This window comes from Lactuca serriola, chromosome 4 (genome assembly GCF_051521515.1).
Source record: "Lactuca serriola cultivar US96UC23 chromosome 4, Lser_US96UC23_V15, whole genome shotgun sequence".
Classification (NCBI taxonomy): domain Eukaryota; kingdom Viridiplantae; phylum Streptophyta; class Magnoliopsida; order Asterales; family Asteraceae; genus Lactuca; species Lactuca serriola.
Window position 1 is genome coordinate 45,580,190 of NC_136411.1, and position 70,776 is coordinate 45,650,965.

At 37.3% G+C, this 70,776-nt stretch overlaps 7 protein-coding genes and 1 long non-coding RNA gene across 11 annotated transcripts; 5 read left to right on the plus strand and 3 right to left on the minus strand.

Moving 5' to 3' along the window:
• The first annotated feature begins 12,453 nt into the window (after nt 1-12,453).
• SLG1 (Tetratricopeptide repeat (TPR)-like superfamily protein) lies at nt 12,454-15,534 on the plus strand. Its single transcript, XM_079038660.1, has 2 exons — nt 12,454-15,103; nt 15,396-15,534. Exon 1 carries the CDS (start codon nt 12,617-12,619, stop codon nt 15,098-15,100), a length of 2,484 nt encoding a protein of 827 aa, XP_078894786.1. The 5' UTR covers nt 12,454-12,616; the 3' UTR covers nt 15,101-15,103; nt 15,396-15,534.
• LOC145101460 (30-kDa cleavage and polyadenylation specificity factor 30-like) lies at nt 15,264-17,083 on the plus strand. Of its 3 annotated transcripts, none has more exons than XM_079038663.1 (3): nt 15,264-15,939; nt 16,030-16,329; nt 16,675-17,083. In XM_079038663.1, the coding sequence occupies exons 1-2, from the start codon at nt 15,572-15,574 to the stop codon at nt 16,298-16,300; spliced, it is 639 nt and encodes a 212-aa protein (XP_078894789.1). In that variant the 5' UTR covers nt 15,264-15,571; the 3' UTR covers nt 16,301-16,329; nt 16,675-17,083. The 3 variants fall into 3 exon arrangements, 2 of the variants coding, with proteins under 2 accessions (XP_078894789.1, XP_078894787.1); XR_013705666.1 differs by having other exon boundaries at nt 15,268-15,939; nt 16,030-16,362; XM_079038661.1 differs by lacking the exon at nt 16,675-17,083 and having other exon boundaries at nt 15,267-15,939; nt 16,030-16,476.
• Nucleotides 17,084-19,910: 2,827 nt separating this feature from the next.
• On the plus strand, nt 19,911-22,184 carry LOC145100094 (F-box/FBD/LRR-repeat protein At4g26340-like). Of its 2 annotated transcripts, none has more exons than XM_079037490.1 (4): nt 19,911-20,095; nt 20,176-21,362; nt 21,550-21,687; nt 21,797-22,184. In XM_079037490.1, exons 2-4 carry the CDS (start codon nt 20,487-20,489, stop codon nt 22,079-22,081), a joined length of 1,299 nt encoding a protein of 432 aa, XP_078893616.1. In that variant the 5' UTR covers nt 19,911-20,095; nt 20,176-20,486; the 3' UTR covers nt 22,082-22,184. The 2 variants fall into 2 exon arrangements, with proteins under 2 accessions (XP_078893616.1, XP_078893617.1); XM_079037491.1 differs by having other exon boundaries at nt 20,477-21,362.
• A 1,221-nt stretch (nt 22,185-23,405) lies between these two features.
• On the minus strand, nt 23,406-25,569 carry LOC145101461 (FBD-associated F-box protein At5g56370-like). The gene is made up of 4 exons (XM_079038664.1): nt 25,452-25,569; nt 24,095-24,993; nt 23,862-23,999; nt 23,406-23,754 (listed from the first exon to the last, which is right to left on the minus strand). Exons 2-4 carry the CDS (start codon nt 24,974-24,976, stop codon nt 23,464-23,466), a joined length of 1,311 nt encoding a protein of 436 aa, XP_078894790.1. The 5' UTR covers nt 24,977-24,993; nt 25,452-25,569; the 3' UTR covers nt 23,406-23,463.
• A 4,585-nt stretch (nt 25,570-30,154) lies between these two features.
• On the plus strand, nt 30,155-31,913 carry LOC145101462 (F-box/LRR-repeat protein At3g59200-like). The gene is made up of 3 exons (XM_079038665.1): nt 30,155-31,222; nt 31,334-31,471; nt 31,565-31,913. The coding sequence occupies exons 1-3, from the start codon at nt 30,362-30,364 to the stop codon at nt 31,682-31,684; spliced, it is 1,119 nt and encodes a 372-aa protein (XP_078894791.1). The 5' UTR covers nt 30,155-30,361; the 3' UTR covers nt 31,685-31,913.
• A 4,125-nt stretch (nt 31,914-36,038) lies between these two features.
• LOC145101463 (3-oxoacyl-[acyl-carrier-protein] synthase I, chloroplastic-like) lies at nt 36,039-38,460 on the plus strand. Its single transcript, XM_079038666.1, has 7 exons — nt 36,039-36,634; nt 36,746-37,177; nt 37,312-37,485; nt 37,582-37,695; nt 37,788-37,889; nt 37,976-38,042; nt 38,140-38,460. The coding sequence occupies exons 1-7, from the start codon at nt 36,182-36,184 to the stop codon at nt 38,205-38,207; spliced, it is 1,410 nt and encodes a 469-aa protein (XP_078894792.1). The 5' UTR covers nt 36,039-36,181; the 3' UTR covers nt 38,208-38,460.
• Nucleotides 38,461-39,475: 1,015 nt separating this feature from the next.
• LOC145101464 (large ribosomal subunit protein eL20x-like) lies at nt 39,476-40,688 on the minus strand. The gene is made up of 4 exons (XM_079038667.1): nt 40,550-40,688; nt 40,252-40,367; nt 40,058-40,121; nt 39,476-39,974 (listed from the first exon to the last, which is right to left on the minus strand). The coding sequence occupies exons 1-4, from the start codon at nt 40,559-40,561 to the stop codon at nt 39,633-39,635; spliced, it is 534 nt and encodes a 177-aa protein (XP_078894793.1). The 5' UTR covers nt 40,562-40,688; the 3' UTR covers nt 39,476-39,632.
• A 23,070-nt stretch (nt 40,689-63,758) lies between these two features.
• On the minus strand, nt 63,759-64,639 carry LOC145100095 (uncharacterized). Its single transcript, XR_013704817.1, has 2 exons — nt 64,519-64,639; nt 63,759-64,429 (listed from the first exon to the last, which is right to left on the minus strand). It is a non-coding gene; the product is annotated as an uncharacterized LOC145100095 (long non-coding RNA).
• Between the last annotated feature and the right edge of the window lie 6,137 nt (nt 64,640-70,776).

A 70,776-nucleotide genomic window follows, 5' to 3' on the forward strand; every position in this document is an offset into this window, starting at 1 on the left:
CACAATTATAGCAAACTAGGCTTGATCCAGTGGTGGAGGTAGTTCTACAGAAACGAGCAATGTGCCCCATCTTGTTGCAATTTTCGCATTGCAAGGCTCGGCAAATTCCCTCATGGTGGTAGTTGCACCGGTTGCACTTCGGGAGTGTTCCTTTGTATGGTCTGATCGGTACAGGGATGGCAGAGGTTTCCACTTGTTGTTGTTGCATGGCAAGTTTTCGGGGTTTCTTGCGTTCTTTCTGATTTTGACGCTTCCGTTTCTTGTTCTTTGATTTTTGGCTTTGCGGGCCTGAGGTCGTTACCGTTTGATGACTTCCTGGATGGATACCACTATTGGAAACTTCATTCCCATCAACAACATTAACTGTGCTGATAACGCTACGGTGTGCAAGGACTGCGGTTACAGCAGCCACCACGGCAGCTGTAACTGCTGTTTGAAAGGTAGCGGCGTCCATAGGAAAAGCTGAGGTTTCGCTGATCGACTGATTGCTTCCGGATGACGACATGATTCTGTAACACAAAAGATAAGGATTTTGTGAGCGATTCTGGTTGACCCTGATGTACTTAGATTGTTCTTGAAAAGAGTAAGAGTATGATCTCGAAAGTTTGACCTACATCCCTATGATGCAGTCCTAGTAATGATTAGAAGCAAGTTCGTAGAATGGTCTCAAGACGTTTGTTGTTCAAGCCGAGGTATCGTGGGTTGGTGAATAACAAGATTCAACCACTGTAAGAGACTTGGAAATGTCTCTGGAGATAAATCACTATAGTCCAATGACTTGACTAAAGCATGTTTCAAATAGACCCTAATGAAGGTATGATAAGAGTACTTGAATGAAGAATGACACAAAAGTTAGCCGGCTGTCAATATATTTGATATTCACGATCTAAAGATTCTGGAAAATGACCTTGTAAAGGTCTTACATCATATCCAGAGAAGATAGTTACTGACAGCATAAGGACCTAACTAAAAGTACTTACAGTACAAGGTAATGTCATATAAAATGTCACATCAGGCAAAGACATAAAAACGATTACTTTCTAACAAGGGAAGCAAGGTAAAGAGTCTACTACTGACGACGGTCACCCCTCTAGTGAACTCTCAGTTCAGCCAGTTGACGTTCTTCATCAAGTAGGTGTCTTTCGTACACCCTTTGGCGTACTCGGAGCTCTATGACTTCGGCTCGAGATTCAGCCAGTGCTTGCAGCAGGGTTTCATGGTTTCTCTCTGATCTCTCGCGAGCATCTTCTAGACGAATGGTGTGGAGGGTATGCATTCTCACATTGGCGACAACTTCGGTAATCTGATGTAGGGTTGTCCTGCCTTGAATCTCATTTCGGGTCACTCTGCGGACCAAGATTGGCAAGACTCTATCTGCTGAGCCCCCATTGCTCAAGTTGTAAAAGCTTCGGTCGCCATTAAATGGCATGGGCTGATCTTGTCCTTGGCTCCATGTTTCCAAGCATTCCACTCACTCAGGGTCGGGCCTTGAAAAGTCGGACGAGGGTTAGGAATTGGAAAGGGAGCTACTTAGGGTAGGTTCTCAACCTCTGGTTCGGAGTTAGCATCATACGAAAGGTCTTCATCATGGTGATCATTCAAAAGGGATATGATGATCATTCTCTGGTTCTTCTCCAAACCAACCAGCTATGACTTCATTCGGAAGATACTGGTTGCTGAGGGGATGGAGTCCAGCTATGTCTTCTATGCGAGAATTTATTATTTAGAAACCTTCACTAGTTACATCGCTATTTGTGAAGTGCATACCAGCTATGTGTAATCAAAACAGGATAGACCTTCTAATAAGTGACCTTAACTCCGTATTCACACAGAATAGGGGTAAAGTAAAATTTTCACAGATTCTCAGTCTATAGCATCCTAATTACATATAGCCTTAGTGTATCCACTTAGCAACTATCAACTTAGTAATGAAGATCCCGTTTTAGTTCTCAAGTATAAAGTACTTATAGTAACACCAAATACTCCTATAGTATTTTAATTTTAATGTTATGTTCTATTGTTCTCATTGTGGTAGGGTTGGTAAGATTTTAGCATTGATGCAACCACACACTTAAACTTAGGCACATGCTAGTCAACCCTCGGATAATATAGGTGATCAGGTTATATCTTCCCAGTTTTGACCATATGTCTCTAAGCCCACTTGTGTTGCCCAACAATCGTAATTCTTTTGTACTGTCCTAGTGACACTGATTTTAGTATGAATGCAGCACGTATACTTAATTAAATATTTTACTATTTAAAGTATAAACTCTTGGTCAAAGTATTTTTAATCCCTTATGTATTTATAGTCAGTATATCTTTTATGGGTTGATATACTTAATTCACTATAAACCTGGCTCTGATACCAATCTGTCACACCTCAAAACCGAGAACGGCGGAAACGTTCTGGGGCGGAGGACGTCATGTATAATATCCCAACAATGTAAAGTAGTAAACAAGCAACAACATCATCCATTGCATTAATAATATAATTATTATACAAATGTGTTCTGTCAAATTTTGATAAACACTAAAGCATAAATCAAAATGAAAGATAAGTCTTGAACAAGCTCCACCTTCCTTTCTCCTTGCATCGGTACCTGTCTATGATGACCTGAGGATACAAGTAATTTTGAAAGTGAGTATCATCTTTGAAGCTGGTGAGATCATAAGTATTTAGTGTCTTAATTTGTATGTAAGAATTTGTATATGAACTGTAAGTATGAAGATGTTTGTAAAACAACTGTAAACGTTTGAAAACCCTAGAAATCCCTATGATTCCTACTATTATAACAGGGAGTCTTCTACCAAGACTTAACTGATCTCTATGTAGTCTTCTACCAAGACTTAACTGTTCTATATGTTCGTTTCTTGTAAAATAGTGTAATTTTCCCAAGTGTAACTATTATTAACAAAATATAGTTTTTTACATCTACAGTTTAAGTGAAAGGATCACTAAATATATGTACAGGGAAAATTAATGTAGTACTAAAACGTAGCTCTATAAGAACTACTGATGTACTAACTACCTTAAACCGGATTTATATTAAGGCAACATGTGATAAGTTGCACCATACTATAGACTGGTAACATCGACAACGTATAGTCGAAAATAAGGTATGACGTTTGGCACCCGCAGACCTATAGGTCCCGCTGTAGCTAGCAGCAAGGTGTAGGATAGTCAATCCAGTATAGATCTATACACAAACTCATACTATAGACTGGTTACAACGACAACGTATAGTCGAAAATAAGGTATGCCGTTTGGCACCCGCAGACTTGCAGGTCCCGCTGTAGCTAGCAGCAAGGTGTAGGATAGTCAATCCATTATAAATCTATACGCAAACTCACGCTCTCCCTTCAAGAGACTCTGGCTACAACCCGGGTCATGACAATTAAGGCATGATCCCATACAATGGATCACAATTTTATTAACGTATTCGTGTAAGTGTAATGTAATGAACTGTTCTAGCTGTAATGTACGTGCTCTCTACCTAGCAAGTATAGTATTGTAATCATTCTAGTATAGTTGTATATGTTCTCTTCCTAGTATAGTCGTATATGTAATGTACTGTAATGCTCTAGAAAGTATTGACTCATGAATGAACTGACTCATTGTATGATATCGTGTTCTAGTAATTGTTCTAGTATCTTCCTAAACTACCCATATGGTAGTTTACTAGTAATCTAACGGGTACGTATGAACATGGATGTATACCCTTGCTACCCAAGGGCATGGGATGAACTGGAAGGACCTTTTATGACTATATATGTACACATGATATATAACTAATATTTAAACGACCTTCGGACGAGTACCCGATATCCCACCAGACCACATCTCAAGCGCGAAAAGGAAATAGGGTGGATAGCCTTCCTAAGTCTTTTAAACATTTCTTATATAACTATACATATAGAGGCATGCAATTTATAATATAACAGCATAAATAAGTTTTGTAAAACATTTGAAACATAATTATTATTTTAAGAAAAGATCGACTTGATGTCAACCTATAAAACAATTTGAAGGCATGGGTTTGATAAAACAGTTTAGTATAAAGAAACATTTATTTGAAACACAATTGTAAATAAGTTTGAAATGTGATATACAGAGTAAAATATACAGTGTAATAAGGAGTTTAAAACATATAAAATTTTTATAAAAATCATTTGAAGGAAACTGTTTGGTAACAAGGCTAATGAGTAGCCAAATCATTTGAATGTTGTATATTAATCACATGTGATTGATGTAATAACTAGCAATATTCTACTTATTAATCACATGTGATTGATATAAGAAGCAGCATGATTCTACTTGTATCCCCCCCCCCCCATAAAACATTTAAAAATAGTTTAAAACATTAGTTAAGGGGTATGAACTCACCTGCAGTAAGTGACTGGAGGTGAACGAACTGTTATCGTACGGAAGGATCGGACAAGTGCTTGGTGTCAAGTGAAGACTTAGACACACACAATGATCCTAATTTCATATGAAAGTATATGTATATAAATAATTAGTGATTAAAACACTAATTATACAAGTATAAACATTTAAACGCGAGGAAAACACTTTCGGTCAAGTGTTAGGAGGCTAATGGGTTGCAACAAAGGAGTGCAATGCCCCTAATGGGAGTTTAAGGTCTAATGACCATATTCTTTGGAGTTTACGGCTCAGGGGAGTAAACTCTTGGCCGTAAACTCTCAACCAAGGCCCTAAATGGAGCTTAGAATTATTACAACTCATGTAGTGAATTGTTTCAAGGCTATAACAAGTGTTTGGGTACCATATTAACTCCTTTGGGGAGTTTACGGCCCAGAGACCATATTCCCTTGGAGTTTACGGCCGTAAACTACCTTGGGAGGGTTTTTATGGTGTTTTCAAGTCTCAAACATTTCTAGGTAATGATCTATGTTGGGTTCTAGGCATAAGGAAGGAGTTAGGGTGTCATTTGACCCCTTTATAGGTGTTTACAGCCCAAGAGTTTATCTTGGTTGTAAACTCCTTTTTCCTTGTGATTCCTTATGTTTTCTAGGCTTTAAACACTTTAGGGTACTTGTCTAAAATAAAGTCTAAGCCTTAGGTGCCTTAAAAGCACCATTTGAGCATGTTACAAGGGAGTTTACGGCCTAAGCTACTCTTGGGCCGTGAACTCCTAAACTTGGGTGGTTCTTGGTTGATTTCATGTCCCTAACACACTCCTATACAAGTCCAAGGTAGTTACTAATCACGGGGGACAATCTAGGCTTGGTTTTGGGAGTTTACCGCCCAAGAACACCTTGGGGAGTAAACTCCTAAATCGGATGATTTAGCTATGTAATCTATGTTATGAACATAATTAAATCTTTCTTACACTACTAGAAAGAGTTACTCACAATTTGGGATAAAAACCCGAAGATCCGTGAGAGAGAATTTTGACTTTTCTCTAAATGGAATTCAACAAATGAACCAATTTGGTTCAGAATTCTATTTTTAGTCCTGAGATATTTTTGGCAGAAAATATTTTTATTCCTGGAACGAACTCTAATGTTCTCGAGTCTTGGAATAACAATGTTGCACAAAACCCTAGTGTATCCAATCACCTAATATCTCCTTAAGTGTAAAATCCTGAAAACTGCCAAACTTATACTCGAAATCTGAGTTTTCACTGTAACTGTTCTACTTCTATTGGCTTCAAATGGTTTGTTCAGAATGGAAATTTCGGGTTGTCACACGGAATTTGTCCCAAAACAAAATATGATAAAGATTTATCAAAAGCATTTTCATAGAAATGTATTTCATTAAAAGACTTGGGATGTCATGTTCGTACAGATCAAAAGCATAAACAGTACAATATAAGCCTTACAACATTATTTCATATCTACAGGCCTATATCCGTAATCCCTCGTCCAAACATCATATCTATGCTCAAGCGCCACTACCTGTAATACATAAAACTGAGTGGGTCAGGCTTGGGAGTCTGGTGAGCACATAGGGTTTTCAACCCATAATAAATAAGTTTATTAATTTCATCAATCAACAATAACCTGATTACCTGTTCCTGTTATCCTCACTTTACGTCCCTAAACACCTATCATAAGGGACCTAGTCTAAAGATCATCATCGGGATGGACACTACTGCTAAGGGGATTCCTTAACAATAAATGTCCTAAAGGCAACCATGTGGGGGATGGAGTACACCGGTGAACACGTCGTTCACAAACACCTACAGGTTGCGAGCCTACTAGTGTTCCATTGGACTGTCTAGTAGAGTCCGTGGTCGTCATCCATACTCCGCTAGATTATAGAATCAACAACATCAACATCGAGGCCTCTCACCATTTTATCACACATCACCTATTACATCTACCCATGTTTTACCCCAACATTTTCGAAGATATAAAATACATATACAGTTTAAATCATTGAAAACATGTATAACAATGTTCATCCAACATAGATAGCAATTGTTCAGATAATATGCACACATAGCACGTAATTTATATAAAATACTTCATATCTATGTGTAAGCTGAAAGTAACTATGCACTCACCTGGTAAGGTGGTGACTCGACACTCGAACAGCTCTTCATTACTTCTTAAAACAATTTTTCCTTGACCAAAACCTAGTATTAATACCACTAGAGTTTAGTTTTAATGTTAATCGCGACTAATTAATAGTCTAGCTATTATTACTATTATATAAGCGTTAAATAACACTCAATATAACTCATAATAATAGCCCAAATAATTATTTTAAGGTCCTAATAATGTTACTGTAATTAAATAAAAGCTATATTAAATATAGTATAGGCGTAACTCACTTACAGCGGGTTTTTATTAAAAACCGGGCTTCGCTGAAACAGCGTTTCCGAACCGAAAGCTTTTCTTCTCGGAGCCGTCGGGCGCTCCGGGGCTTTCTTCTCGTGATAGGTAGGTTCCCTAGACTTGGGAGGGGTTTAGGGAGGTTAGAGAGAAGTTAGAGAGAGAAAGAAAGGTTTGAAGGTGTGAGGAGATAATGAAGAGTTCATCTCTTATTTATAGGAAGTGTATATTAAGTAGTCTCCAAGCTTCGTCCGTAACTTTTGCATACAAGCTCCGTTTTTGTCTATCTTTTTACCATTGAGTTCCTATTAATGAGATCTTCAACTTTCATTTAGACCTCGTTAGCTAATTCTCATTCTATCTCGGATTTACAAAACTGTATCGAATTCGCCGCGCTCGAAAAGTAGAGACTAAGCTTCGTCCATAACTTTCGCATACAAGTTCCGTTTTTGTCTGTCTTTTTACCGTTGAGTTCCTATTAATGAGATCTTCAACTCTCATTTAGACCTCGTTGGCTAATTCTCATTCTATCTCGGATTTACAAAACTGTATTGAATTCGCCGCGCTCGAAAAGTAGGTACTAAGTTTCGTCCATATCTTTCGCATACGAGCTCTATTATCGACGTTCTTTATATCCACGCATTGGTATTTACAAGTACTACAACTTTCATTTAGATCCCGTCGGCTAAAAATCGACCGATCTAAAATTCAGATTTCGGGCTGTGCACTGCTATGCTAAATCTTAGAAAAATCATAACTTCCTCATACGAAGTCAGATTTGGGCGTTCTTTTTATCGATGTTCTTAGTTTAACATATTCTACGACTTTCGTTTAGGGCTCTAAGGCTAAATCTCGCTCTATCGTAAATTCACTATTTACGCTTCCTGGTATCGTGTCGGTTCTGTCGCGAAACTTCGACGGGTCATAACTTCTTCGTTGTAACTCGGATTTCGGCGTTCCTTATATCCCCGGAATCCTTGTTTCGACAAATACAACTTTATGTAGAGATATCGGGTTTATCTCACACTTTAATTTTAACACTTATTTTTATTCTTTATTAATTATACATTTATAATTAAATAATAAGCACAATAACACACATAATTCACATAATAGTCAAATATTTCATCTTTATTACTTCAAAAAGAGTTACAATAGTTGACCTAGACTATTACATTTACGAATATGCTTAGCCCTGAAACCCGGGCGTTACAGACATGTCATTGCTTATGCCTCGAGGCAGCTGAAGCCTCACGAGGCGAACTACCTGATGCATGATTTAGAGTTGGGGCGGTGGTTTTCGCCCTCAAGATTTGGCGGCATTACCTCTACGGGGTTCGATGTACCATTTACACGGATCACAAGAGTTTGAGGTACCTCATGGATCAGCCGAATCTGAACATGAGGCAGCATCGGTGGTTGGACGTGGTGAAGGATTATGATTGCGAGATCCTTTACCACCCAGGGAAGGCCAATGTGGTGGCCGATGCGCTTAGCCGTAAGGCGGCATCGATCAGGGATGTGTGTATGAGGATGACGGTTGTGACTCCACTGTTAGAGCAGATTCGGGAAGCTCAGCAGGAGGCTATGAAGGAGGAACATCGGAAGAGCGAGCGAATAGTGGGTCAAGTCACCTCCTTTGATTATGATAGCCGAGGATTATTGACACTACACCGTAGGGTGTGGGTGCCGTATCACGGAGGCGTGCGCCAGATCTTGATGGAGGAGGCGCACAAATCCCGATTCTCTATTCATCCAGGGGCGACGAAGATATATAGGGATCTTCGTCTAGACTATTGGTGGCCCTGCATGAAGCGGGATGTGGCGTGGTACGTCGAGCGGTGCTTGACCTGCAGGAAGGTCAAGGCCGAGCATCAGAGACCGCACGACAAGATGCAGCCGTTGAACATCCCGTTGTGGAAATGGGAAGATATTACGATGGATTTTATCACGAAGCTTCCCAGGACTGCGCAAGGAGTAGATTCGATTTGGGTCATCGTGGATCGATTGACCAAGAGCGCCCATTTTATTCCGATCCAGGAGTGTATCTCGGCCAAAAAGTTGGCCGATATCTATATCAGGGAGATAGTGGCGCGACACGGGGTGCCAGTGTTAGTGATATCAGACCGAGATGTGCGGTTCACTTCCAGGTTTTGGAAGAATTTTCATGATAAGTTGGGAACTCGTCTGCATTTTAGCACCGCCTTTCACCCGCAGACGGATGGTCAGAGCGAGCGGACCATCCAGACCTTGGAGGATATGTTGCGGGCATGTGTGCTAGATTTTGGTGGTAGTTGGGGTACCTATCTTCCCTTGGCTGAGTTCTCGTACAACAACAGCTACCACGCGAGTATTGACCATCCCCCATTCGAGATGTTGTACGGACGGAGGTGCAGGACCCCGATATGTTAGGATGAAGTTGGCCAGAGGGTCATAGGGAGCACCGAGGTGGTGCTCAAGACGATCGATAGGATCCAGCAGGTTCGAAGCAGGCTTCAGACTGCGCAGAGTCGGTAGAAAAGTTACGCCGACAAGCGTCGTTCAGACCTGGAGTTCCAGGTCGGGGATATGGTTCTCCTGAAAGTGTTGCCTTGGAAAGGCGTCATTCGATTTAGGAAGCGGGGCAAGTTGGGCCCGAGATACATTGGTCCGTTCAGGGTTGTAGCCCGGGTGGGCAAGGTGGCATATAGGCTGGATCTGCCAGCCGAGCTCAGTCAGATCCACAGCACTTTCCATGTCTCCCAGCTGCGGAAGTGCCTAGTGGATGATTCAGCGGTGGTGCCGCTAGAGGATATACAGGTTGATGACAGCTTGAATTACATTGAGCGCCCAGTCGCAATCCTCGACCGGAAGTCGAAGGATCTGAGGAACAAGAGGGTGGAATTAGTAAAGGTGCAATGGCAGCACCAAAAGGGTTCGGAATGGACTTGGGAGCCGGTGGAAGAAATGATGGAGCATTACCCCGAGCTATTTCAGGATCGAGCAGCAGACTTCGAGGACGAAGTCTAAAATAAGTGGGGGAGATTTGTAGCACCTGGTTCCTGGTACGTAAAATTTATCTAAGTATTTTACATTTTTATCCTTGGACTCGGCGAGTTATAGGCCCGACTCGTCGAGTGGAGACGGGTTTGGGAGCACGTTTAAGTTGGCAACTCGGCGAGTCCACATTCTGGACTCGGCAAGTCCCAACTATCTGATGAAACCCTAAATTTCAAGGGTTTGCACCCTATTTAAACCCTCTTATCCGCCCCCAAGCTCGCCCCCTTCACCCTCAGAGCTCTCTACTTCGTCCAAGCCTTGTCCCTTGTGAGATTGAAGCATTTTGGTGTGTTTTCTTGAAGACTTTGTGAGGGAAGGGGAGTAGATCCAGAAGAGAAGAAGGAGGCTAGGCATCCTTGTGTTATCTCAGTGATTTCTTTGAGGTATAACTCAGTTTCCCTCTATTTTCATGCTTATAGTCCTTTATAGCTCCATGAAAGTCCTTCTTGATCCTTTCCCCAAGCTTGATTGTCTATTAGGGTTTGTAATAAGTTGTTTAGCCTCTAGATCTAGGCATGATTGAGCTCCAGGAGCTTGGATCTACTGCCTTTATGGAGCCATATTGCATGAAAGCCCTATATCTACTCTTTTGGTGCATTTTGAGCCCTAAAACCTTCATTGGTGTTTATTTACATGTAAAGTTGGAAACTTTACGTGTTAATCAAGCCCTAGAAACCTAGATCTATGTATGGCATGAGTTGGATTCAAGAAAAATCGGGTTTATAGTATTTGCATGTGGCAGACTCGGCGAGTCGAGTCGCGAGTCCCCGAGTTTTCCCCCTTTTTGTGTTGCGGGTTGGAGTAGTGAGTCATGGGGTGTGACTCAGTGGGTCCGAAGCCAGACTCGCTCATGAAGTAACTCGGCGGGTCAATGCCATGACTCGGTGAGTTCAAGGCAATCTTCTTGCCTCAAGAACAGACTCAGCGAGTTGTTCATACAGCTCGATGAGTCTCAGCATAGAGTGCTCTTCGGATGAAGATGAACTCGGCGAGTTGTTCATACAACTCAGCGAGTAGGATGAAGGACTATTGGCCTTTAGTTTAGAAGGAAAACTCGTCGAGTCAATGCTTAACTCAACGAGTAGATACGAGTTTATGGTCAGACAAAGGGATAGGGACTCGACGAGTTGGCAAGCCAACTCGGCGAGTCGGGTCAACTGGCAGTTGACTTTGACTTTGACTCTTGGTTTGGTTAGGGGTAAATGGTCATTTTACCCTGAGGTCAGTTAGCAGTATTTGACTAAGGGTTTTGTGGGAATTATAGTCGGAGGATTTCCGGAGCAGCAACAGCAGAAGACAGTCAGTTCCCACACCGATCAGCAACTACTTTGAGGTGAGTTACCTTCCAGTAGCAGTGGGTCTACGGCCACAATGTCGGCCCACCAGTAGGATTGTATGATAGATGTTTGTCTCTGTGATATTCATCTAGGGTTGCTACTACCTGTGATATATTATTGTGCTAGTATGATATGATGCTGTGTGCTAGTGACAGTATGGGGAGATAGTCCCCCAGCCGAAGGGGCGGTCATGCCCAACCATGCTAGATAGATTATGAGATATATGTGCTATGTGGTAGTAGTAGGGGGTGAAATAGTCCCCAGTGTCCGGTCGAGAGGACCGAAGGGGAGACCAGCACCCAAATATGCTAGTCAGTATCCGGTCGAGAGGACCGAAGGGGAGACAAGCTCCCAGATATACTGGTCAGTATCCGGTCGAGAGGACCAAAGGGGAGGCCAGTTCCTAGATATACTAGACAGTATCCGGTCGAGAGGACCGAAGGGGTAGGTCGGGCACCCAGATATGCCTGACAATATTTGTATGTTATGTGATTGTATGGTATGTGGTATGTTGGGGGAACTCACTAAGCTTCGTGCTTACAGTTTTCAATTTTGGTTTCAAGTACCTCTTCTTCGAAGGGGAAAGAGCTGGCGCGGTAGCGGCCCATTACACACATGCCTTGTATTCCGCACTATAAGATCTTCTTGGGGATTTGTACTCTGACATTATTATGTTTTATGAAAATGTTTTTCCAGACATGCGATATCTTTTTGAAATGTTATGATCGGTGAACGTTTTATTTCGAATGTTTTGCTAAGTATATGTTTTAAAAATGAAATTTTGGCTCGTATTTTTGGGATGTTTCACCCAAAAAATAAACGTAATTTTAATTTATAATTTTAAAACATGAAAAATATTTCAAACATTCAATTTTTTATTCAAAAGTTATTAAAACTACAAAATATTAATCATAAGTCACAACACAAGATAATAAACGATAAATTTTATAAAGAATAAAAGACATAAATTGATGAAAAAAATTTCATCATCAAATAAAGGAAAAAGAAAAAATCAAGGAAATATGGGAGCGGATCGAATCTCGATCCTATTATTCTACCATAAATATGATGCGTTTATGATACAACTCGTATCTTATACCAGGATCACACCGTAAGGATTGCACAACTATGTATTAGATTACTCAATTTCCCTTAAATTATTTTGTCCAATTTTAGTTCTTTTAAAATTATCCGGAAAAAAAATCGAGACAATTTAAGATGGGTCGTTCAATGTTTTAAAGTTTAAACATTTTCTTTATAGACTCCAAACTTTACATATCAAAGACCTCCATTTGAAATCAACGGCAATTGATAGTTGATTGACATCTTGAAAAATGTAGGATTTCTTGTTCGAACCAATCTCTGACAAAGAAATTGTCAAATTGTGTTAAAATTGAAAACCTGGTTTCAATCGTTGTTCAGAACTTCAAGATTTCACCATGAATAAATCATATTCAGAACCTAACTACCAAACCTTCGCAGCCACAATTAAATCTTTTGCTGCAAAAGCCAACATCAAATTCGGAAAATGTCTTCACAGCTCTGTAATCAAACTAGGTTTACAATCTTGTGTCATCGTCTCCAAATCACTGCTTAATATGTACGCAAAATGTAAGGCTCTTGACGATTGCCATATCCTTTTTAACCAGATAACCCATCCGGATGCTGTCACCTGGAACATTATGCTGTCTGGTTTAGCGGGCACTCGGGTTCATGATATTGAGGTGATGAAGTTGTACAAAACTATGAATTTGGTACAGCATTTTAAGCCGAGTTCAGTTACGGTTGCTATTGTTCTTCCTGTTTGTGTAAGGTTAAAGGGTTTGCGCTTAGGGAAGAGTATTCATTCGTACGTGATAAAGTCAGGACTAGAGTCGCAAACCCTTGTTGGAAATGCTCTTGTTTCTCTGTATTTTAAGCTAGGGTGTGTTTCAGGTGATGCATACCAAGTGTTTGATGAAGTGTCTGAAAGAGACGTTGTATCTTGGAACGCCATGGTTGCAGGGTTGGTGGAGAATGGATTGTTTCTTGAAGCTTTTTCAATGTTTAGACAGATGATAGTGGAAGGAACATCGCCTAATTACGCTACAATAGCCAACATACTCCCTGTTTCTACATACCATTTTGGGAAAGAGATCCATTGTTACACAATACGAAGGGAAGAACTCTTTCTTGACATTTCTATTGCGAATTCACTTCTGCGTTTCTACTCAAATATCGGACAAATGAAGGAAGCTGAATCTCTCTTCAAAAGAATGCATTCAAAAGATTTGGTTTCTTGGAATTCCATGATTGCAGGTTACACTTCAAATGGTGAGTGGTTAAAAGCTTTGGAATTCTTTCAAAAGTTCAATTCATTGAATTTAGCAAAACCCGACTCTGTCACTTTCCTAACCCTTCTCTCTACTTGCACAAACTTACAGAATTTGAAGTTTGGGAAACAAATCCATGGCTATATAATCCGTCATTTTAATCTATACAACATGACATCAGTTAGTAATTCCCTAATAAACTTTTACTCAAAATGTGGCGATTTGGTATCTGCATTTCACACATTCTCATTGATTCAAACCAAAGACTTGATATCATGGAACTCGATTCTTCTAACACTTGCAGAAGGTCAGCTTGTTGTTGACTTTCTTGACCAGTTACATTCCATGTTCATGGAAGGTGTAAAACCCGACTCCATAACTATCATAACCACACTTCAACTTAGGGGTATGGTTAAAGAAGCTCATGGTTTTTCACTTAGATCTCATTTATTTCTCAACAGTAAAGAACCTACACTTGGAAACGCATTGATTGATGCATATTCTAAAAGTGAAAACATGGAATATGCGTTAAAAGTATTCAAAAACTTATCAACAAGAAACATCATCACTTCCAATTCTCTGTTATCTGGTTATGTCAACAGTGGGTCCCATGAGGATGCGAGTATTATATTCAAGAACATGATAGAAAGAGATTTAACCACTTGGAATTTGATGATTCGGGTGTATGCTGAACATGGTTACACTGATGAAGCTGTAAATTTGCTTCATGAATTACAAAATCATGAAATAAAACCGGATTCCATGACCATAATGAGCATACTTCCTGTTGTTAATCAAATGGTATCTATGGATATGGTGAAACAGTGTCATGGATATGTGGTTAGAGCTTGTTTTCACGATGTTCAACTCAAAGGAGCTTTGTTGGATTCGTATTCAAAATGTGGAAGCATAAATTATGCATGTAAGATTTTTGAGACAAGTGTTTATAAAGATTTGGTTATGTTTACATCTATGGTTGGAGGGTATTCGATGCATGGAATGGGGGAAGAAGCTCTTAGGGTTTACTTTCAAATGCTTGAGAATGGTGGAAAACCAGATCATGTTGTGATAACTTCGGTTCTTTCTGGTTGTAGTCACGCAGGGTTAGTTGACCAAGGTTTGAAAATCTTTGACTCTATCGATCATGTGCATGGATTACAACCAACAATGGAGCAATATGTTTGTGTGGTGGATCTTCTTGCAAGAAATGGTCGGATTAATGACGCGTATAGTTTTATTAAAAATATGGCGGTTGAACCGAATGCAAACGTGTGGGGCGCGTTGTTGGGCGCGTGTAAGAATTATGATGATGTGGAAATGGGATGTGTTGTATCGGATCATCTTTTGGGAATTGAGGATAATAATATGGGGAATTATGTTGTGATGTCGAATATTTATGCTGCTAAAGATAAATGGGATGAAGTTTTGGAAATAAGGAAGTTGATGAAGAGGAAGGATTTGAAAAAACCCGCGGGTTGTAGTTGGATTGAAGTTGATGGAAGGAAAAATGTGTTTATAGCGGGAGATACTTCTCATCCGCTAAGAACGAGTATTGTTGACATGTTAGGGAATTTAGATAAACAAATCAAGGAGCGGTTCCAGTTATCGTAAAGGGTAATTTTGTCATTTATCGTTGTTTGTTGTTTGTCTAAATTCTTCGTTAGAATTGCAAACCAAACAATAATATACAAAAGAATTGAAGTATACACCGAAAACGTTACATAAAAATGAATGAAAGGCCAAAGTTGTAAAAGAAAACCTTTTAAGACCAAAATAATAAAAATAAGTTATACTTAAAGGACGAAAAATGTAGTTTACTTCTTTGTTTTAAAACCTTGTCCAAAATAGAAAATGAAAAAGGCAGAGATTTGACTTTTGAGGCTCATTTCTACGTTTTTGCACACAGATCAAGAATACCGTTGAATCATCTTCCCCGGTGTCGCGGCGAAGGTTCATCGGTTCTTCCGATTTGCACCATCTTCAAGATTTAACACAAACCATTCTTCCTACCCAATTCTCAATTTCAATCACCTCTTCCGATTGAGAATCATCATCGGTAGGGTTTTGTAGTTCGATTAAATCATGGAGGAAACAGAGGGAGGTCTAAGCTTTGATTTCGAAGAACCTACCGCATCTTTAGCTGCAATCCACCAATCCGCTGATCGCAATAGTAATAATGATAATAACGTATCATCCGCTTCTGCAGTGAACGTGAACTCAGCCTCCGGCGACAACCCAGCTTCAAATTTTCCCGGACGGAGGAGCTACCGTCAGACCGTATGTCGCCACTGGCTCCGCGGTCTTTGTATGAAAGGCGAGGCCTGCGGATTCCTCCATCAATATGACAAATCAAGAATGCCGATATGTCGATTCTTCCGGTTGTACGGAGAGTGCCGACAACAGGACTGCGTTTATAAACACACCACCGAAGATATCAAAGAGTGTAACATGTAATTTTTCTTTCTTTATCTTCAATTCGTCTGTTTTCCCCTCAATTCCATACTTCCTGTTTTTGGTGACAAGTAAATTGAAAAACGCAGGTATAAATTAGGGTTTTGTCCCAATGGTCCTGATTGTCGATATAGACATGCAAAACTACCTGGACCTCCTCCTCCAGTTCAAGACGTACTCCAAAAGGTTCATCAATTAAATTCCAGTCATGGGAATCCCAATAGGTTTTTCCAGAATCGGAATTCCAACCACTCTCAGCAATCTGAAAAATCCCAATTTCCACAAGGGGTAAATAATAGTGTCAATCAATTCATCATACCTACCTCAACAGATTCTTCTACATTTAGCCAGACAGCTTAATTTCATGTCCAATTGAATGACAAACAGAAGTGAGTGTTCAGAGATCTAAGTTTTTCCTTTAGGTATAGTGAATCATCATCTTGTATATAGTTTGTTTTGATACCACAACAGTTGCTGTTTGCACACAATTCTATATTGTTTTATTATAATCACAGTAAATGTATATATTTTTATCATCTTCCTTGTCTATTACTTCTGTATGCCTTTAGCCCATTAGCAATCAATCTATTAGGAATCACATATCTTGAATTTCTTGAGAAAGTAGGTTTAGGTTAAGTTTAACAGGTTACAAATAACAAACTTTATTGAAATTAAGACACATAAGAAGTTATTGATCATCTTGACAATATATTGGCATTGGTTAAATGTTGTAGATTTTACATGTGCGTTGAGGCGAATCATACACAATGTTAGGAGGGAAAAGAAAGCTATGGAAAGCAACATATGGAAATTGACTACATTCTTCTAGCATATGTAAATAGTAAGAGACACCCCCAGAAGATTCACCTTGTACTCAAGGTGAAATTCTGGAAATTGATCAATCCAAATCTTGCTATTTAATCAATTCTTCCCGTTGCCCTGTATTTATGCGTCGACACTGTAATACTTAAACTAATTCTAGTTGATCTGTCAACTATGGTGGTGGTAATATATATGGTGGACGAAGTACATGATACAATTGTTCTTTTCAGTTGTGAGATATGAAAAACATTATGTAATATGAGACATAACCTTCGCAATTTGTTCAAGATATTCAAAGGGTCTATGCAATCTTGCTCACAACTTCTTATTTGTCTTTGATTGTAAAGATATTTGTAGATACGTTTCTCCAATGTTAAAAATATCATCCTTAAGGACGTTTTTGGGTGTATAACTTCATTTTTGGTTGTGCTCAAATTAAATGCATGTGTAATTCATCCAATATATCGTGTCCAGTCAAAAAAAAGTTAGTCTTCAACATATTTGCTGTATAGTTCCCTTCTGTGTACTTTAAGATGGTTGGAGAATCCTTTCCATACAATGCCTTGAATGGTGACTAATTTAGAGAGTCGTGGAGTGTTGTATTATACTAGTATTCCACCCATCCAAGTCATTTTCTCCATTGTAATGATTTTCGGGACACAACATTGTAAGTATTGTTGACACACCCATCCACGACTATCGGTTGCACACTGATTGTGGACGTTAAGGTGTGGAAAGATGTAGTTTCGTCCTTTGCAACTACCAAAACCATCCTACCCAAAATAACTCTTGGATCCTACCCAATACCCAAACTAATTCGTTGCTACACGTACTTGAATGATCACCCATTAGAGGGCTCTAAAGTTCTTCTAGTATTATTGGAATCAAAGGAAAATGACTTAATAGGGTGATATAGTTTTTAGTTTGTGCATATTTTGTCCTTATTTTATTTTTATTTTTTGAAAAATAAGTTTGTGAACTTATTGTTTTTGTACACATTTAACACTTATAACCGGCTATTCCAGGTTAAGCCAGAAAAAATAACTTAATATGGTAATATAGTTTTCAGTTTGTACTTATTTAGTCTTTAATGATTTTTTATTATAAAATAAGTCTTTGTTGTTTTTGTACACATTCGAAACAAAATCCTTTGTTATAGAACCCAAAAAGTGTTTGAGATATTTGTTGTATATAGTATCAAATACAACCAATTGAATTGTTGGATTTGCGGTGAAATGCATATTAAACTTGATATTAAATTTGTATTAATTCATTAGGAGGTGAAGAGATCGATTCATTAGGAAGTGAAGACTGAAGAGGTCTGAAAATGAGTTCTAGAAGAAAGATTGAAGCAGCAATTTGCCAGAAGAGGTTCTTTCACATATACTAGCTTTAATGCCTACGAAACTTGTTGTGAGAACTAGCATTTTATCCAAAAGATGGAAGTATAATTGGACGTTGGTCACAAACCTTGAGTTTGATAATTATCAGTTATCACCCTGTCTATGGTTTAGATTGTTTGTCAAAAAAATTTGATCGAGTAATAAAGCTTTGCAAAACATCCCAAATCAAACTATTCCAGTTAAGGCTTTATGGATGTGTGGTGCTAATGAAAAACGGGTCAAAGTCAATCATGTCAAAATCAAACGTCTCAAAGTTGATTAATGAAGCAGTTAGGTTAAACGTGTGTGAAACGTAAATGTTCTGCAGTTTGAGCTGCCTCTGAACCTTATCACTTGCAAAACACTCACAAATTAAGCTTAGTTGGGTTTGATAATGTTTGGCAAGATTTTATTTTTCCATCTGTTGTCATACTTCCTCGTCTGAAAATCCTTGACATCAGTGTTGATGGTAATGGTTGCCCAATGCTTGAAAGTTTATCTCTAGTAATAAATGTTTATAATGATAAAGAAGAAGTGTACTGCAACTTCAACATTCCTACTTTGAAGAGACTGAAACTAACAAGTGGCTACAGATCTATCTACAAAGTTGTTTTGAATGTCCCTAATCTTGAATACCTTGGTGTTAGTGGGTTTTCTGCTCACTTTTTGTGATAGAAGATTTGTCATCATTGTTTGAGGCAACTGTTGGTTTTTATCATGGTGAAGTAAGATTTAATCATATGAATGTTGTTAATCTTCTAAAAGGAATAAGTGGAGCTAAATCACTTTCATGGTCCATTCCATCTCTTGATGTTAGACACCTTTAAAAAACTTCAGTGTATTAGTTTGTCCTTTTTCTTACAAGACCTTTTAATTAAGAGCATGCCATTTTCAACTTTTAAATTAGGTAAAATGACTTAAAAATGTAACGAAGTTCTCAAAATGTATAAAAATAAACCATTGTTTTTTTTAGTACACAAAATAAATTAAAGTATTTTTTTTATACAGAATACCAACGAAATACATATTTGTTCAAATAAAACCTTGTGGTAACCGGTTACCTCAGGCAATTGAAAAAATGACTTAAAACTGTAACGAAGTTTCCAAAATGTTCAAAAGATATCATTGTTCTTTTAGTATAAAAAATATCATTAAAATATATCATTTGTACACATAATATCAACGAAGTACACATTTTAGTACAAAAAATATCATTGAAGTTTCCAAAATATTCAAAAAAATATCATTGTTGTTTTTTCAGAGCACCTTTTGTTAACTTCATTGTTTTTGAATTATCTAGAACATGGTCATCGGAGATCATTGTACTCTCTTTCATCCTTTCGCTCAATTAGTTTGTATCTAAATATAATCATAGAAAATCACATAACTAAGAATCCATCAATTATGATACAAGTCGTTCAAGCGCTCCAACACATATGCTTATCTCTCTACTTTGACTACAAATCATCATCAAATCAGCCACATGACGCCGAGTGTTCCTGACCATTCATCTCTCACTAGTCCTGAAGAATTAAACGCAACTCATGCGTCTACATCCACATTTAGGGAACCATTTCAGAGCAGCGAAGCTAGAACTAGGAAGAGATAGATGTATGCATTTGAGCATGAAAAGAATAGAACACTTCACCAAAAGATATCACGTGGCAAAAACGGAATTTTAAATAAATACACACGGTTTTATAGGATTCTTTTTATTAGAAGAGAAGTGAGGGGATATGGAAAGGAACATCCAAATAAAAAACGATTACAATTTTTTTTCCTTGATTATCGACTAAAAAATCTTTTTCAAAGTTATCATTTTGTTAGAATATAAATATTAACTAAAATTAAAATATATTCCGTCGACCCGTTCTATCACCGAGTCACCGTCTGAAAATACCCCCAGTCGCCGTCTGCCACCACCGAGTTACCATCTATCGCCTCACTCGTCGTAAGCATTTTTCTTCTCTGTTTTGCATCACTCATGCATTCTTAAAGTGTCTAATGTTTTTGCATCTCGATTTTTTGTAGTTAATGTTCGTTTCGCGTTCTTAGTCAACGTTCAGTGCGTTGTACATTCAGTTCGTGCTTCCTTGTTTTTCTTGATACGTTCCTACCATATTTTGAGTTCGTTTATCAACGACGTTTTACTTTCACACTTTCTTTTTCCTTAAAATTAATATGGATTTTTGCCTATTTTAATACAATATGTTTGTAATTACCAAGAACTTTAAAACAGCCATTTGGATTGTTGGATTTGCGAATTTAATTTGATATTAAATGTGACGAGGTCTTTAGAGTATTCTGAAATTTGTGTTGTTTAATTCATTAGGAAGTGAAAAATGAGTTTCAGGAGTAAGAATGAAGATAGGCTTAGCTCTTTGCCTGAAGAGGTTCTTTCACATATACTCTCTTTAATGCCTACAAAATTTGCTGTGCGAAGTTGCATTTTATCCAAAAGATGGAAGCAAATTTGGATGATGGTCACAAACCTTGACTTTAACGATTTTCAATATATCTCTGATTTGGAATGGTATTTGAAATTTGTGGATCGGACATTGGAGCTCTGCAAAATTCCCCAAGTTAAATTATTCCGATTACGATTTGCTCGTTATGTGATGCCTAAGTCAAGCGTGTCAAAGTGGATCGACAAAGCAGTTAGATTAAACGTGTGTGAGCTTGAAGTAAATGTTCAGCAGTTTGATCTGCCTCTCAGCCTGTTCACTTGCAAAACTCTCACAAAACTAAAAATAATTGGGTCGAATAATGTATGGCAAGATTTTATTTTTCCATCTCTAGTCATGCTTCCTAGTCTAAAAACCCTTGACTTCATTGTTAATCGTAAAGCTTCTGTCAACGCATTCAGACTCATCAATGGTTGCCCAATGCTTGAAAGTTTATCTCTGGTAATAAATGATTATAATGATAAAGAAGAAGTGTACTGCAACTTCAACATCCCTACTTTGAAGAGACTACAACTAACAACAAGTGGCTACAGATCTATCTACAAAGTTGTTTTGAATGTCCCTAATCTTGAATACCTTGGTGTTAGTGGGGATTTGTGTGCACTTTTTGTGATAGAAGATTTGTCATCTTTGGTTGAGGCAACTGTTAGTTTTTCTCGTGGTGAATTAAGATTTAATCATTTGAATGCTACTGAGCTTCTAAAAGGAATAAGTGGAGCTAAATCAATTTCATGGTCCATTCCATATCTTGATGTAAGACACCTTTAAAAAGCTTCGGTGGATTAGTTTACCCTTTTTCGTACATGATCTTTTAAATTTTTAATTAAGAGCATGCCATGTTCAACTTTTTAAGTTACTATTTGTTAGTAGTGCTTTACTCTTAGAATGATTCTTGTTTTCATTCATTACTCACTAAATTCTCCTTTTGTTGATATTGAAGGTCGTATTGCAGTCGCCTCTGCCCAAATTTCCCAATTTGAAGCACTTGGAATTGAAGGGTTCTTTTGGTTCCCCATGGTTGCTAGTCTTTCAACATCTTGATAGCTCTTCTCAGTTGCAGCATTTAAGTTTTCAAGAGGTAATTGTACTTTTTTTCTAAGCTTTGACATGTCTTATTCGATGCTTAATTAGTTATTTTTCCAAGCATAACATTTAGTTCTCTATCTGGTTTTGTGATAAAACAAAAGCCGGAAGGATCTTGCTGGATTGAGCCGCAGTCAGTTCCATCTTGGATGCTTACGAACCTTAGAACCTTGAAAATTACAAGATGTAAGGGGCGTAATTGTGATTTAAGGTTCATAGAATACATGTTGGGAAATGCGGAGGTTTTGAAGAATCTAACAATCACATGTGAAAGCTTGCTCATGAGGGATGAAATGCGATTGTGTGCACGCTTGTTGACGTTTCCAAGGACTTCTAGGTTTTGTCAGATTCATTTTGTTGGGAAATGGCTTAATTCTTTACGTAACTAGTTTCATTTATAACACAGCAAATACATGCATTGCTACGGAGGCTTTTAAACCTCTTTTTATTCCATTTCTCAGTTAAAATCGGGGATAATTCCTTGGAGTTTAATTTTTTTTTATTGCTCATAGGAAATTAATCTCGAAAACGGAAGGGTTAAAATTACAATCCATGTCCATTCAATTGATGTTAGTTACAGTTAAACACAGAAATCATATAACACGTGCTTGTGATGTTGGTTAAATTGTCTTTCATTTTGTTCTATTGTTCTAAATTGACTATTTATTCTAGAGCGCGGTTGTCATTTTTTTTGTGGTTTCATTCCAAACAAGTTTGGACATGGACTAATGGTTCAAATTTGAATTGTTTTGTGATTGTGGTCCTTTAAAAAATTTAAAGGGCTTGAAATGACTATTTTTCATTTTTTATTTGTTTTTCCATTTTCTTTACATTTTAGTAATCATACAAAAATATGGTGTCGAAATTCGATCAAGGAAAAGGCCATGACTCAACATACACGAATTACACTTGGCATATATATTGTGATAGGGTAGCCTTTGTCACCGGTCCTAGCTTTCTGGCAGCTTTCTAGGGTTTCTATAAGCTCTCCTGGAGCTGTATTCTTCACCCTAGATCATTCGATCTCTCCCTGCTCTCCTCTCGCTCCCTTTGCAATTTTGAAACAACAAATTCCCGGTTCTTTTGTTTTTACGAGTAGTCAGTTTTGCATTTTTCGCTTCTTCCATAACTGTTGGAATAAAGGATATTCTACATTAAAATTTGAGGTTTTACGTTGAAGCTTACAACCTTAGAGCGACATAAAATCCTTTAAAGATGGGAGCTTCGTCTGTGCAATCTTTTAGCGATCAAGATCAGCAACATCATGTTGGTTTTAATTTTTCTGGTTGGGGATGGAGCCGAGGAGACACAAATGAATGGGTTGATTGATATTCTTGTGACATATGTGAGATTCTTGAGGGTTTTGGGTGGTGTCAAAAGTTTCTCTTAGTGCCACTAGACATCATATTTATGAAGTTATGCTCTCTCACGAGTAATGAAAATGATAAAACTAGATAAAATTGTTTTGTGCCTAAAAGGTTACTATTTGCACTTGGAGGGTGTTAAAAGATCAAATTCTTACTGGATAGTAGGGGAATCCATAGGGATTTCGTTTTATGTTTGTGTTTCGGTTTACAAAGTGAAGATGGTAATCACCTTTTTGTCAAGTGTGGATTGACATTTAAAGTTTGATCACGAATAATAAAAATATCAAAATGAAACCACAAAGACAATAATTGCAACAAAATCATATAACTTTGACTCAAAATCATATACCACAGGGCCAAAATAATAAACTTACTCTTAATCAAATTCATGTCCATCAAAGGTGTCAAGCTAATTTATTGTAGAAATGAGACCACTTCCTAACAAACTGAATCTCACAACAACCCGAAGCACTTGGAAACTTCATAAACTGTTCACACAACCGCATTTCATCCACAGGGGGCCATATTTCTGATGTGATGGTAAGGGTCTTCAAAACCTTTGCATTCGCCAACAAGTATTCTATGAACTTTATATCACACTCTCGCCTCTTGAAACTTATAAATTTCATGCTTCTAAGCTTCAAAAGCACACATGTGGGAACTGACTGTGGCTCCTTCCAGCAAATTTCTTCAGGCTTTTGTTTTATCACAAGATAAATAACCAAATGTTATGCGTGTAAAAATAACTAGAATGCAAAGAATAAACTAAAACATGTCGAAGCTTAAAAAACAGGCTAATTACCTCTTCAATACATAAATGTTCCAGCTCACACGATTGCTGAAGAACTTCAAACATTAAAAACCATCCAAAACATGAAAACCTTTTAAACTCTAAGCGCTTCAAATTGGGAAATTTAGGCAAGGGGAAATCCAATGGGACCTTCAATCAAAGACAAAACATAAGAATTGTCAAAATGGTAAATAATTACTAACCAATAATGAAAGAAATTGAAGTTTTTGAAAGGGGAATCTTACACCAAAAGTTGAAGTGGACCATGAAAGTGATTTAACTCCACTTAATCCCTTTAAAAGCTCAATCACCAAATGCTTATATTCGACTTCAGAATACAAAACAGTTGCCTCAACAAGAGACATCAAATCCTCCATCACAAAAACCGAAGACAAGAACCCACCAAGAATAAGGTATTCAACATTAGGGACATTCAAAACAACCTTGCTAATACTTGATGTGCATCTTGGTGTTTTTAGTTCAAATCGCTTCAAAGTAGGAATATTGAAACTATACTCTTGGTTGTCTTCACGCCATCGTCGTTTTTCTAGAGATAAACTTAAACTTTCAAGTATTGGACATGCGTAAATGAGTTTGCATACATTCACAAAAGGTTCATTAAACACATGGATGTCAAGGGTTTTCAAACAAGGAAGTGTGACTCCAGATGGAATAGATGGAACATTAAGAACATCTGAATCACAACCACCAATGGCTAATCTTAATGTGGTGAGTGTCTTGCAAGTAAATAGACTAAGTGGCAACTCGCGTATGATAACTTGTATGTCAAGCTCACATACGTTTAGCTTAACCGCTTCATTAATCCACTTTGGTACGTTTGTGTTTCCAATCAAAGATTCAGAACAGTGTAATCGGAATAATTTAACTTGGGATGTTTTACAAAGCTTCAACACCCGATCTACAAAACTCAAAAACGTATCAGAATCAGGGATGTGGTCAATGTAATGGAAGTCAAAGCTATGGACCAATGTCCAGCAGGATTTCCATCTTTTGGATAAGATGCTTGTTCCCACTGCTGATTTTGTAGGCATTAAAGAGAGTATGTGTGCGAGAAGCACATCTGGCAAAAGGCTAAGCCTATCAACATTTGCATTTGTGGAACTCATGTTTAAGCTACCTCTTCCTGAGATTTTGAACAAACAAATTTCAGAATCATCTCAAAATGTATACTGTTATATATGATGTCAAATTTGATCCTTTTCATTTGTAAGTAAACTGTTGTTTAATGACGTATTCCTATTTAAACTTAATTTAGGGTTTCATGGTGGAAACCTGTTAATGAAAAGGTCTCGCCTACAAAGATGAACAGATTGAAGTAAATTTAGACAAATGTCGAACAATTATGGTTTAGGATTTGAAACTATATCTAGAAACTGGAAATGTTTGCGTTTGAATCAACAATTTAAAGATTTTTCATAAAATTATTTGGTACTTCACGTTTTTATGAATTAGACACTTCCAATAAGAAAATTTTAAAATGCAGATCGTTTGAGAGTAAGATATTCTAGTTTAAGCGTATATAAACCTGCAAAAGATGAACAACTATTAATCAAACTCCATTAAGGAAGTGGAATCGCTTACATAGATTCGTGTAATTAGCTTATGAAGGATCCAATAGCGGTGGTGGAAGTGAAGCGCTCAAAGCTCAAAAGCCCTAATTCAAAAACTAATCAGGGTTTTACCGATAAACAAAAAAAAAGAAAAAGACGAAAAAGATGTAGCTTCGTTTTCTCTTTATATTTTTGGCGGTTAAAAAAAAAAAAGAGACCACTACATTTTCATATTTTTATATGAAAAAAATATATTTTTATCTGTTTATTCAGAAAAAGCTATTATATTTCTAAAATCTTTGAAAAAAAAAATAATGTCTAAAATATTTTCAAAACTTCTTTTAGAATTCAACGTAATTTAATCACTAGATATGAAAATGGTTATGTTTCTTTTACTAAATTCAAAACCAAACCCTAAATTATGCAGTACAAAACCACCAGTTTTTTGTTTGGTTCATCAGTTTGGTTTTCCTTTCTCATAAATTTAGCATTTTGACTTAAGAAATTTTTGCTTTGAAATTCTCACTTCAGAAATACTAATCAAGTTTTTTTTTTTTTTTTTTGATTTCTCGTTTTTATTTTATTAACGATATATATGACTACAAGAATATTATAATTGAAAAGTTTTATAGTAAGATGAATATAAGGTATAATGTTCTTTATATAATTTTATACTATATAATGTCATGAAGCTGAAATAGTTAACTAGCATAACATTAATGTGAAATCTGCGAAAAAGTCCCAATATTTTAGGTTAGATTACGATTTAGTCCCAAATTAAATTTTGTTTACAAAAAAGGACAGATTACCGGCTAAAATTTCGGATTAACCCTTCATGGCCGGTTTCACAGATTTAGCCGGTATCTCGTCTTTTTTCGTTAATTAATCCAAATTTTGGGGCTTTTTCATTAATTAATCAAAATTTTAGGGCTTTTTCATTATTTATTACCAATAAACCAAAATATTAGACTTTTCTGAAGATTACGTTTAAACTGATATATATTATATGATCTAATTTAATATATACTATTACATGTCTTCTTTCTTATGCTCTTCTAGGCTCACTGTGTGTTTTTATCGGTGTCGTCAAACCCAACAACAAAAATCTCACTCACAAGCCTCGTTAACTCCATCGATTTTCCAAAATTATCCATTCACAACTCTATGATCATCTTTCAATCTCTAAATAAAGAACGAAGAAAATCCTTGTTGATTACGTGGATGTCCCTAGTACCTAACCATGACTTAAACCGTGGTTCCAATACTTGGATATTTCTATTACCTAACCATGACTTGAACACATACATTAATGGTGTTGTCCTATATATATATATATATATATATATATATATATATATATATATATATATATATATATATATATATATATATATATATATATATTGTTTTTAATATTTAATTCACAATCTTTTTGTTTGCATTGATACGTTTTTGTTTGCCTTACACTATTAAGAACACGAGTTTTGTTGTTTTCTTAAACTCCAGTGTGTTTGAATTTATAATATAAGTTGAAGTGTGTGAAGAAATCAAAAGAAAAATATTATTTTGATATATGATCTGGTTGTTTTTCTTTTAGTTGAATTGACTTTGGTTTAGATGCTTCAAACTACACTTGCCCCTTTTTATATTTGCCAACTAAAACTGCAGTAAATACTTCATCCACAAATTCAAGACTTCTAGACTTCTGGAAATTGATTAATAGTCAACCAAGTTCCAATAAAACCTATTGAAAAATATTGCTAAATTTCTCAATGCATCTTCCTGGTTTTGCATTTGACATATATTTGATCAATTTGTTGTTGTCTCCTTTGACCAAGTTTTATAATTTGAACATTTTAATTTTTCATATTTCTTAACTCTTTAGAGATGTTTCTTGGATTGACTGAGAAAAAAATAAGACTTTTTCCTCCTATAGAAATAGGGTAAGTCGAGAAAAAACGGAGGGTTGTGCTATGGAAAGTTTATAATTTTACGTACAAATAAAAAAACTAATTGCAAAAGAAAAAAAAAAAGGAAGATAGGTATTGATTAAAATAATTTCAAAGGAAGCCAAATGGCTAATAACTTGGCTTACAAAATAAGACTCACTTATTCTTTATTTTATTAGGGTAACTTAAATTTTCTATTTGGTATGTTCTATGTATGGGAATTTGTCAGAAAAGTTTCAGTTTAGTCCTAAATTTTATTTTTTGAACATAGAAGCCTTATTATTTGATTTTACACGATAATATGTCATGTTCTGTTAAAAGAAAAAAACGACATTTTTATTAATTTGAGCCAAAATGAAATAATCGGGACTTTTTTGTTCAAAAAATAAAATTTGGGACTAAAATGAAACTTTTCCGAAATAATCCACCTTAATTCCTCGAGTTGTCTCATCAGCTCGCCAAGTTACACATTTCCAGACACGTCGAGAAAAACCCTAGCCGACTCGTCGAGTCAGCTCACCGACTCGTCAAGTCCCTTCGAAACATTTCCTCATTCAAATGATTTTAGGCAGAAATGGTGTGTCATACTCTGGATCGTATATAAATCGTATTTGGGGTAGGGTTGCAGTTAACAACGTAAGATCGGGATCCAATCCGATTCTACCTTATATTTTTTCTTTTTTTCTTTTTCTTTTTTTCTTTTTTTTTTGACAATGAAAACAATGAATTTACCACTTTATGCTTTTTTGCATTTACTAGTTTAGTTTACCGTTTATCCTACCTTACCTTTTTTTTTTGTGAGTTATGACTAATGTTTTGAATTTTTTATACCTTTTAAATGGAAAATCCAATGTTTGAGATTTTTTTATGTTTTAAAATTATAAATTAAAATTATGTTTTATTTTGTGGGATCTTAAGATCCTGATCCTCATCTTGCAAATCCAAAGACAATCATACATACGACCCCGATTTTGACAACCTTGGGTGCAACAATGGAGGTGGTCTCATGTCTATGTCATCAACAATTTCTTATCTTCTCTCAACGACCGTGGGTGTTTTCGTGTTTTTGGCGTAAGGTAAATTTACAATTACGATAAGCACATGTTGGTCATTAATAAGATTCCTACACTGTGGTTCTGAATTCTTCCTATAAAAGTTAATGTTTTTGCTTGACGTTCCCCATTAGGCTTAACCTAGATCATCGGGGCTTGGATGTTCCTTCTCTTCTTTGCCTGGTGTTCATCTTTTATATCAGCTTGATCGGTGGTGCGGTTTGATTATTCCAATTTCTAGTTATTATGATGATTGATATTGTTGGTTCTTTTTTTTTCCTTCTCTGAGAAGGTGTAAAAGGCACAACTGAAGTAGTTTTTTTTTTTTTAATACAATGTGAAAGTATTTTTGGTTGTTTAGAAATTCTTTGTTGTTTGATAGGAATCAAAGACAAAGTTAATTAATTAGGTATATTGGTTGCAAAGACCTAAGTTTGTTATTTGGGATAATGACTTAAAGGGGTAATATATTTTCCGATTTTTACACATTTAGTCACTGAGTTTTTTTTTCGTCCACATTTACCCTTTCAACTTGTTAAACTGTACACATTTAGTCCTTATGACCGGCTACTCCAGGTTAGCCGGTAAAAATGACTTAATAAGGTAATATATTTATTATTTTGTACACATTTAGTCCTTAATATTTTTGTACACATTTAGTCCTTAATATTTTTTTTATTGCAAAATAAGTCATTTTTTTTATTCATCAGTACTTATGAATGATTTATTTAGGTTTTTCTCACGACATCTTATGTGGGATAGCCATATGGTGGTGGGATAGTTTTAGGTGGTCCTGCTATATGTTGTAGGCCAAGATACCTGGTGCGGGTCGGCTATAAGTTGTAGGCACGAAGACTCGAGAAGAGCGGTTGGATTAAGGCGTCATACCAACAAACCCTGAGTATTCCAGTCCGATTACTGATTGGACCTGTTGCATGTTGGCATTCCAGTCCGATGACTGATTGGGCCAAGGTATACCAATCTAATGAGTGTGGGTCTGTTATGCATAATAATACATTTGTTGTGTTGGATATTTTGGGGGAAACTCACTAAACTTTGTGCTTACCCAGTTATTTATGTTTTCAGGTTCTATCGTTGGTCGTGGGAAGGCGAATGCATGGCTATACACACCCATCAACATTATTGAGGATTACACATTTTCTTATATTACTCTGATTTTCGCTAAATATATTTTGGAATAAACGTTTTTTCTTAATAATGGATTTATAATTAGAGAGTTTTGCCTTATTTAAAAATGAAAATTTTTTGGTTGTGAAAATGAGAAATTACACATAAACATCAACAGCCTCACACACTTCATCAATGATTGTCCTATGTAAAATGTTGTGAGAAAAACCTAAAGAAAACATTCATAAATACTAAATGTGTACAAAAACAAAAATGACTTATTTTGAAACAAAAAAATATTAAGGACTAAATGTGTACAAAAATATTAAGGACTAAATGTGTACAAAATGAAAAATATATTACCCTATTCAATCATTTTTCCCGGCTAACCTGAAGTAACCGGTCATAATGACTAAATGTGTACAGTTCAACAAGTTAAAGGGGTAAATATAAACGAAAAAAAAAACTCAGTGACCAAACGTGTACAAATCGAAAAATATATTACCCTTTTAAGTCATTATTCCTTGTTATTTCATTGATGTAATTTGTTCGTTATATATAACATTGTTAGCTTAATAAAATAGTTGACATTAAAAACAAATCAATGCAGATTCGTACTTATGGTTTAGAAGTGGTTCGGTAGGCCTTTAGGAAATATAAAGTTCGGTTCTGCCCTCACCGAGTCACCCAGCCACCGTCTCAAAACATCCCCAACCGCCGTCTGCCACCACGGAGTCGCCATCTATCTCCTCACTCGACGTAAACAGTTTTGTTCTCTGTTTAAATCATTAGGAATTGAAGAGGTCTGAGAAATGAGTTTCAGGTGTAAGAATGAAGACAGGTTTAGCTCTTTGCCTGAAGAGATTCTTTCACATATACTCTCTTTAATGCCTACAATTTTTGCTGTGCGAACTAGCATTTTATCCAAAAGATGGAAATACACTTGGACGTTTGTCACAAACCTTGACTTGAATGATTCTCAACACATCTGTAGTCTCGATTGGTTTTTGAATTTTGTGGATCGGGTATTAGAGCTCTGTAAAAATTCCCAAGTTAAAGTATGCCGATTATATTTCACCCGATTTATGGTGCCAAAGTCATCTTTGTCAAAGTGGATCGATAAAGCAGTTAAGTTAAACATTTGTGAGCTTGACATAAACGTTCAACTGTTTGATCTGCCCCTCAGCCTCTTCACTTGCAAGACGCTCACAAATCTAAAAGTATTTGCGAGATATCGTAATTTTGGGGTTTTAAATGTTCCACCTCTAGTCATACTTCCTTGTCTGAAAACCCTCGACATTAGTGTTCATAGTAAACGTCTTGTGAAGGCATTCAGACTCATCAATGGATGCCCGGTGCTTGAAAGTTTATCTCTGTTAATATTACCGCAGGAAGTCGGGGACTACAATTTCAACATCCCTACTTTGAAGAGACTGGAACTAAGAACAAATGATTTCATATCTAGACACAGAGTTGTTTTGAATCTCCCTAATCTTGAATACCTCTATGTCGATGGGATGTTAGGTTCAAATTTTGTGATGGAAGATTTATCATCATTGGTTGAAGCAGCTGTTTTCTTTCGTGATAAAACATTTAAGTATCCGAATCCGATTGACCTTCTGAAAGGAATAAGTGGAGCTAAATCGCTTTCATTGTTCCATTTAACTCCTCATGTAAGATCGCATTAGAAAACATTCAACTTTTAATTTGTTATTTATTACTAATGCTTTACACTTTGAATGATTCTTGTTTTCATTCGTCACTACTTTTCCCTTTTGTTGAAGGTCCCAAGTGATTTACCTCTATCCGAATTTTCCAATTTGAAGCACTTGGAATTGAAGGTTTGTTTCAATTTTCAATGGTTGCTAGTTTTTCAAGTGCTTGAAAACTCTCCAGGGTTGGAGCATTTATGTATTGAAGAGGTAATTTCCTTGTTTGTAAGTTTTGACATGTCTTATTCTATGTTTTCCAAGTTATGTATAACATTCAGTTCTATATCTGGTTTTGTGATGTAGAAAAAGGTGGGAGACTCTTGCTGGATTGAGCCAGAATCTGTCCCCAGTTGTATACATTCGAACCTCAGAACCATGAAAATTAAAAATTGCATGGGTGGAAGTGTGATATACAGCTTCTAGAATACATGTTGGCTACTGCAGAGGTTTTGACAATGCTAACAATCACATGCGAAAGCTTGACCATGAAGGATGAATTGCGGTTTTGTCCACAGTTGTTGAAGTTTCCAAGGGCTTCTAGTTTTTTTTGTCTGAAGGAGAAGATATGTATGATGTAATGACTTATACTGTGTTTGGTTTTACACTGTTTACAAGTTACAACAAGCTGCTAGTGGTGCTGGTTGAACAATAACTTGATCTTTATTGTGGCTGCCTTCTGTATAAAAGGTTGAGGAAAACATGGTATTCAAGTTTCTTTATCAGAAAAGACTGAACTACTAATGGATCAAATATTAATGTGGACAACTCTAGGGTGGACGGAGTGGCTTTAGGAGGCTCGGCTTCTAACTTTCCACTTTTTTTTTTGGTTCTTTTTAATCGGAAGGTATGTGCAAAAGTGACGCATAACGAAAGCAAACAATAGAGAGAAATTCAAAATATTTTTATTACTGAAATTCAAGATGAATCTAAAGGCTTACAATAACCTTTTATAAAGCAAATTTGGGAAATTGAATTTCAAAAAACAAGGAAAACGGATATTCTGCCATTAAAACAGAATAACATAAAAATGGAAATTGTTCGCAATCATAAAAAACTGAGATATGGGGGCCTAAACGGTGGAATTTGAGAGTTGACCGTTTGTTGACCTCAAAATTCCTTACAAATCAAAAGTTATGCCCATTTTAAATTGGGCCTTTTTTTGGCCATGTTTGTCTTTCTCCCATTTGTCCATAAAGACTTCAGCCAAATCATCTATGTGCTCCAATCAAAAAGGAAGAAGACAAAATAGGGGAAGATAGAAATGAAAAAAGAACTATAAACAAGTAATTATAGCGGTTGGAATCTACACTAAGGTGTTGTTTGTTTTGGAAGTGGTTAAATGTCTTTTGTCTTTTTCCAAGTTTGCGGAAGAAGACGTGCACTTGCAAAACGTCTACCCGCCAGAAGGGAAAAGTGCTCAAAAAGTACTTTTGTAGAAAAACAAACGAGGCCTAAGAGTTTAACCACTTCGACGAAGATATTCTTTTCGTCTCCATTGGTACACCATCGATGATTGATACATTAAAACTATAAATTAAAAGTTTTAGGTAGTCTTAAAACCTTGTACAAGTTTTGCTAACTGGTACACTCAGACACAAAATGTGTGTATCACTTGTACAAATGCTCACACTTCTACAAAACTAATCTTGAATGGAGTCACACCACCAAGAAGTGGATCGAAAGAAGTAAGTCATTTCTTATGCAAATATTTAGAGAATAACATCAATATCATAATATATAATTTCTGGGATTTTGGTATTATAGTATACTCAGGTCAATAATGAACATCCCATATCATATTGATTTATTAGCTGGATATGGAATTGTGATATACTTATACTTCTTCTATAGACTTGTTTCATTAGCTGAATATGGAATTGTGATATACTTATACTTCTTCTATAACTAACCTTGTTTTCAACCATAATGAAGATGTAGTCGGATCTATTAATTAAGGATCTTAATTTCTAGAAGTTTGCATCAGTACAATATTTATATTGGTCTCATTGTCCATGTATATTTATGTAAACAAAGAATATTTTTGAAAGTACGCATCAGTTGTTTGTACATATTGGAAAACAAAATTAAATAAAAGATCCAAATCGTGAAAGAAGAAAAAAAAATGTTTGTAAAGTGAGTTTTGTCATTTCAATGGACTTAGAAAAATAACTCTAGTTTTCTAAAGAAATGAAAGACTTGCCATGATAAGATAGTTCTTGGATTTTTCTAAGAACCCAAAAAAAAATTAGTACAAAAATAGTTTGTTTAATTTAAATAAAAAAAAATCATTTGTTAAGAAAAATTATCTTGTCAATTCACGAGTTTTCTACATAAGGATAGTATTTTAAAAAATATATTTACAAAAATATGGTAGTTTGAAAAATATTTACAAAACAATAGTAGAAATAGTTTGATGTAGGCCCACCTTATAGAGAATTAAAAAGAAAAACAAAGACAGACAAATCATTTTTACTGTTCACCGGCACGGTCCTTTGTTTTTTTGCATAGTTCAATGGCCAAATTGCATGATTTCATCGGGTTAGTAAGGAATTTTAGAAATTTTATAAAATTGCATCTTATACCCAAATTACAAAACAAGCAGGTTCGATTATGTTTGGCTTTCCACAAAATATAGCAAAATATGAAGAAATCAACATGTTTGATTTTGACACAGCATCGATAATGGTAGGGGCGGAGCTACTATGTAGCAATGGGTAGTACTGGCTACGCCTAAAAAAATTCCGTCAAATGTAAATTTAGTGAAAAAATTTCGAAAATCCGTCAGGAATCTGTTGACGATCCATCACAAAGTCTAATAATTGTGAATTCAGTGTAAATTTGTCGGTTTAGTGACAATTTTGTGATGAAAACTTCGTTCGGAAATGTGTTTTTTTCTAGTGGTGCAACCTTTGGTTTTTCTTTTTGGTTATGCCAGTGGATAATGGTTCCTCGACGGTGGTATGTGTGTGTGGGGGGGGGGAGATAGTTTGACGTTGCAGGAGGACGGATTCGTCAACGACAATGGTTTCATCAGTGGTCATCCCACATTGGTAATGGGCTAATGGCAGACGACGGTTCATCAATGTATGTAGAGTAGTTCAGCGGTGGTGCAACGACATCAAGAAAATGGAATACTAGAGAAGAAGAATAAATCCCGGTAATCAGTGGTTATATAAGAGATTATTAAGTGTGATTCAGCCTTCAATAGAAGCTGATGGGTATCAAGAGACCTAACATAATTCTTTTTTTTAATAAAAAAATACGTTTAGATGGTAAATAAATTCAGAAGTACTATACTTTTGTAAATATTTTTTTCAACTACAATATTTTGATTACAAACTCATAAATTCACGGACCACATGGTCATTCTACAATACCTGTTAAAATTGTGACTAATTTAATATATGAGCCCTTCTTCAATTTATGATATTTTTAATGAATAACAATCTCTACTATCTTATCGTCGTTCAAAAAAAAAAAACAATATCTACCATCAAGAATATTACCCTTTGCCTTTTATGGATGAAATTACTGGCGAAAATTATTTTGGAGGGAGTTGTATTTTGTAAGGTATAATAATATTATAAAATTTGAAATATGTATATTTGTTGTGTAAATTTATAAATTTTATTATTACTATATAAAGATAAAAAAGTAGGTTGATATTATATAAAAAAACATAATAATTTTAATGATATTTTAAAATCATGTCAAAATTAACCGAATTCTTATGACATAAAAATTAAAAAAAAAATCATAATCATCTTTAATATATAAAAGTAACATTTTCGTAATTAATGTCAGTTCCCAAGATAGTTAATTTTTATTTTGTTAAATGTACGTAATATCTTTTCATGTTTATTTGAAAAGCTTCAGAAAAGTAGTTAATTGATTTCATGTAATTTGTGACAAAGAAAATCGAAATATATGAACACATACATTTGATATAGGAACAAAAAATAATCGAAAAAAATATAAAAAGCGAAAGAAGGTACTGACCTTCTAGTGCACAAGAGCGAATGTTTATAACAGAGAATGATGATGGAAGTTATAAGCAATATTAACGATGTTGTAGGAGAAGGTTTGAAGAAAAGAAACGATTGAAAATAAATGTGAGTCGCGGATTCAATGATGAATTGTATATGTATGTGATAATTTGAATACGATTTCTCGGTATTAATGATTTCCTAATAAAAAAGATTTTATATTAATGGTTTACTAATATAAACGGATTTATATTAATGGTTGATATTAAGGCCTTGATTGAAATGGTTAGTTAATAATATGTTTTTAAAATTGACCATATTAAAATCTTCATAACTGAAAATTCAAGATTTAAAATATAGAAAGCTTTTATTAGAATTAAATACATTTCATTTATACGAATGTAAGTTATTGATTGATGACTGGAAAACATTTATTGGAATTAAATACATTCCATCTGGGGAAGATGATGTCAGCAATTTGATCTAATGATAGAAAAAATAAGATTGAAATACAATCAAAAGTCCAGATTATTTAAGATGATATCATAAGATTTCTCTTTTAATAATATTTAAGATTTGTTCATATCAAAAGATTTTTTAAGGCCAGCCCAACACAACGCATGAATATTTTTGTATCATGCTCTAAAATATATGTGGATTAACTTTTTATAAAACATTTTGATTTGAAGAAAATAACAAAACACATAAACCAATTTTGTATGTTACTCTAAAAATAAAATCCAACTTAAACATCCCAATAAAACATTCTGATACGCACTAAGAGCCACGCGCAGCCACGCAGTCAACAAACATCACCGCCCACTCCTCCTCAACATCGTTTGTATCGATGAAACACTGAAGTTACAAGTATCAGCGCTGCGCTATTAATACTTCCACCATTTTTCATCATCGCCTCCTCTCCATCGACACCACCATGCAATCTCAAGCTCTTCTCCAATCAACCCAACTTCGGGTCTCCCCTCTCGACCCTCTTCGCCACCATTCATTCCACATCAATGTCAAACCCCTCGCACTCCCAACCCCACGCAGAGCCACCATCGTAATGTCCGTCTCCGCACCTAAACGCGAAACAGACCCCAAAAAACGTGTAGTCATTACAGGTATGGGTCTTGTATCCGTATTCGGAAACGATGTTGACACCTACTACGAGAAATTGTTAGCCGGAGAGAGCGGAATCGGGTTGATTGACAGGTTCGACGCATCCAAGTTTCCGACCCGATTCGGTGGTCAGATTCGTGGGTTTACATCCGATGGGTATATCGACGGTAAAAACGATCGGAGACTCGACGATTGCCTCCGTTATTGCATTGTTGCTGGTAAAAAAGCTCTTGAACATGCTGATCTTGGTGGCGATAAACTCTTTAAGGTTCGTTAATCGTATAACCCATTCCCGATTTATTCTCCCAAAATATGGTAAAGTTGTTTGTTTAATTGAAGTTTCCTTTTCATTTTGAAATTTGAATTATTGTTTACGCAGATTGATAAAGAGCGTGCTGGTGTCCTCGTTGGAACAGGAATGGGAGGTCTTACTGTGTTTTCCGATGGAGTCAAGGCTCTAATCGAAAAAGGTCCGAGAAAAATCACTCCGTTTTTCATTCCTTATGCGATTACAAACATGGGTTCAGCGTTGCTTGCTATTGATATCGGATTTATGGGACCAAATTACTCGATTTCAACTGCATGTGCTACTTCAAATTACTGCTTTTACGCTGCTGCAAATCATATTCGTAGAGGCGAAGCTGATATGATGATTGCTGGTGGAACTGAAGCTGCCATTATTCCAATTGGTTTGGGTGGTTTTGTAGCTTGTAGAGCTCTCTCTCAGAGAAATGATGATCCACAAACAGCCTCTAGGCCATGGGATAAAGATAGAGATGGTTTTGTCATGGGTGAAGGTGCTGGTGTTCTGGTATGTTAAATGCAAGAAATAGCAAATGTAGTTTCATTTATCTATTTTCTTCTATAATATAAAAAAAAACAAGGTAGATAAATTTATTTTAAAGTACAATGTCTTAATAGAAAAAAATTGAAATGGTGTTGTAGGTGATGGAAAGCTTGGAACATGCAATGAAAAGGGGTGCACCGATACTTGCTGAATATTTAGGAGGAGCTGTAAATTGTGATGCTTATCATATGACTGATCCACGATCTGATGGGCTTGGTGTTTCTTCTTGTATTAAGAGTTGTCTTGAAGATGCTGGTGTGTCAGCAGAGGAGGTTTGTTTAATTGTTTTGTTTTTTTGTTTTTCATTTGGACGAATTTGTCTTTTACTTAATGAATGACTTAATCTGGTAAACAATATATTTATTTAGGTTAACTACATCAACGCGCATGCAACTTCGACATTGGTTGGTGATTTGGCTGAAGTAAATGCTGTAAAGAAGGTATTCAAAAGCACGGATGGGATCAAAATGAACTCGACCAAGGTGAATTCCCTATTTTGTCCTTTGCAAAATTTTCACATGTCCATATTGACCTCATTGATTGGATATTTGGATTTTTTTTTCTATTGTTTCAGTCTATGATTGGACATTGCTTAGGTGCAGCCGGAGGTCTAGAAGCCATTGCTAGCATTAAAGCCATTCAAACCTCGTGGCTTCATCCTACCATTAATCAATTTGTACGTTTTAATTTTGTTTGTTTTATTTTTCTATCTTTTTATGATTTCGTAACATGGCATGTTATTTATCTTTTGTGATATTGTAGAACCCAGAGCCTGCAGTTGAGTTTGACACAGTTGCAAATATTAAGCAACAACATGAAATCAACGTTGGTGAGTTTCTTGTGGTTTATGCACTTTTTTGTCATGATTTGTGGCGTGAGTTATTATGAGTTGACTGATTCAAACTTATTATTATTATTATGTGCAGCAATTTCAAATTCGTTTGGTTTTGGTGGACATAACTCCGTTGTGGCGTTCTCTGCATTTAAACCTTGAATTTATGAAAACAACAAACCGATGTGTGTTGCATCATAAAGAACAATTTAGACGTGAGATTAAGTCAAAACAACATTTGGAGGCTAGCATTGAGTAATAAAAGTTAAAGACAGTTTGTAGTGGCTTTTGGAAATTATGTAATTTGGTTTTTGTTTTTGAAAAATGCATTTTGTTTACTCATCCTATATGGACATGGATTATATATTTTAATACTAAACGATGAGGGCCTAATAGTACCTATCATTTGCTTGAATTATGAGTTAAGAGAGACCGAAAGCTTTGGAATCTATATATAAAACTTTGTTTAATTTTTAGAAATGAAAATAATAATGTAATTATACAACATATCCTGTTGTGATAAATTTAGATTTTTATAGTTTTTTTCATTTTATTGAATTTCATATAATACTTAAATGTAATAAATATACATTTGATTCATTAACGCAACTTTCTTAACTTCTAAATTTTTAAACTAAATTCAATTATTTTAGTAGTTTATTTATTTAAATTATTATTTCAAATTTAAAAGATAAATAAACACTTCAATTTTAATAAATAATATTTTATCTTTTTCTTATAAATTTAAATTTTCTAAATTGTTAGATCTTCATGTTTGTTTATTTTTTTTTAATGTAATACATTATATCTTTTTCAATTTTAATAAATAATATTTTATCTTTTTCTTATAAATTTAAATTTTCTAAATTGTTAGATCTTCATGTTTGTTTATTTTTTTTAATGTAATACATTATATCTTTTTTAATGTAATACATTATGTCTTACAACTAGCGAAGAAAATAATTAAAAGATCCAAAATTAAGTCAACAAAGCATTTAAATTTTGGCACCCTAATTTGAATACCATAGATACTTTAAACAAACTGAAATTTGAAAGTATCTTAAGTATTATATTATGCTCACTGTGAGTTATGTCATTAATAGTGTAACGATTTCAAGTTTATTTCGTATTATATAGGTTTTACCAGTGAATTTTGTTTCGATTCATTGCAAACATATAATATCCATCTAGGTTTTCTAGAATACATTTAGTTGTTTATATGACAATATATGTGTTAAATAGTTTTGGGTATTTCATACGAATCTGAGCTTAATATGAATAATACCTTCGATTGAAAATAAGATATAGACAACTGTTCTGTTTGTTCATGGATGGTTATTCAATATAAAAACATGTTTATTAAATGAAAATCTAATTTAGGTTTTCACCAATCAAAGATAGTAATCAAGGTTAAGAGAACCGAAGCATAATTTAAGAAAAATAAAGTCTCATTCTGTAACAAAATGTAATTCTCAAAGCAACAACACCAATCTCCATTTAAAAAAACCAAATATCCAAGATTAAGAGTAGAAACTAACATATAATTCCAAACGAAAAACAAAATGCGATGAGAAGGGTTGTGGTCACTCAGACAAACAGATTAGGCCTTGAAGCTTTGTAAGTGGTCTTGAGTTTTCTAGTTGGAGGTCTAACCTTCTTGAACACCAATGGGAACTTGATCTTGGAGTTATGGAATTGTTTGGTGGATTCTCTCTTGCAAAGCTTAGCAGGAATGGTAGCTGTCTTGATCACCTGAATGCAATGGTGACGAACCCTGTGTCGAGAAGCCATCTCAGTGTACATCTGCTCAACTCCACCATTTAGGGTTGTGTCCCTGTACTCCTTGTACATGTTATGGTATCCAGTTCTCGATTGATACCTCAACCAAATACCATAGTTCTTAATAGTCGTTGGGTTTTTCTCAAAAATCTGTACATGTACAACAAATATTATGGAATAAAGTATATGAGTTCAGCACAAAACCAATAAAATATAGTGGGAATTTGTATTACCTCATTAATGGCAAGCATCTGACCATTGCTCTTCTTCACCTTCTTTAGTTTCCTGAGGAAGTACCTGATTTCCAACACCATACAATGATTATCGATCCATGTAATAAACAAACAAAATACAAAAGTGTGTGTGTATAACATGTAATTCATTGGATCGAAAGCAAAAATGGTGAAATGAGATTATCGATGTGTACCAGAACTTGCTCTTAGCACGGACTTCGTTGGTAGCCCAAAGCTTCATACGATAGATCTTCGGATGTTCATCTGTCTCCGTCGGTAGGGCTCTGCCTACAACCTGAAACTGATGGAACTGCAACGAAGACAACGGAATAAACAATCAAATGTCAGCTTTCCATAACTCTACTATACAAAATTGCAATCTAGAAAAGAAAACACCGTAGTTTGTTCAAGCGATAACAGGGAAAAGTAAAAATTGAGATTAGGTTTAATCTGGAGAAATCAATTTAAGAGATAAACATGAAGAATACTAACTTTGTAACTCATTTTCCGAAGCTGGAGCTGCTCTCTCGATCGATCCTTGCACAATTTCTGTGCGTGTTGCGTTAGAGGCGCTGAAGAGTGAAGGAGATGAATCTAGGGTTTATATTTTGTTAAATATACGAGCTTAGAAGTTAGAACTTACAAGGCTATGCAATCGTGGGCCGGCCCATTTCAGAAAATAGAAAAACAACATAAAAGTGTTTTATAAAAGATATTGATTTTGTATTTATACTTTTATTATAGTTATAGTTAGTTATGTTGGGAATAAACCTTAAATTAACGTAATCACCTATTCAGAATGTTCAATTTAATATCCTTGACTTAGGGTTTTAGCTTCAATCATTTATATAAATATGATATGATCTCCAACTGTGTAAAAACTTAGGTCGTAGGGAGTGGACTCGGCATCGAACTGACATCACCTAAGTGAACTCGGTGCATATCGCGTCTCGTCCTCGGAAGGTGCAACTCAGCATGGGTACTCGGCAGCTTATAATTGAGTTCAATATCCTCCGACCACCAATCATCAAAAGGCTATATTTTTATTTATTTATTTATTTATTTTCAATTTTAAAACCCTATAAATACAATCCCTAAACACCACTCTATCAAAAAAAAAAAAAAAAACACATCGTGTCATACCACTTTAAAATCTACTTCTTTCTTCTCTCTAAAAATGTATTCGTCTTCATCTTCTGGAATTTTTTAGGTCGTGTTAGAAACGTTTATGCATGTTCAATCCGTTGAAGTAAACATAGAAGAATTGCATCAGAATGTCAAAAATGCAATGTGGATTAAAAAAAGATACATACAAGAAATCGTGAAGCAACTCACCAACGCCTCATGCACAATTATTTTATGAGCATGTGATTTTCCAAGACTACTTTTTCGACAGCGAATATGTATGCACAAACATTTGTTTCATTGTATAGTCAACAACGTCATGGAAGCATGTTCATATTTTCAAACAATGCGCATATGTTAGATGTACAATAGGTTTTGCTCGCTTACAAAAACGCACAGCTACATTTCATCAACTAGCATATGTCACTTCCCCCTTATGCAGTAGATGAGAATCTTAGGATGTTCGTACGTGCTGCACGAGAAAGTATTCGCAATTTTTACAACTATGCTATGAGATTGTATGATACACGATATTTAGATAAACCTACTTATAGTCATGCCTAACAATTATATGATCATCACACAAATGTGGATGGCTTCCCAATAATGTTAGGGAGCCTAGATTGCCTCCACTGGGAATTGGGCAATTGTATGAATGCATATCAAGGTCAATACATCCAAGGTGATCATGGTTACCCAACCATCATACTTAAAGTTCTGACAGTACAAGATTTGTGGATATGGCATACCTTCTATGGTTCTACAGGTTCCATGAATGACATAAATGTCCTTAACATGTCTTGTCTTAATGATAAAAAGAAGTTGGAGTTTAAGAAAGATCAAGAAAAAGGCGATGACAGATTTTGAACAAACGTTTGGTTCTCTTGAAAACGTTGACATATACTGAAATACCATGCAATGTTTGTTGATGAGAAGAAGATGTGAGGTGATGCATACTTATATCATATTGCATAATATGATTCTCGAAGATGAAGGAAATACAATACGTGAGTATAACCAAAACGAGATTGTTCCGCGGACCCAAACATTTGAGGTTGGAAGCAAATATTACTTGGAAAGAAGAGAGACAATTCATAATGGTGAGATACATCATGATTTTCGCAGAGACTTGACGGAACATATTTGAACCGTTGACCACATCGATCTTAACGCGGAATCGGTCGATGATTTAGAAGACCATTTTTCAGATGAATACTTCCTTTAGATTGTAGTAGTTATGATGTTTTAAGTTTTTATTTATTTTTAGGTGTTTAAGTATTTATGTTTGTACATTTTTTTTCAAAGTTTGTAAGGTTGTACGACTTTAGGTTTTTTAATTATTATTATTATTATTATTATTATTATTATTATTATTATTATTATTTCTAGCAATTAAAAAATATTTTAAAAAAATTGTTAATTTTAATTTATAGAAAGTGTGGGAACCCACCCCACATAAATGATAAGATGTTTAAGAGGTGTGGCAAATGTACGTGATGATGATGTGGCAGACAAAAAATGACAACACTTCTTCTAGTATGATATAACCCAAAGTAGTTTATTTGTTCTAATTTTATGTAATTATATATACATATAAAATGTGAGGTGATGCATACTTATATCATATTGCATAATATGATTCTCGAAGATGAAGGAAATACAATACGTGAGTATAACCAAAACGAGATTGTTCCGCGGACACAAACATTTGAGGTTGGAAGCAAATATTACTTGGAAAGAAGAGAGACAATTCATAATGTTGAGATACATCATGATTTTCGCAGAGACTTGACGGAACATATTTGAACCGTTGACCACATCGATCTTAACGCGGAATCGGTCGATGATTTAGAAGGCCATTTTTCAGATGAATACTTCCATTAGATTGTAGTAGTTATGATGTTTTAAGTTTTTATTTATTTTTAGGTGTTTAAGTATTTATGTTTGTACATTTTTTTTCAAAGTTTGTAAGGTTGTACGACTTTAGGTTTTTTAATTATTATTATTATTACTATTATTATTATTATTATTATTAGCAATTAAAAAATATTTAAAAAAAAATTGTTAATTTTAATTTATAAAAAGTGTGGGAACCCACCCCTCATAAATGATAAGATGTTGAAGAGGTGTGGCAAATGCACGTGATGATGATGTGGCAGACAAAAAAAAATGTATCAAAAATGACAACACTTCCTCTAGTATGATATAACCCAAAGTAGTTCATTTGTTCTAATTTTATGTAATTATATATACATATAAATTTTGCATAGGCTTATGAACAGTAACTGGTTGAGCTCATTACTGTTCATCAGCTTCGGCTAAAGGATGTACAATCATCGACTTCTTTTGTCTACTAGATCACATGTTTTCTCTCTTACTCTACCGCTTTCTGCTCCAATGGAATCTTTTCGCCTCTTCCTCGTGTCTCCGCTCTTTTCTTGTCATAACACTTCGTCGTTGCTATCTTAAAATGTTAGAAGATGACCACCGTTGTCTCCCCTGCTCGATTGACAGTTAATTTGCACAGCGTAAACCTATCCCTTTAACCCACCACCGTCTTCTTCGTACCTTGCCACTACGACTATAAAAAAGCTTAAATTGGACGATTTTTGACCATGGATACTTTTGTTTTCATCTTCAAATTTCCATTATCACAATTGAAGATAGGGGTTTTGTAACATCCGGATTTCCAGGCATGACAATTTGAGTATTTCTTCTTGAGTTATGAGGAGTGACTCGATGAGTTGGCGCCTCAACTCGTCGACCTGTAGTGGCGGCCACCTACACCCTTGAGATACTCCTTTCGAACCAAAGAGCTTAGATAGTGAAGAAGAGCCATCTTGAGCCTTTTTGGTGTGACATTGCAAAGGAGAAGGAGGGTTCTAGCATGAGGGACCAGAGGAGGTTGGCATTCTTAGACTTTGAAGCAAGGAGCTTCACTTTGAGGTAATAAATCGGACCTTTCCTTCTGTATGGTGTTGATTGCATGAATCTAGGGTTTCTTGGCCCCTTTTCTTTTTAAGGAATATGGAGTATATGAGGTCCCAATGTGGAATAAGCTTTAGATCTGGACCTTAAGAGGTCCAGAGAGTCCCAATCTTCCAGCTTTATGCAGTCCCTTTAGGGTTATGGATCTAGGTTGCCATTTTAGGAGCTATTTTTTCATGTAAGGGCATAAGAGTGTTGCATGAGCTTAAAGATTGAACCTTTACATGATTATTGGGTGTAAGAAGGTCAGATCTATAAGTTAGAGAAACAGATCTGACATCAGAAGGTCATTTGAGTGTTGCCATAGAGGGAACTCGTCGAGTCCATATGGGGACTCGGCAAGTCGAGTCGGGTTGCCCCGCGATTCGTGACCAGTGGTAACTCGTTGAGTGAAAGGTTAACTCAATGAGTCGAGTGAGGCTTTTTGAGGATTCAGAGGACACGCATGGACTCGCCGAGTCACTCGAGTGCACTCGAAGAGTCTGGTCAAAGTTTGACCATTGACTAGAGTTGACTTCAGTTGACCATGGGGTTTTGGTCAAGCTGATTCGAGAGAGGGCAGGGAGGGGTAGAATGGTCTTCTACCCATTATTTATAGATGAGGACAACAAAAAAATATTGATTAGAGATGTTATCATGTTGGTAGGCGGAAGCTAGATCGAGGACGTCAAGCACGAGAGCTTACTAGACATCCTTCGAGGTGAGTCTTCTCACTTTACTTTACCTAGAGTGGTAATTATGTGTGACCGGAAGGTCTTATATGCTATGCAGAGTATGTGATATATGTTGATATGTGATAGGTATGTGTTATGTATGTTATGAGTAGCATGGAATGGACCGGAAGGTCAACACGGTATGGAGCAGAAGGTCAAGATGAGACGGACCGGAAGGTCGATGAGGAGGGTCGGGAGGTCATTATGGGTAGGACCGGAAGGTCATTATGGGTAGGACCGGAAGTCCCCTGAGACACATGCATCGGAAGGTCCCATAGAGCTATGGCCTTGAGTGGCGTATGTGTTGTATGTGGTATTTTGGGGAACTCACTAAGCATTTATGCTTACCGTGTTATATGATATGTGTTTCAGGTACTAGCGAGGATCGTAGGAAGGCGCCGACATGATTTGTACACACTGATGAAGATTTATGTACTTGAGATTTTGGGGTTGTTTATTGAGATAATATGTGATACAATGGGTTTTGAAATTGTTCTTATAAAATTTATTATGATTGAAAATGAAAAATTGTTTTGGAAATTTACGTCGTTACAAGTTGGTATCAGAGCCTTGGTTTGAGGGATTCGGATACACCTTCGGGTGTAACTAAACTCAAACTGAGGATTTGAGGAAGTTTTTCATAAAAGAAACTATTTTTCTAAAAGAGTAAAAGATTTTGAGAAAAAACAGGAGGAACAGTGTGTACGATCAGTCAGCGCCCGAACGGTGATTTCCCAAAATACTCTTACATTATATGTTATGCATGCTAGGGTAGGCTAGGTATTCATATTAGGACTAGAGTGGCCTGATTTGTGATGCCTTAGCCTAGGAGATTACCGCTGCTATGTGATGCTTCGAGAGTGAGTAGGTAGTAGTGAAGAGCTTATGAGAGGTCTACCGAAGGGTAGCCTATGCTTAGCGAGATGTAGAGTACTTGTGATCTGGGATCCTAGGAAGAGGACTTGGTAGGAATACTGATGTGCTGTGAAAGGTAGTATAGGGCTCGTACTACTGGAAACACCGGATCAGTGAGCAGTCCAAGTAAGAATCCTTAGGGTACCAAGGAACAAGTAGGGTTGGGTTATCGAGTGTGAGTATATTCGATCGAGTCTCTAGTATCTTTGTGTTGTGTTTCAGAGACATCATGGTGGGTACACGTCAGACACCAGAGAGCAGCAGAGTTAGCAATGATGAGATTCGCAGGATGATTCATGATGAAGTGGCCACGACCATACGTGAGGTCATACACGAGATGTTTGGGTCTATTGAGACCACGCTGATTGAGACGTTCGATGAGCGATATGTTGCTGTTTCGGAAGCTACTGCTGCTGCAGCCACCGAAGCTGTCGCAACTGCTAGGCCACGAGGGGGTGACTCGTTGCTGTACCAGGAGCTCAGCAACACGAAGTCACCAGGGTTTGATGGGATAGGATCCGATAGCCGCGAGAGGCGATATCATGGTACAAGTACCATGATTGGTGGCAGATTGAGAAGTGATGTCATGGTTCGAGTACCATGATAAGTAGCGGATTGAGAAATGATGTCATGGTTCGAGTACCATGATAAGTAGCGAATTGAGAAGTGATGTCATGGTTCGAACTAGACATTTAAGGTGTAATAGATAATCTTAGCTAAAGGTATAGTATCCGTAATGACTATCTCGAGGGTATAAGGAGCGCTTAAATCCAACTTCATATGAATAAGTTATGTTTCTTCGAATTCGCGATCAAACCGACACGGCTATGTGTATCATGAAAAGTGAATCAGAGATCGATTGCTTATTAGTCAAATTAATCTAAATGAAAGTCTTAGTAATCGTAAAACCGAGAGCATGTGCATAGAGAACGTCCAAATACGACTTCATATGAGGAATTTATGATTTTTTGAAATTTCAGCGCAACTGTGTTAACACTGAAATCGAAATTAAATGGTTGATTGTTAGGTAAAACAATTTAAAGGAGAGTTGAAGATGTCATGATTAAGAGTCTGTCAATATAAAGACAGTTGAGAACGAATGTCGTATGGAAGTGTTATGATTTTTGCATGGAATTTAACAGTCTAAGTTTGTTATAAATATAACTTTAAAAATAAAGTGAAAATTAGTCAATATAGTCTAAAACAAAGTTGTAGATCTCGTGGATAGCTACGCGTGGATATAAACAACGTAAAAAACAGAGATCGTATAAAGAAGATACGATTTTTCAAAATTTTTAAAATTTGAGTGCACCTGAGCACATGCAGTGCATGGCGCCCAGTGACAAACGGGTGTGGACCAACAGAAAGTTGACATGTGTCACAACGCGAGAGAAACGAAGTGGCCGGAGAACGCGGCGCGCAAACTCAATTTTTGCCCTATAAATAAAGCAACACCCCTCATTCATTCTTCCCTCCACTAGAGCTTCTCTCTGGAAATATCTCTCTAAAAAATTTTAAATCCTCTAAGTACTTAGGGTATTTAAGTAAAGCTTTGAGGTCTCTGAGAGCCCAACGAGTAGAAGCTTTCGAGTCAAAGTTCCGCCAGTGCAATTTTTGGACTTTTATGAGAAAAATCTCTATAAGTTAAGCTACACTTATGTTGCTTTTATTGTAACTTATATTTATATTCATAGTCGTTGTTATGAATTTACCAAATAAAATTTATCAGTAATTCCATGCCAAATGTTGATTCATCTACTTATGTGGATGATCTTTAGGCTAGATTTAGTGAGGTGTTTAAAGTGATATTTCCAAATAGTATAGTCTGTATACTAAACGGACCCTACCTTTGATATGATCTTACCTGGTTATTCCTTACTTGATAGATCCTGATGTAGACAATGGGATTGTTGAGGAATCTAGACTATCATTAGTCACGAGGAACATTAGACTACGACTCAGTATTAATCGTACTTAGGTCGTGTCAAAGGAAAAACCTAAGGTGTTAGGCGAAACTCTACCAAAATCACCGATCATCCACCTATGTCAATTAAAGTATTGAATATCTGTCGAAATGTTTATATGTGAGCTATATGCTTATTGCCTGGAATATGTGTTAGAAATGTATTTGATGATATACGATATGTGAACCAGATATGATTCTATATATGTTAATATATATATATATATATATATATATATATATATATATATATTATGTGATAGCAATAATAGAAGTATTAATTGAGAGAAAAATAAAAGTATATTATTAGCTAATTATTATGTGTTAAATATATATGTTGAATTAGGATAGTGTTGCCTAAACATAGTTGGTATTGGAAGCCTAGTATATTTTCCCGTTAATAAGATAAGACTTATTATAGATGCCTAGTTAAATTACGTTTGACATTGGGTTTTCTCGTTTTGAGAATATGCTTAAGTTCTGAACAGAGAGTAGAATTATGTTCCATGACACTTTCTGGTGTTAATGGTACAAAATACATAGTGAAGTACAAATACTATTCCTTTTTGGATGACCATTCATGGTGGGTCCAGATCAGGCAGCTGTAATGGTATGTCTGGTCATCTCCCAAAATAAGATGACAACACTTAATCATTTTAGACGGTCTTATGAATTATGTTGCTAGTGTGGGTTCATAACCCACAGACATAGATGGCATGGGATACAATATTCATCAAATACTCTAATAGTTCATGTACCTTTATGATTTTTACTAGAAAAGGAAGCCGCTAGTTGTGTAGTCAAACCCTTGCTCTAAAATGGTTTATCTTACCGACAGTCGTGGAATAGGATCAGTGAGGACCGATTAGGGATGGGTATTTCTGGTTTATAGGTATCTATATTTGAGACTTAAGCTACTAAAACTTGATTAGGATGCCGAGTGATTAAGAGACACCATGTAACGGTGTTCATGACCATTAGATCTTTACGTTGTAACTTATATATATATATATATATATATATATATATATATATATATATGTATTGATTATGACATCCTTATGATTTTATTTGAGACAATCTTTGTTCTCAAAAAGATTTTATATATTAGGATTTTCCACAAATGAAGTGTCATGATTTTTAAAGCGTAAAGAATGTTCTTTGTGGTTCTGAAAATTAGTGGATGTCAGAGTTGGTATCAAAGCATTAGTTTAAGCGAACTAGGAATAAGGATTCATACCTAGACTTAAACTTTGTGATTAAGTGATAATGGCGAGATATGTGTCTAGTATATTTTAGGTTGAATGCCTAAATAGACACAAGCACTAGAATATTTTACGGTATACGCCTTAAATAAAATTATGTGATAATAAAGTTATTATATAACATAACTTAGGTTGAATACCTTACTTTCTATGTAAATCACTAGCTTACTTTATAAGAGATGCCTAATTTGATGATATGTGTTAAATGATTTATAGCATGCCTTTGGTTACCTACCTAGATTGTTATTATTAGAAAGGGTCTAAGTTTTGTTGCTGACCTTGATATGGAAACTTTATGTGTTCAGGCTTCTAAACATATAAATTAATGTATTAGAACTGGCATGTAATTTTTTCAGAGTGATAAGGAGAATAAATGCGTTTAAACATAAATAAAACCTTCCTTATCATAATATACTCGAGATTCCAGTAAACTGGATAATTATTCTGGGGTACAGAACATCATGGTGAGAACATGTAGCAGACTAGGAAATAGTAACAAAGATCAACAACTTGAACCTCAACGTACGATCGAGAGTGCATCAAAAGTCATGACAGGAGATAAACCAATCACGATGGCAGGAGTTCAAGCCATGATGTGGGCGATGCTAGTTGAGCGAATGGAAGAGACCAGACAAATGCTCCAAGAGAATAGGAGAGAAGTCATTGCACCGATTATTGAACCCCATGCTGAATGAAGTTCGGCCCAAAGAAGGAAGATGTAGTAAAGTTGTAAATCAAACTGAACCACGAAGGGTTTGGAGAAACAACATAAAAGAAGAGGTTGGCAAAAATAGATGCAAGTATGAGGACTTCATGGCATCCTAACCACCAAGTCTTTCTGTAGAACCAACACCAACGACTGTTATGGATCGAATCTATGAAATGGAAATTGTGTTTAAAAGTTATGACTGTAGCAACAAATAAAAAACAATCTTCACAACCAAACAACTAAAGACAGGAGTGTTAAGTCGGTGGAAACGATTGGCTAACACTATGCCAAAGGAATACACAAGGAAGATGTCGTGGGGGGATTTCCTCGTGCAGTTAAAAAGGGAATACTGCTCAAAAAGAAACATTTTCGAAGTAATCAAGGATTTTCAAGATTTGAGGAATGGAAAGATGAGTGTTAGAAAGTATTTTGCAACCTTTACTGAGAAAACGAAGTTAATTCCTTACTTGGTTCTTATTGAACTCTCCAAGATAAAAAAAATTGCTAATAGACTACTAACGGATTTCAGTCCAATGGTGAAACTAGCAACTACTTTGGAAGCAACCATTCGAGTTGCCAAATATCTTTAAGAATTGATCAAAGGAAAACCCACCATCCAAAGAATTAGGAAGTTGCAACATCAAATGTATCGTCGAAGCCAAAGTCACGAGCAATGTCCAACTTCATGCAGGGCCACTAATAGTTCTCCCATAGGTCTCGATATATCTTTGTTTCCCCCGGGTTAATGGAGAACTTGGACTTGTGAGCCTCATCTATCAGTATCTGCTTGTTACCTCCCATGAAAGGAACCTACACTCGTCTGTATTTGGTCAATAAACCTCCACTATCTCAGGAAAATATTAGAATCTCACCCTAAACTCTCTTATGCTTGGGATTTCATTAAGAAGCACCACTTCCTAAGCATTTCCAATCATCTCGAGCAATAGGATAACCACTAGCATTCAAAAACAAATCCCTCAAACTGGATCACTAGCTGGGTTTCGACTAAGAGCATCTACAACTACATTTTCTTTATTTGGATGGTAAAGTATCTCGTAGTCGCAGTCATTAACCACGTCCAAACACCTCCTATGATGCATATTTAAATTCTGTTGATCCATTAAGTACTTCAAACTCTTATGGTCGGTGTATATCATGCACTCCACTCCCGTAAGATAACGCCTCAAAACCTAGAGAGTAAAGACCATTACTCCCAACTCCAGATCATGTGTCAGGTACCTTGCTCCGTGGGGCCTTAGCTACCTAGAAACATATGCCATAACCTTACTGCATTGCATGAGCAAGGCTCCCAATCCTTGATGTGACATGATGAGGAATGGTCCGCTAGCGTGGCCTAGACTGATCTAGCGCGCCAGCTTGGCCTGGCGCACCCCTGCCAGCCCTTGCTGGGGACTCCCTTGCCAGCCCTGCTGAGGATTCTCCTGCCGGCTTGGCCAGGCGCTCCCCTGCCTGGCACTCCCTTGCCATCCTCTCCTGGTGTGCGCCTGCCAGCCCTGCCTGGGGCGCGCCCGTCAGCCCCGCTCGGTGCCTCCGGGCGGCCTTGCCCAGCTCCCTGCTAGCTGGGCCTGAATTAGGCAGGCCCAAGGCCTGACCTAATTGTCCCCTATATAATGAACAGTACCTCCTCCATGGAGAGGGACCCTTTCCCAAGACCTTCCCCAGATCTTCCCCTATGGCTCAGCCGCCATTAGACTCCGGCCGGGTGGCTTAGCCGCCACCCGCCGCCACCATACACCACCACTAGCATCAAGATGGTCCGCTCCAGCTATGTGTTATAATTTCAATCTTTGAAACATCTATTTGTACATTCAGTTGTGTGGTTTGTACATTTTACAAAACCTGGAAAGAAAAAAAGAGAGATGGGAGGAGAGTTCTTGAAACTTGAAGTAGAAATAAATGAACTTTTTTATGTTCTTAAATTTCCAGAATCCTCGTCTGAGAATTTCGTATGCATTTCACACACCATTTACTCACTTTTAACCCATCTCAAAGTTACCTTTATGTTTCATTTACTATTCCAGTAAATGGTTTTAAAAAGAAAAAAAGAGGGACGGAAAGCGATTTCTACGCAAAGAAATGAAAAGATGCAGATATAGATAAAATTTCACAGCTCAGCTCATATTTATTGTACAAAATATTACAACAATGAGCTCTACAAACGACAAAAGAAAAAAAAGGGGTAAAGGTGCACAGTGCACCAGACTAATGACAAGACAAGGGGCATAGTTGTCTACAGAAGTCAGAAACAAAGGACCCCCATCTGATCCAATCCCTTATGCACAGAAAAAACAAAACAGTCGGGCCCCACCTAGCACACTCTTTCCTTGGAACACGATGCATCCGGTGGACAACCTCTAGCCCCGATGGCCCAGCCTAGGCAACAACAACCCCCACCAAACCTCGTTGGATCACCTGCAACCGACAAGCAACTCCAAGCTCTAGAGTCGCAGATCACAGCCGCCATCATCGGCGTCTCTCGGCTAGCCGACAATGACAACTCTAACTTTAGTGACAATCGTCACCACCAGATAACCTGCAACCAAATCACCACCAATTGCCAATCACCATCGCGAGGCAGTCCTAGTAATAGGCGTCATCCGCAACAAGACCGATCGTTTGCTGCCCCAAGGGACAACCTGATATCGCTGAACAACTTCAAGCGACGACCTAGCAAGCCGCCGCCGTTCCCCAGCACACGGAACCCAAAAACAATCAATCGCCGGCCTGCTGTGTTCGAGTAGTCGCCACCTATCGGATCTAAGACATCACTAAAATACCACCAAAATGCCACAGCGATGATCACCACCTCTCACCAGTCCCTGTCGACCCCGCCAATGCGTCTCCAACAGCGTCCAACGGAGACGTGACCCAGACCATCTATTCTCTCGGGCAGTCAGACCACCCCCTATGGCTGACTCAGTCAAACAATAATGCCGACCCACAAGCAACACTACAGTCGAGCCCCTGCCTCCGATCAAACCTCGAATCAGCGTCGGCTGCCATCACCGTTGCAACCCCTTCGTCATCAGATCTTTCCCTTGGTCTTGGTCTTATCTGCTGCCGACGACGGGAGAGGAACGAAGGGTCGCCGTGAATTGATCCCTCTTCCCCCGCTTCTTTTGTTCATCTTTCAAATCCTTCGTGACTGCCTTTGGACCGATACCCTAACACCCTAAAACGGTTCAAACAATAAGCTTAGACTAGACTCCTTTTAGCATTTTGACTTCCACTTAAATCTGATTTTAATTTTGGTGGGCTAAAAGAAAACAATGGACTTGTTTTGTAAGAGTAAATTAACCACGTGATGCTCTAAAAAAGTTTAATTTAAAGGAAAATGTAGCACAGTCCAATCCACTCAGAACTTTCAAAAAAAAAAGATCCGAAAGCAAAGGAAGAAAAAGAGATGGACCTATGGGGCACTTTCAGTGCGTATACGCACCAAAAAAAGAATTACCTTGGGTTTACTTTTGGCAAATGGGCTGCCAACACTTGTCTTGGGCCTCTTCTTATTATCAGGCCACGTCAACAACTTACATGGGCTAATCTTAAAAGTCAAGAGTCAGTTGCATTTAAGAGTACTTGGAATTTCAAAAAAAAAAAGGATGGAGAGGAGCAATGCACTACTACTACTCATGAAGCATTCTGAAATAACCATCAGTAACTGCGTTGCGCGGCCATCAGCAGCCGTGTTGACCAATCCCAGGAAGTCTCGCTTATCAACTCTCACATCCATGTTGACCGACCCCGCCAGTCTTACTGCCCAGCTCTTAGTGGCCGCACAGCTCGACCTTCAACAGCGACACGACCTAGCTCAACAGCTAGAAAGTCCAACCATCAGCAGCTACTGTGTCTGACTCCCAACAGTTGCGCTGCTTAGCTCTCGCCAACTGTGCTACCCAATTGTGTTAGTACTTCGGTTGCCTAACTCTTTCCAGCAGCTATGTATCTCGCCTTTCAGCGGCTATACATCCGTCTTCGCCTCCTCTAAAGAAAAAGGGGGGGGGGGGGGAAATAAGGTTGGTACGACACTATGTATAAGTGATTTTTATTACCAAGGGGAAGAGTTAAAGTACATAAAAAGATGACACCATGAATGATGATGTATCCCCGAGGTGACGTTGGTATTCCGGATTGAAAGAGTAACCGTGTGGTCTAACTCTTAGTAGTCGCGTTACTCACCTATCGCTAGCAGCTCACTGCACGGGTCTCAATGGCCCTGCTGGCCAGTTCCTGACATCAGTCTCGCTATGCACCACTTGACAATAGTTACACTATCAAGCTCTAAGTAGCACCGCCACATAGCTCTCCGCAAACAGCCAAGATAGTGAGGCATCATTTATTGGTACGACTAGCGATGCAACAAAGCATCAGGTACCATTCTGCTTTAACTCAGACTGGTCATACGAGCTAGACACATAGATTGTAGGGTGCTACGCCCAGTCGTGCGAGGTTCAGCACCCTCGCCTCGAGTCACCTGGCTTCTCAGCCCAACTCCATTCTAGTGGCAAGCTCCGCATGCGAGGTTCAGCACCCTCGCCTCGAGTCGCCTGGCTTCTCAGCCCGACTCCATTCTAGCGGCAAGCTTCGCATGCGAGGTTCAGCACCCTCGCCTCGAGTCGCCTGGCTTCTCAGCCCGACTCCATTGTAGCGGCAAGCTCCGCATGCGAGGTTCAGCACCCTCGCCTCGAGTCGCCTGGATTCTCAGCCCGACTCCATTCTAGCGGCAAGCTCCGCATGCGAGGTTCAGCACCCTCGCCTCGAGTCGCCTGGCTTCTTAGCCCGACTCCATTGTAGCGGCAAGCTCCGCATGCGAGGTTCAGTACCTTCGCCTTGAGTCGTCTGGCTTCCCAGCATGACTCCATTATAGCGGCAAGCTCCGCATGCAAGGTTCAGTACCCTCGCCTCGAGTCGCCTGGCTTCTCAGCCCGACTCCAGTATAGCAACATGCCCTGATCACTCCACATGATGCTCTTCTGTGTGATTTATCTACGATCGTCAGCAGCTAAACCCGATCCATTCCGTGCGATGCTCTCCCGCGTAACACCTCCATGATCATTGGCTGCTAAGCCCAAGCTATTCTCCTAAGTCGCGCATCATAAGCGCACATCACAAGCTTTTTCCACACCGTGATCTTGGCGTTTCTTATCTCACAGTCATCACGGCTCTCTGGTGTTTGGACGATCGGTGAAGTGTTATTCGTATTACAACCTGCTATAGTGAGGATACTCTCCAGCAAGAAGGTCATCCCGACAGCGGCCCTACTACCTATGATCCCACAACACCTCTGTCTCCTGGCTCTCAGAAACAGTCCTGCTGCGTAACCCCACTCTATAGCCTCGCTGCCTATCAATTCTATTGTCTGGCTATCGACAATAGTCTTACTACGTGACCCTCGCTAAGCAACCTAGTCGCCAAGCTCTCGGAATCTATTCCTTGCATCCCTTACGAAGGGGGGGGGGGGAATAGGGTTGGTACGTCGCAATGTAGACTATGTAGATGGTTACTGGTGGCATCCCATCTCACATGGCTACCACAACAATCACGTCGGATAACAGTCTCAGGGACTGAATGGCAAGCTTACGCTTCTTAGTTACCCCGATCCGACATTCCACCAACATCAGTGTTGCATAACACTCTTTAGCAGCCTCGGTCCGCATGATCGCAGCAACAGTTACGTTGCATCTCACCGACCAGCTCGCACTCCTCTCAACGAAGGAGTATCAAGTCAACTCAAGCAGCGTTTGGCTCATCGCATAACCCCACGACGTTCGTGGGCAAGGTTCGGTCATTTCTCTTTATTATTTAAATGCTTTGGTGCTTTAACTAGTCCGATCCGATTGTCAGCAACCCAATCGCATCAGACTAGGGGGACTTGACGACGCACAATTTATATGACTAAGTCCAGTCCGATGTCATTGGTCGCATACCAATAACACCAGATTGGGGGGACTTGATGAGGAATGGTCCATTAGCACGACCCAGACTGCTCTAGCGCGCCGGCTTGGCATGGCGCGCCCCTGCCAGCCCTGCCTGGCGTTCTCCTGCCAACCTTGCTGGGGACTCCCTTGCCAGCCTCGCTGGGGACTCTCCTGTTGGTTTATATGACTAGTTCCAGTCCGATGTCATTGGATGCGTACCAATAACACCAGACTGGGGGGACTTGATGAGGAATGGTCCACTAGCGTGGCCTAGACTGCTCTAGCGCGCCAGCTTGGCCTGGCGCGCCCCTGCCAGCCCTGCCTGGTGTTCCCTTGCCAGCCCTTGCTGGGGACTCCCTTGCCACCCCTACTGAGGATTCTCCTGTCGGCTCGGCCAGGCGCTCCCCCGCCTGGCACTCCCTTGCCATCCTCTCTTGGTGCGCGCCCGCCAGCCCTACCCGGGGCGCGCCCGTCAGCCCCGCTCGGTGCCTCCGGGCGGCCTTGCCTAGCTCCCTGCTAGCTGGGCCTGAATTGGGCAGGCCCAAGGCCTGACCTAATTGTCCCCTATATAATGAAAAGTACCTCCTCCATGGAGAGGGACCCTTTCCCTAGACCTTCCCCAGATCTTCCCCCATGGCTCAGCCGCCACTATACTTCGCCCGGGTGGCTCCACCGCCACCCGCCACCACCATACACCACCACTAGCACCAATATGGCCCTCTCCAGCTATGGAGGACCATCTCAGATCTTCTAGCTGATCTAACTTGACCGTTGGAGCCCGCTCCCGGGGCACAGTCCCTGGGACGGCTCTAACGCGTCTCTCTGATTGTGATGTCAGATCTCCGCCGCAGCAGAAGACCAAAAGACTCGTCGGAGGCTGATGTTCCATCATGACACATCACAATAAATTACCATATCCTCCATCTCATCAGGTAGTGTCAAAATCGATGCCTCACACAACCGTCTATGCAGGTCCTCGAAAGTTGCCTGTCGCTCGCTGACGTCTTCCTTGTCAGTTGGGTCAAAGGCAGTTATATTTTGGAGAAGTCATGAATAAATCTCCGGTAATATCCAGCCAACCCAATAAGACTATGAACTTCAGTAGGTGTCTTTGCAACCTCCCATTATATCGCTACGGAGACCTTGGTCAGATCGATCATAATACCTTTCTGATTTACAACATGTTTAAGGAACTAAGCCTCCCATAACCAGAGCTCACTCTTTGAGAACTTTGTGCAAAGTTTCTTCTTCCTGAGTGTCTCTAACACATCCCGAAGGTGCACCATGTGATCCTCCGTTGTCTTTGAGTAGAAAAGAATATCATCGATGAATACTATCACCGAGCGATCTAATATTGGTCTATACACCCTATTCATGAGATCCATGAATGTTGTAGGTGCATTAATGAGGCTGAAAGACAGCACCATAAATTCATAGTAACCATAACATGTACGGAACGTTGTTTTCTCAACGTCTTCGGCTTTCACTCGCATCTGATGGTAGACTGATCTAAGACCGATCTTGGAGAACCAAGATGCTCCCTATAACTGGTCAAATAAATCATTGATTATCGGCAAAGTATAACATTTCTTCACTGTAAGCTTATTTAACTCACGATAGTCGATGCACATCCTCTATAATCTATCCTTCTTATTCACAAAGAGCATCGGGCTCCTCAAGGGTAACAAATAAGTCTAATGAACTCCTTATCAAGAAGTCTCTGCAATTGTTCATGTAATTCCTTAATCTCAGGAGGGTCAAGCCGATAGGGTACCTTGGCCACCAGTGCAACACCAAGTACCAAGTTAATACGAAACTCTACCTGTCGATTGGGAGGTATATGTTAAGTCAAGAAATATTGAATCTAAGGATGTGGCATTGCTGGTTAAGAATGCCACTTGAGAAGCGGTTGAGAATGCCAAATTGAGAAGCAGCTGAGAAGGCTTATTGGGAAGGCAATAGAAAAGGTGATTGGGAAGCTTCTCTATTAAAGTCCATGTAGAGACCCAACTTCTCTATAGAAGGTCATAGATGTTTTCTATATCGAAGGGAAGGTCCTTCGTTACATCTATGTATTTTAATGTGCATTTTCATGTTGTACTTTAATAGCTTAGTCACACTGTCCATTTTAAGTCTGTTGACTGTTGAGGGCATTACTCTAAATAGTGGTATAGCCTTACGTGTAGATAGAGAGAGTTCTTACACTTCCTATTTTGTACACTTGAGATTACATTCCAGACATTAATTGAGCTTAAACAGAATTATTTACACCTTGTGTTCTTATTATTACTGTTTGATTCATGTTGCTTGCTATTAATTCTACAATGTCATTTCCATGGGATCTTAAATGTGGTATCAAGCTTAATCTTAGAGGTTTAAGCAACTATTTCAAGAAAATGATCCTAAATGACAATTTGATCTCGCGAATCTTATATCGATCTTTGAGTGTTGTAAGTATTCTATTTTTGGAAGGAATTCTTGTTCCAGAAATCGAATTCATTTCTTTGATTCATTTAGATTCAATTTTCTCTCTCTAGAACATTATTCAGATATATTTTCTCTTTCTAGAATATTATTCAGATCTATTTTCTCTCTCTAAAACTCACTTCAGATCCGTTTTCTCCCTATTCGAATTATGATTTCTTGTTGAAGATTTAATGGATTCTACAGAATTGTTGTTATCCTCCATTAAAGAAATTGGATTAAAAGTTACAAATCCAATTTATAATGGTAATAAGGGACATTATTAGCAACTTTTTGGTGCATCTTATTTGAAGAATGTTACTGAGATGTATAATCTTTCTGTTGATGGAGAGATATTTGATCCACATCTTGTGATCTTTATCGTTGTTGTTTAAGAGATGATAAGAGATTGATGAAGCAATTTCATATTATCAAAGATCATTTGGATTGGGAAAATAAACAATTGATGTTAGATGTTTGTGTTCTTGAATGTGTTGAAGATTTTCTTGAAGATGTTCATAGTGTTCTTCATGTTCTTGATGTTCTAGAAAAGGAGATAACTCCAAATGCTCATATTGAGGGGGAGTTAGGTGTTTTGGGAAATTCTTATGACTTAGAAGATCTACACTCCGAATCTGATGTGTCAACTGAAGAATTTCAAAGCAAATCCCTTGAAGTTGTGAAAGTGTTTTGTTCAGCTGGAACTCAAACTGAAGATTGTTCTTGTTCTTGTGTTTCATTTAAAGGAATAATGCTTTACAGAAAGCTGAAAAGTCAAGATGTTCAAATGTATCAAACTCCAAAGGATGTGATTCAAAAGTGCAATTTCGTAGTTGTAAAGAAAGATGTTGTGTCTTTTGATTTCGAATCTTTTAAGTCGAAAAAGTCGAAAAAGAAGAAGAAGAAGAAGAGAAAATTCAAGAAAATTTGGGTGCCTAAGCAAAAATCATCAAATGTTGTTAAGGTGTCGAATTTCAAAGCCAAAAATGTCGAAGGTTCTCAAATTCGATATGATGACGAATTTCGATATTGGAGTAGTGAGAAAAAGTGTCATGATTGGTACAATGTGATGTTTGGTAATTTTTTAGTTCTCACCAAAGAGTCAATAAGTCGTTTCATTCTCATAAGTGTGATATAGGATCTTCTTTATTCAGTTCATATTTTTTGAAAGGGAAAAGAATTTTCAAGGCATTTTCTCAAGTTCTCAAGTCCAAGTGGGTTCCTAAAAATTCATGTTAATTGGTGAAACTTATTTTGAAGGGGAGCTCTTATTATTGGAGATAATTCATTTCGTTGGTGGTGAGATATGAGTGGAGTTAAAAGAGATTCGTAGTTCTTATGGATTCACATCATTGAGTTGTACCATGCGTAACTCAAATGGGTTTATTAAAAAGGTGAATTAATTTATTCAAAAAGGGAGAATGCAAGTTTAAAGTACAAAAAAAGCACGTGTCTAACAAAGGCAAGGTTATTGCTTTTATCCACCGGTTAAGGAAATGATGGGATAGATATTAAATAAAAAGTTTATGAGATTTTAATGTCTTGATGTATGTTGCATACAAATCAACAAGCTAAGATATATTGAGTACAACAACATACACGTATCTCAAGATTTTGATAAAAAAAATTTATAGTTGGAAGTGAGGCAGCCGGTTGTTGACTTTTGCACATTTGAAAAAGTAAGAGATCAGAAAAAGTTTGATTGCGACGAGTCTACAACATTTTGGAAATCGTATTCGTCAGAAAAAGATAACCTACAGAAAAAGAGATTTTCAATGCGTGTCTCATTAAAAGGTGAAAAACATTTCTTGGAAATTACAGAAAAATTGTTGACTGACGTGTTTTGGGGCTCGTGTCCAACTAAAAAAGTGTTTTGGGAAGAGTGTTTTGTTGGAAAGCAAGATTTTAGGCTTTGTGTCTTTGACGTTAATGAGTTTTAGGGAAGCGAAATAGTTGGATATCGAGATCGAAAATAGTTAGTCTTTGTTATGGATGGTTTGTAGTTTAAAGGCTACCTATTGACATAGTGTTTTTGGTGATTTTTCAAGCTTTGTTTTGGATAGGGTTTGCATAAAGAAGTTTTTTCAAAATTTTCGACATCAGAGTGCAAATCAAACCTTTTGGGAAGGCTGGAAAAGATGTGTATGGGAAGGCATAAAACGCTTCGATTTTGATGACGATGTTTAACATTTGCCTCTGACCTTTGCTTTTGATAGCAAAACTTTCTCAAATAACATTCTCTTTATTTCATTTTTGTTTCTTATCTTTCTTTTGGTCTGATTCTCTAGAAAATCGAAAAACACAAAAAGATTTTTGTCTTTATTCTTTGTTCTTTGTTCTTTGAAGCCTCACAAAACTTTGAAAAACTCAAAAAGATTTTTGTTTTGTTTGTCTTTTTGTTTGAAGCCTCAGAAAAACTCGAAAAATCCAAAAATATTGTATTTTAGTTTGTTATTGGAGGTTTTGGATGTCAAACTTTGCTAACAGTTTTTGATTAATGAAGTTTTTTAGACACTTCTCACTTGCGAAGTTTGCTTCAAGATCTCACTTACGGATTTCCTTCAAGATATCACTTACGAAGTTTATTTTGCCACTTCTCACTTGCGAAGTTTGCTTCAAAGGTCTTACTTGCGAAGCCTACTCAAAGATCTTGCTTGGAAAGCTTGTTCAAATGTCTTACTTGCGAAGTTTGCTTGGTGAGTTTGAGTATCAAAGCTTTAAAGACCCGACTATCGAAGATATGAAGTCTTGGTGTCGAAGTGTTGAAGTTTTGAAGACTTGAATGTCGAAATGTCGAATTTTTCGGATCTGGAAATTTTGTTTAGACATTGATGATGAAGGTTCATTTCTTTCGACATTGATAACGAATGTTTATTTTTTCGACATGATAGTGAACAACTTATGCAAATATTAGGTGTCACAGTTGACATCATGTTGGATTGTGTATCGATTTACACAGTTGAAATCTACCCGAATTATGTAATGAGAACACGAAAAAAATGATTGGTCCACTAAATGCAATTAAAAGATAATTGATAGAAAATTATATATTATTATTTGTTATTTTATGACATTAATCCTTTAAACAATTGTCAAAAAAACGAGTTTTATTCTAATCTAGTCAGTTTGATATATATATATATATATATATATATATATATAATACCATCATCAAATTTATGTAAAAGCGATATGGATTAACATAACGATCATTCAAAACCAAAATCATAATGAATTTATAAATACCACAATCCTCATACATCTACTAGCTTTGAAACACTCTTAACCCTACCAAATCATTACCGTACCCCTCATCCCACACCCATCATCCCTACGCTACAAATAGAACCATGTTATGTGCTAGACCAAAATATAGTTTAGGTCATGTGCAATTTTGCTAAAATTATTGGCAAAAAATCTAATATTCACCAAACTAATGAAAATTTGGGGTCGATGCGAAAGCACCTTTTTCATAAATGTTTAAAAATCAAACTTTTTTACAAGGCACATGTGTTGTTTCTATAACTATCAACAAAACATATTCTATCTACCAATAGAATGCTAACTTTGGCTTAATCAGGCATTCTAAGAGCGTGTTCGGCACAGAGCGTTTGAGAGCTTCTAGCTTCTAGCGTTTGACAAACGTTCCGTTTTGAACATAAAGTCTCGTTTGGCACTACAAGTTTCTAGCGTTTAGTTTAAACAAAACGCTCCAAATCCAAATGTTACTTCATGTAACGTTTAACAAAACGCTACAAGCTACAAAGCTACCCGCTACAAGTTACCCGCTACCAGTTAATTTTGCTGAACACATCCTAAAACTTTAAGGCAATTCAATATTAATTTAGATGATTTGTTACCTTCCAAGTTGTTTAGGGTTTTAGTAAATGGAAATTTAATATAATATTTGAAAGGATGTATTTATTTATTAATTAATTAATTTATTTTGGAACGGCTGAATTGAGACGGTATTTTGGTATGAAAATATATCTAACAAGGAAAATAATAGTAGCTTTACATGTATTATTTAATGATGATTATAAATGGTTTTGACCAAAGGTATCAAATGTATTAAGGGATGTTTGTTAGCCGTATAAGAAAATATATTCCAAACAAGTCACTTATGTCGTATGACAATAAGTGGCAAATAGTAAACAAATAAATGGCTTTTGTAGGGAATATAAGTATACAACCAATTTTTTTCATTAAAGTTGTTGAGTCAAATCTTATAAAGAAGGTTTTGAGGTGAAGTACAAACTTTTGATTGTTACTATTTCAAGGTTTGGTTTACCTCCAAGACCGGAGGGCATGAGTGGGAAGCTTTTCTTATTTTTTGTGGGTCATATCCCTCTTTCTTTCACTTCTTTTTCCTCACCTAAAACCCAAGGAATGGGTGGGAAACCATTCCCTCACTAATTTTTATTAATACTAAACATAAAATTTAATTAAAAATAAAAAGCATTTTATTAATTAAAATGAGCTTCCCTCTCATACCGACGTCGAAACTTTACAATGTAGATGACGTCATCTGCAAAATAATCTTTTATAAGGTGATCGTATCCGACTTCGTGATTTCTACGCAACGACGGCTTTCTTGGGTTATATCGTCCACGTGATGTTTCGCCTAGTCGGTTTTGATAGTATGAAACCGTTTTCGCCATGACGGAACCGATAAACTTAGCCTTCTCTACAGCCGTCGAATCGGATGATGAAGATGATAACATTTTGAATAATATTTTTTGGAGAGAAATATAGGTTATGGGTTAAAAAAAAGATAGAATATTATAATATTTATAGGTTAAGAAAAGGGAAAAAAAAAAATATATATATATATATATATATATATATATATATATATATATATATATATATATATATATAGGCTATATAGCCGTTTGGAATAAAAAAAGGAACAAAAAATAACCAGCCAATCATGTGAAGAGAGAGAGTGCGGGACTCCCTCCCCCCACCTTTTACCCACGTTTCCTTTCCCGCACTCTCAGTGCGGTGTTTCTTTGTGTGTGATCGTTTCTCGCGGCTTCCCCGCTCACCACTCCGTCCGGCCTAATCATGGGACAACATATGATTTAAGTTTTTTTTTTTTTTTCTTATGTTTTGTAACATTGATACAATATCAACCTTCAGTTTGGCTAAGTAGTTGAAAATCTAATTTTTAGTTTATAAGTTTATCAAAAAACTAACTCACATGACAGTTAGTTTATAAGTTATGATAAACTACTTTTAGGGTCTTATCAAATAATAAAAAAGTTTGGGGTTTAATTTCATAACTACTATTTATTGGCTTAGTGTTTAGCAAACTTAAATATAGAACTTAACTTTTTGAACCTTATTTTATTTTCTAAACCATAATATTTTAAAATAGAAAATTTTAAGCTAAACATTTTTAATTTATTAATTTATTTGCTTTTGTGGCACCATCATAAATCAATAAGACTTTTGTGATTTGTCCATAACCACTTTTGAAGTTAAAAAATCAATTCTAAACAACCTATAAATTACAATAAAATCAAAAAATAAACTAGTTTATATGTGGCAAACAGAACATTAAGCATCGAATAAGCAAAAAAAAGCCTAAACTATAGAGCATCAACTAAGCAAGATTTGATCAAAATCATCATAGTCAACGGACTATTCATAATTATATCACCATAAACCAATTGTAAAATTGTCCAGAAACAAAACTAAAGAGCATCAACAGCCACATGAGTCTCAGAATCTATGAAATTTTCCCTACTACAATATATAACCACACCAAGTGACAGATACATGATCAATAACACGATCCATTGTCGAGCAATCGAAGAAGACGCTAACTGCTGCGATTTAGGGTTGGAAGGCTGACCAAATTCGTTGTGAGTAGTTTCCGAACATTGTCGATTAGTCTTCTTAAACGAGTGAATCGGATCCACTGACCAAGAATGTGGGATATGAATTTGTAAATCTTGATTTAAAACAGGAATTGGATCTGAACCCACGTTCGAATCTGAACAAGAATCAAAGGGTTTCGGGAAATCACTAGAATTATCCATATTCTCTCTAAGATTTAGGGCATCAACTTCTTGTGAAGACGATTTAGGAGAATCAAATATAAGCATATCTTCAAATGCCGGAATGGAGATTTCATTCTCTTCCGGTAGATTGCAGAATTGCGACGGTGTTATTGGTATCTTCGAACACGATGGAATAAGCGGTTCCTTTTCCATCAGGAATTCCTCGAAAACACTTCAATTCAACAAATCAATCAAGGGTGTTTCCCCATGTGGGTATTCTACTAAACAAGAACAAAGAACATGAAATTAACAACGAACCTTATGATACATGCAAATGGATTCAGGACAAATTCTGAAATTAACAACGAACCTTAGTTGCGTATGTATATGGATTTTATTCAATTTTTTTTCTTTCAAAAACTAGTATTGTGTAGATTGAAGACGGAGAATGAGGGGTGATTAAACATATGTGTTGATCGAGTCATTCTCTAATGTTTAGGGTCCTACGAATGCTCCGTGAACCTCTTTTTTTTTTTATTGGAGTAAACTACAAATTTAGTCCTTTGACTATTTTTCAATTTACATATTTAGTTTTGTTGATATAAATGATATTATTATTGCTATTTTTATTGAAGCCAAAAAATAGATTTACTGGACTATGTTCATTCATGAAAATTATTAGACTGCCATGTCATGAGATAGACCGTTTAAGTTTGAAGCTTGTGCTATTCGAAAATATATGACTATTTCATATGAGGTATTTAATTTTCAAATGATCAATGCTATATAGTGTCAGATATGTAACATCCTAAAAATTCATAGTAAATTTTTCATTTTAAAAACAAATAACCATACAAACGAGTTCTTTCAAAACCGGTCAAAGTGAATATATTGTTTAAACATCAGGGTATAAATCACAAATAACCAATGCAGAAAATAACCAATGCGGAAGACTCTGGGGGATGTAGTGCACGTCAGACCTTTCCCTTTCGTATCGGAAGTACCTGAAACCATAAACATAAAACTGTACGCACAAAACTTAGTGAGTTTCCCAAAATATCACATATCATTGCGCCTAACCCGGAGGTATATTCCAACCCACCATATAATAATGAGCCTAGCCTTGGGGGCTGACCCAACCCTAGGGTTTCTTTCAACCCAACATATAATCATGGGCCCAACCCTGGGGTTTATTTCAACCCAACATACAATTATGGGCCCATCCCTGTGGACATACAATAATGGGCCCAACCATGAGGTTTATTTCAACCCAATCATACAAACATGCAAGAGTCACAAAAGATATCTAGCATCATACAACAAAATCCAGTGGCTTGGCATTGGTGTCTTCGGCCCACAAGTACAATGCTAAAACTCACTTGACTCAATAAATCGAATAAAAACCCAGCTCAATGTCGCGCTGACTGCAACTAATAGCTCTCACTGCCAAAAGATAGGTGTTAAACACTTCCTATCAATCCATACAAGACAAAACATAAGTCTACCTTCTAAAAATAAAATTTTGACTAAAAGTCAACCCATGCCAAAATTCAACGGTCAAAGTCAACAACCACTGTTGACTTTAGTCAATCGCCACATCATGGCCTTCCTTGGCCACGTCGTGGTCCTCATGCGATCAAACAGACCGGAATCCCAGTCGCCACGCCGTGGCGACGTAAGGCCACGCCGTGGGAGTTGAGATTCCAACAACTTAATGGATTAAGCTGTTTTCTTTGATTCCAAGAGCTCTAAAGCTCAAATCTGGTCCATACTATGGTCTAAATGAATAAGTTTTCTGATTTTATCCATTAAAACACCCAAAGAGATCAAGGCCTTAAACCTTAGGTCCAAATAAAGCCACAATCCATGATGTCTTAACCATTAACTCCTTACTCTGTAAAAGTCCTCAACCTAATCACTCTAGAAGGGTTTATAATACCAGATCTATCATATAGGTGGAAGCTTTATAAACATGCATACCCAACATGTCTAAAATCCATTTTAGGTCTTAATAAGCTAAGAATGCCTAAAATTCATGCAATGATAAAAACTCCAACCAATGTCTAGATCTACAACATATGTTGCTCTTGGGACCTAGGAGAGTCATAAAGTTGCCAACTTTATGAGTTCCTTCCTCCAAACTAGCTCAAACATGAAGAACATAGGACAATATTCAAGATCTAACCACAAAATCCTTGAAGTTAGAGCCTTTGACACTTACAAAGGTCCAAAAGCTATGAGGTATGTTGATGGTGTTGCTTCCTTGCAAGATCCCACAATAGAGCACATTCTTCTCCTTCTTCTCTTCTTTTCCAAGCTAACAAATGCTCCAAAAAAGGCCACAAACACCAATGGAATGGAGGCTAGGGTTTCTCTGAGATATAAGGGTGCTGGAGGCTGAAGATGAACCCTGGGAATGGATTAGAGAAGTTTAAATATGAAGCAAGCCCTAAAAGAATCATGGGCTTGGTCCAGAACAGCTGCTACGCCGTGGCGGTCCAATAAAACACGCGGTCCTCCAAAACTTTTCCATGTCGTGGGCATCCTTGCCCACATCGTGGCACATAACTTCCTCAAAAACTTCATGTTTACTCCTGGATAAAAGTAATCTAAACCCATCTGGAACACAAGCGTTACAACTCTCCCTTACTTAAATTAGATTTTGTCCTCGAAATCGCTCTTTACTACTTCCTAGGTTGTTTGGACAATCCTTCCAGAATCCCGACTCGGGCCTAAAAGTTGGTTCTTATATACGACTGCCCTCTGATACTACAATTAAAACCCAAAGTTAGGAGGACTCTTATACCTTAACGAAGAATGAATCCTTGACCTACTAACTTAACCAATGAAGAATAATCATCACTACTCTGCCCAAAATCCAGAATCCCAATACCTCATCTGACTTCTAAACATGCAAAACCATTCCAAAACACAATTAATGTGACCTCACTCTGTAGCTCAAACTGAATGAAACCCTTCCGACCCTGAATTATCTTGCTGGTTCTACTGGAAAACAGAATCTCTGATCATTCATCAATGTTGAAAACCTTTCACTTGAATAAAAAGGTGACTCCCAATGCGAGTCTCAATCATGGGTATCATACCAACATCTTAGACTCATCTTGCTGACCCATATCACATATTCGATCTAACGGAGATCTTTGTGGCCTTGTAATTGATGGGTTCTAGCCATAAGAACATTCTTATGTGCACATGCAAACCCTAATGCTTGGATCTAGGTTTCTTTAATGAACATGCTTTTTATCCGAGACTTGCAAACCCTCTTTATTTATAAATCATCCTATCATGTTGCTCTGGTGAAGGCAACCCAAAAGGACCATGCACAATCGGGTCAAGTATTTACTAAATATAGTTACGAGCTTAGACACTAATCCAACAGTCTCCCACTTGGATAAGTCTACTAACTGTAAGCACAATCCGATTAGCAATCGTAACTCTCAAATACGCTGTCAAACTCTGATCTTATCAGTAACCTATCCTTTAGATAAGGGATCGTATAGTCCTCTGTTCTAGATATCGTGCGGACATTCACATGGAACATAGTCATACTTATTGTCCAGCAGTTTGTTTCTCGATCTCAGATTCGTTTGACATAGAAATTAATTGAACACATCAATTCAGTCCTGACCGGGCCCGACACATAAGTCAAATCAAATCATCGAGGGGCCCTAATATCGCTTTTACCCTCTTAGGATAAAAGGAGCATATAAACTTCAACTTATATGCATTTACTATTCACTAATCAAATCATACACAACAATATGTTTTATGACATCAAGTTACTGATGCATTTTCGCATTATAAATGCACAACCAATCAACAAACAATAAACCATATATCTAGGTTTTAAGACCATATGATATTATCGTCTTGCGATCACTCGTGATAAATTCCATGAAGTGATTCCAGCAAGCGTGGGTTTATTCCAATGCACAAAAACTTGTTCATAAGCACTCATGAACATTGTAGCAAACCTTTGCTATGTCTAATACCTTTTAGACAATCTACACACCTATTCATGACAGTCTTCATTCATACCTACTTCCAACATATGAACGACTGTGGACCGTTCGAATAATTCGATTATTCTTAAATAACTCAATTATTCAGGAAGTCAAAACATGCAAAGTGAAACAATAGTTAATAAATTAACATAAGACAATAACTTTACTTATAAATAATACTCCTTTATTTAATCCTCAAATGTCAATTACATTTATCTATTACATGTTCCTAAACTATCTTATCTAAACTAATATCGCCCTTCAGCCCAATACTCCTAGCGTGCTGCAAGTGCTTAACCCTACTCAGTCCCTTCGTAAGCGGATCTGCTGGGTTATCCTTTGACGATACCCTCTTTACTACGAGGAGTCCTTCTTCTACCTGATGTCGAATAAAGTGATATTTTCTGTCGATATGTCGAGATCTACCATGATCCCTCGGTTCCTTGGTCAAGGCAACCGCTCCTTCATTATCACAGAAAATTTCCATGGGCTCCTTTATGGCAGGCACAACTCCAAGGTCTCCAATGAAGTTCTTCAACCATATCGCCTCCTTTGACGCTTCGCTCGCGGCAATGTACTCTGATTCACACGTTGAATCGGCTACGGTTTCTTGCTTGGAACTTTTCCAAGTCACTGCTCCTCCATTAACGGTAAAGACTCAGCCCGAATGTGAATGATAGTTATCTTTGTCGGTCTGAAAACTGGTGTCACTGTACCCTTGCACCTTTAAGTCATCACTCCTTCCGAGGACTAAAAACCATTCCTTGGTCCTCCGAAGGTACTTAAGAATGTTCTTGACTGCGGTCCAATGTGCTTTGCTAGAGTTCCCTTGATATCTACTGACCATGCTCAAAGCGAAGGCCACATCAGGATGAGTGCAAGTCATAACATACATATCGAGCCAACTACGAAAGCATATGGTACTCGGCTCATTTCTGCTATCTTGACTTCGGTACTCGGGCATTGAGTCTTACTCAACTTGGCATTACTTTGGATCGGTAACTCTCCCTTCTTTGAGTTTTCTATACTAAAACATTTTAGTACCTTGTCCAAGTAAGTATTCTGACTAAGTCCTATTAGTCTCTTACTTCTGTCTCTCACTATCCTTATTCCTAAAATATAAGAAGCCTCTCCGATGTCCTTCATAGCGAAGCACTTCCTGAGCCAAGACTTGACTTCCTTCAGTGTCAGGATGTCGTTTCCTATGAGTAGTATGTCATCAACATACAATACGAGGAAGCTAACTATACTCCCACTGGCTTTGACATACACACATGATTCATCCTCGCTTCGTATAAGCCCAAACTCTTTGACTTTCTCATCGAAGCAAAGATTCCATCTGCAAGACGCTTGCTTAAGTCCATAAATGGACTTCTCAAGCTTACACAATATATTGGGATGCTTTGCATTGACAAAACCCTTCGACTGAGCCATGTAAACATACTCAACCAACTTCCCATTAAGGAAAGTGGTTTTGACATCCATATGCCATATTTCATAATCATGAAATGCAGCAATGGCCAGCATCACCCTAATAGACTTTATTTTCACAACTGGTGAGAATGTCTCATCATAGTCAACTCCGGGAGTTTGAGTAAATCCCTTCACAACCAGTCGCGCCTTATATGTGTGCACATTCCCATCCATGCCGACCTTCTTCTTGACGATCCACTTGCACCCGACCGTCTTATTTCCGGGCACATGGTCAACCAAATTCCAAACTTGGTTGTCGTACATGGACTGAATCTCGCTGTCCATTGCCTCTTTCCATTTTGCAGACTCCGGGCCTACCATGGCTTCCTTATAGATGTTAGGTTCATCAAAATTTATTAGTGTACTATCACTAATATACGTGTCCCCTTCTGTAGTAATATGAAAACCATACAACCGGGGTTGAACTCTAACTCTTTCGGAACGTCTAAGAGGTAATGACTCATCAATCGGTTCAACCGGAGTTTCCTCCTCGGGTTGAGTGCCAGCGTTAGAGGTTCCTTCATCGCTCGGCTCTTGAATCTCTTCAAGATCGATTTGCCTCCCACTGCCCCCTTAGCTTATGAGTTCTCTCTCTTAGAAAACCCCTTTTCTCGCAACGAAGACAACATTGTCACTCGGTCTATAGAAGAGAAATCCTAAGGATTTCTATAGGTAGCCGATGAAAATACATCACTCACTATGAGGTTTGAGCTTGTCGTGAGTCTCTCGTCTTACGAAAGCCTCGCAACCCCAAACCTTGATATGTGCCAATGAGGGAGCTTTCCCTGTCCACATCTCGTGAGGTGTTTTGGCAACCTTCTTCGTAGGGACTAAGTTAAGGATATGGGTGGTAGTCTCTAAGGCATATCCCTAGAATGATATAGGTAGTGAAGCACGAATCATCATGGAACGAACCATGTCCAACAAGGTTCAATTATGCCTCTCAGCTACACCATTCAACTGCGGTGTCCTTGGTGGCTTCAATTGTGAAAGTATTCCGCATTCCTTGAGGTAGTCGTGGAATTCAAGACTTAGGTACTCTCCTCCTCGATCAGATCGAAGCACCTTGATTTTCCTGCCCAATTGATTCTCCACTTCTTGTTTAAACTCTTTGAACTTTTCAAAGGTTT

Coding starts and splice junctions, on each gene's coding strand:
- LOC145101463 (XM_079038666.1), top strand. CDS start 36,182: ATGCAATCTCAAGCTCTTCTCCAATCAACCCAACTTCGGGTCTCCCCT. Junction 36,635..36,745: donor GTGGCGATAAACTCTTTAAG/GTTCGTTAATCG, acceptor TTGTTTACGCAG/ATTGATAAAGAGCGTGCTGG. Junction 37,890..37,975: donor ATCCTACCATTAATCAATTT/GTACGTTTTAAT, acceptor GTGATATTGTAG/AACCCAGAGCCTGCAGTTGA.
- SLG1 (XM_079038660.1), top strand. CDS start 12,617: ATGAATAAATCATATTCAGAACCTAACTACCAAACCTTCGCAGCCACA.
- LOC145101460 (XM_079038663.1), top strand. CDS start 15,572: ATGGAGGAAACAGAGGGAGGTCTAAGCTTTGATTTCGAAGAACCTACC. Junction 15,940..16,029: donor GATATCAAAGAGTGTAACAT/GTAATTTTTCTT, acceptor TGAAAAACGCAG/GTATAAATTAGGGTTTTGTC.
- LOC145100094 (XM_079037490.1), top strand. CDS start 20,487: ATGAGTTTCAGGAGTAAGAATGAAGATAGGCTTAGCTCTTTGCCTGAA. Junction 21,363..21,549: donor GGTCCATTCCATATCTTGAT/GTAAGACACCTT, acceptor TTGATATTGAAG/GTCGTATTGCAGTCGCCTCT. Junction 21,688..21,796: donor AGCATTTAAGTTTTCAAGAG/GTAATTGTACTT, acceptor ATAAAACAAAAG/CCGGAAGGATCTTGCTGGAT.
- LOC145101464 (XM_079038667.1), bottom strand. Junction 40,122..40,251: donor CGTGCTAAGAGCAAGTTCTG/GTACACATCGAT, acceptor GTTGGAAATCAG/GTACTTCCTCAGGAAACTAA. Junction 39,975..40,057: donor AGATGCTTGCCATTAATGAG/GTAATACAAATT, acceptor GTACATGTACAG/ATTTTTGAGAAAAACCCAAC.
- LOC145101462 (XM_079038665.1), top strand. CDS start 30,362: ATGAGTTTCAGGTGTAAGAATGAAGACAGGTTTAGCTCTTTGCCTGAA. Junction 31,223..31,333: donor TGTTCCATTTAACTCCTCAT/GTAAGATCGCAT, acceptor CTTTTGTTGAAG/GTCCCAAGTGATTTACCTCT. Junction 31,472..31,564: donor AGCATTTATGTATTGAAGAG/GTAATTTCCTTG, acceptor TTTGTGATGTAG/AAAAAGGTGGGAGACTCTTG.
- LOC145101461 (XM_079038664.1), bottom strand. CDS start 24,976: ATGAGTTCCACAAATGCAAATGTTGATAGGCTTAGCCTTTTGCCAGAT. Junction 24,000..24,094: donor GGTCCACTTCAACTTTTGGT/GTAAGATTCCCC, acceptor CTTTGATTGAAG/GTCCCATTGGATTTCCCCTT. Junction 23,755..23,861: donor AACATTTATGTATTGAAGAG/GTAATTAGCCTG, acceptor ATAAAACAAAAG/CCTGAAGAAATTTGCTGGAA.